The 72,089-nt window shown below is 34.0% G+C and overlaps 2 protein-coding genes, 3 long non-coding RNA genes and 2 other non-coding genes across 7 annotated transcripts; 4 read left to right on the forward strand and 3 right to left on the reverse strand.

Annotated features, from left to right (window-relative positions):
- Window positions 1-8,813: 8,813 nt before the first annotated feature.
- LOC128284218 (uncharacterized) lies at window positions 8,814-9,940 on the forward strand. The gene is made up of 2 exons (XR_008274591.1): window positions 8,814-9,213; window positions 9,501-9,940. It is a non-coding gene; the product is annotated as an uncharacterized LOC128284218 (long non-coding RNA).
- An 8,620-nt stretch (window positions 9,941-18,560) lies between these two features.
- Window positions 18,561-19,613, forward strand: LOC128284219 (uncharacterized). The gene is made up of 2 exons (XR_008274592.1): window positions 18,561-19,022; window positions 19,329-19,613. It is a non-coding gene; the product is annotated as an uncharacterized LOC128284219 (long non-coding RNA).
- Window positions 19,614-21,419: 1,806 nt separating this feature from the next.
- LOC108471181 (type I inositol polyphosphate 5-phosphatase 4-like) lies at window positions 21,420-25,668 on the reverse strand. Its single transcript, XM_017772785.2, has 11 exons — window positions 24,899-25,668; window positions 24,534-24,602; window positions 24,300-24,387; window positions 24,111-24,215; window positions 23,387-24,011; window positions 23,103-23,296; window positions 22,869-22,977; window positions 22,621-22,769; window positions 22,174-22,516; window positions 21,997-22,066; window positions 21,420-21,903 (listed from the first exon to the last, which is right to left on the reverse strand). The coding sequence occupies exons 1-9, from the start codon at window positions 24,990-24,992 to the stop codon at window positions 22,291-22,293; spliced, it is 1,659 nt and encodes a 552-aa protein (XP_017628274.1). The 5' UTR covers window positions 24,993-25,668; the 3' UTR covers window positions 21,420-21,903; window positions 21,997-22,066; window positions 22,174-22,290.
- Window positions 25,669-42,323: 16,655 nt separating this feature from the next.
- Window positions 42,324-42,429, reverse strand: LOC128284561 (small nucleolar RNA R71). Its single transcript, XR_008274985.1, has one exon. It is a non-coding gene; the product is annotated as a small nucleolar RNA R71 (small nucleolar RNA).
- A 17,832-nt stretch (window positions 42,430-60,261) lies between these two features.
- Window positions 60,262-60,368, forward strand: LOC128284797 (small nucleolar RNA R71). The gene has a single exon (XR_008275220.1). It is a non-coding gene; the product is annotated as a small nucleolar RNA R71 (small nucleolar RNA).
- Window positions 60,369-67,033: 6,665 nt separating this feature from the next.
- Window positions 67,034-67,829, forward strand: LOC128284220 (uncharacterized). The gene is made up of 2 exons (XR_008274593.1): window positions 67,034-67,342; window positions 67,579-67,829. It is a non-coding gene; the product is annotated as an uncharacterized LOC128284220 (long non-coding RNA).
- A 589-nt stretch (window positions 67,830-68,418) lies between these two features.
- LOC108473099 (serine/threonine-protein kinase STY13-like) lies at window positions 68,419-71,281 on the reverse strand. Its single transcript, XM_017774660.2, has 6 exons — window positions 70,717-71,281; window positions 69,723-69,844; window positions 69,307-69,515; window positions 69,048-69,222; window positions 68,754-68,888; window positions 68,419-68,622 (listed from the first exon to the last, which is right to left on the reverse strand). The coding sequence occupies exons 1-6, from the start codon at window positions 70,931-70,933 to the stop codon at window positions 68,419-68,421; spliced, it is 1,062 nt and encodes a 353-aa protein (XP_017630149.1). The 5' UTR covers window positions 70,934-71,281.
- Between the last annotated feature and the right edge of the window lie 808 nt (window positions 71,282-72,089).

Raw genomic sequence — 72,089 nt, forward strand, 5'->3', positions numbered from 1 at the left:
CACGATCTTACACTGATCACATTTATCACTTGTCACTAATCAGATAAGTGTAGCTAAAGCTACCACTTATCACTTATCACTTGTCACTGATCAGATAAGAGTAGCTAAGCTACCACTTATCATTTGTCACTTATCACTGATCAGATAAGTGTAGCTGAGGCTACCACTTATCACTTGTCATCGATCGAAGTACTCAAATCGACATTCCACTCAATTTGATCATTTATTCGATTTTCAGGTTGTTATTTTATTTTCTATTCATCAATAAATATATTTCATCATACATTATATAATTCATAAAATTAACATATAATCATTAAACTTCAACCATATGAACTTACCTGGGTCGATTTGTAAAATTTGTGAAAATTCAGGGACTAATCAGCTACTTTTTCTTTTCCTCGACTTGCTTCGGGTTCTCGATCTATCATTGTAAAATCATTCATTTATCAGTATTGACTTCATCTTCAACCCGCTTATAAGTAATATTATCTATAATTTAATTGTTTACTTATGTATATTCCAATGTTGTCCATCGGTGTCATAGTCACTAGATTATTTTTATCTTTAGCTACAGAACTCCAAATTAGGATCCGCTAATTTTATCTGAAACTAGACTCATATATCTTCTTATAATAAAATTTTTAGAATTTTTGGTTTAGCCAATAAGTACAGTTTATTCTTTAAAGTCACCCCTATTCTGCTGTCTGACAATTCCGACCCTTCTTCACTAAAAATTAATTATCTCTTCATACAGAATTCGGATGATGTCTATGTTTGTTTCTATTGAAAATAGACTCATTAAGGATTTTAAAAATACAAATTTAAGCCTCTAATTATTTTTCTCCAATTTTTTATGATTTTTCAAAGTCAGAACAGGGGATCCCGAAATCATTCTGACATTGTCTCACAAAATCTATTATATCTCATGATCTACAATTCCGTTGCTTACACCGTTTCTTCTATGAGAAATTAGACTCAATAAGATTTAATTTAATATTTTTTTCATCTTCTAATTCGATTTATACAATTTATGATGATTTTTCAAAGTTAGACTACTGCTACTGTCCAAAACTGTTTTAGTGCAAATGTTGATTTCGATTTTTGCCCCAAATTTCACAGTTCATACAATTCAGTCCTTGCTCAATTAATCCCTCAATGAAGCTAATTATTCCCAATTAATGCTTTACCTTAACATTATAAGTTATTTCACAATTATTTAAATTCAGAATTTCCACATAAAACCCTAACTTCAAACTTTTTCACCTTCAGATTCCAAACATTCACTTTCTATTCAATTCTTTCAATAAAATCAGCATATAAACAATTTAAAACTCTAATTCCATGCTAAATCATCATATAATTCCAGCACATATTCATATCAGCTTTCAATTTCTTTCATAGAATCAAAAACTAATGAATTAAACAAGTGGACGTAGTTGTAAAAGTCATAAAAACACAAAAATTTCAAGAAATAATCAAGAATTGAACTTACTTGCAGTAAAAATATGAAAAACCAGCTTAATAAAACCCTTCTATGGTGTTTTTTCTGATGAGAATGCAGAAAAATAATGAGAATTCTAGATAATTCCACTTTAGTCCTAGTTTATTAAGTAAATTTTTGCAATATTCCAATTTTACCCTTAATTCATCAATTTTCCTGCTGATTTGCCTTTTAAACCCTCTTTCTTTTATCATTTAAGCTATTTAATCATTTCCCATAATTTTACATTTGTTACAATTTAATCCTTTTTATTCAATGAACTATCGAAACTTTAAAATTTCTTGACGAAACTTTAATACTAACTTATTAACACTTCATAAATATTTATAAAAATATTTATGGCTCGTTTTAAAATTTTTCAAACTCTCGATATCTTGTTTCCGATTCTAATTTAATTTTTTTATTTCTAGTACACTATTCGCTATTTCAAAAATTTCCTAACTTCACACTTAACTTATATTCACTAAATTATTAATATTTTCTACTCATTTGTCGGATTTAGTGATCTCGAATCACTATTCCGACACCACTGAAAATTCAGGCTATTACATGTATAAGCTAACAAAGTAAATGTTAACGTGAAATGGATGTAAAGTTAGCCATTAGTATGGTTAACAAACCTGGTTTTAGATATGTGATGACGTTATCTTATAAATATGCATGAATTTATCTTGAAAATATGTTGAATTGATTTGGTTGATGTGGATTGGTCTCGATTTAATATTGCAGGGAAGGTTAGATATTTATAAAGGGGCTATATTGAATATAAAAAAAAATTTAATTCGTAAACTCCGGTAATGCCTCGTACCCTATTCAGGCAATGAATACGGGTAGGGGTATTACATTTATTCATATTTAAACAAATACATCCATAGCTTGCAAATTGGAACGATACTTTTACGTTCGACGATCGGGCACAACTACGACTCAACTCACCGTTTCGAGGCGAGATCGTATCAAGTGTATGGGACATGCACCTCAGTGGGCCGATGTTCGATGCTGGAAAAATGTACTGAAGAATGAAATTGATTTCTAGTGGTTGGCAATCTACATCTGATTGGGGACGTTATGAAACGTCCACAAAAAGGGATGATGTACTCCCTACGACGTTCACTGGCGAAGGGACCTCATTCGTTACAGATGACTGTGGGTCGGATGATGAGTCTGATGTGGATCCACCTCGAGAGCCTGTTCCATTCATTCCTAAAGATTTTGAACGGGGTTCAGATAAAGAAGAAGAAAGTCTGCGATTCAAGGCGTAATCGCCTCCAGCCCACATGCATAATGTCGATCTATCTCAAGATGATGCGTTAAAGTTTCCAGATCTACCACACAAAAGGCATGACCATACAAGTTCGTCATTGAATTCGGGTGAATTGGAAGTTGGTAAGGATTTTTCCAATAAGGATAGTTTTCTTAGTGCATTGAAACAACATAGCATCATGAACCTGGTTAACTACAACGTGGTTAAATCCAAATCCGATAAGTTTGAGGTCAAGTATGCAGTGTAAGATGGTAATGTTCATGAAAAATCATGGCCTCATTAAGGAAAAGGAAAAGCTTGTGGGAGATAAAAAAGTACAAATGTCAATATACATGTGTTGGCGGTACAGTATCACTAGGTGTTTAGGGTTTTTGAATAATATTGTTATTACGTAATGTTGTATTATTTAAGTGACGGAGTTTGACAAACTGAACCAATGTATTATTAGCGGGCAATATTGTGTACATTTGAGAAATAAGACCTGCGATTGTGGGAGGTTTGACGCACTTCATTATCCATGCGCTCGTGTAATTACAACTTGTCAGAATCTCCGTCTGGATCCCATGAGCTATGTCAACGAAGTATACAAAATACAATACATGTACAATGTGTGGAGACACGTATTCCCACCGGTCCCAGATGAACGTAAGTGGCCGTCTGTATCGCTTGCTCCGTTTAAGATGTTATCGGATAGAGAATTGCGTCGCAAACCAGAGGGTCGACCTTGCTCGACTAGAATACGTAACAATATGGATATCCGAGAAACAACCAACCAACAAAAGTTGTGCGGATGGTGTAGGAACCCAGTCCATACAACTCGATTATGTCCAAACCAGAATAGCTGATAGTTGTTGTAATAAAATTATGTTGTATTATTTATATTTTATTAAAATATAAAAATATTAAAAATATTGTCTTATTCAAAAGAACTTTTATTTTATTAAAAATATAAAAAGTAAATTACAATTAAAATATTAAAACAACTTTTATTTTATTAAATGAAACAATATAAAAAGTTTGTACAAATATATTAAAAATATTACCTTATTAAAAAAACTTTTATTTTATTAAAAATATAAAAGTAAATTATAATTAAAATATTAAAACAACTTTTATTTTATTAAATGAAACAAAATAAAAATTTTATACAAATATTTTAAAAATCAATGTTGGTGCTGGTCGAAATCAGTGCCACATTGGGGTCGTCGACCGTTACGCGTTGAATTCCTCCTTGGTTCAGCTTCCAACGAGGGTTATGGTTGCTCTGGCGGGTATTGTGGTTCCTCCGACAGGGGTTCTAGTTGTAAGTGTTGGGAGGATAACCCACCTTGATAGAATAATGATTGCGGAGGTGTTTGTATCACCCATGGCGGAGGTGTTTGAATCCCATAAAGCAATGAGGATTAGTAAAAAAAAGAGCTCCCTGACGGCGCCTTATGTGATCCCTCATTCAACGACGGCCTATAGATCGGCGGTTGACTCGGAGTAATCGAAAACGGAGATAAACTGGGTAATGCATTACAACCTACCATAGGATTGGGAAAAGGAAACATATAAGGGTTAAGATACATATAAGGGCTAGGATACGCACCTGACGTAATCTGAAAAGGCTGTGATATAGGCGTCGTCAGTTGAAGTGTTGGGCCTGGTGACTATGTGGGCGCTATTGATGGGCCCTGTGATTGTGTGGGCGTTGTTGATGGGCTCGTGTCGTCATCCCTTCTTCTTGGATTTAAAGGGCCCTATCGTTTTGTTTGGACGCGAATTTGTCGTCGCCTCTCCTCTTCTGACAGTAAATATGGCTTGCCATAGATCCTAAACCGTGGCATGCATTCCAGCACGCACGCTAACTTAAGAACGATGATCGGTTCCCAAGTAGGTATATAATCATACTGATTTCCCCACATTTCGATATATTCTAACTAGTATCTCAGCCAATTCGTATTTAATTGCCGTAAGTCAACTTTGTGCTCATCATCGAGCACATGAGGTGCCACGGGAATCAGTTTTTGAAATCCACATTGCCGCAATACTCTATCTGACTGGTGCATCTCCAAGATAGCATAGTTGACCAATGGGACCTTCACCCGCCAAATGTTTGGATTTTGAAAGAATTCATCCTGAATTACTACCCGAATTGCCGGATCCTCGTATGGTATCCATTGAAACTATGAACATGATAAAAAAATTAGTTATATACATTATACTAAATACTAAATACGAAATGACTATTTTATTATGTATATATATTTTATTTAATACTTATTTGTGCTTTTGACAGTTGGTCTAATAGAAGCTATATATCTTCAAGAGAGGTAGGTATTCCAACATAACTCGCCGAATGGTTCCATCTAATTAAATAAATTTTTAGCATACAATTATATTTTAAATCTACGTAATAATTGTAAAATCTAATATAAAATTTATCTCGTTATGAGTGAGAATGTATATGGGTGGTCCACTCGATGACGTAAAAATAGAAAGCGAAATCGTGCCCATGATTGCAATAGTGATAGGCAACCTCCAATTTTGGCTTTATTCGGTCGCGTCGCCTCATACATCTCCTTGTACAATGTTGCTAACACGACAGACGCCCAACTAAATTCACCAGCTGCTCTAAAATCAACGAGTTTCAGCAGCCATCTCAGATGTACGAGGATTCGTGACAAGTCCAGCATCAGATAACCTCCAATCATCTCGAGAATGTATGCCTGAGCATATTGTATTCTTTCTAGTTCAGTCGAATCATTATCCGGCTCCGGGAATGTGTCTCGTAACCAGCCCATCCCGATCCGACCTCCGTTAATATTATCCGAAATAACACCCAAAAGCTCATAGCATACGGCTCCCTAATCAGCAGATTGAGAGGACCTGGTGACTACGTACCCATCCACTGGCAATCCTAATTGCATCTGCACGTCTTCCAAAGTGATAGTATACTCTCCGCATGGAATATGAAAAGTGTGCATCTTGGGTCTCCACCTCTCTATCAACACACTAATTAGTTTTAGGTCCAACTTGCACCTCCGGCCTGTCATGGCCACGTGCCAAAAATCCCGCTTCCTGCAGGTAATTCTCTATCAACGGTGATGGAGAACCAGACATATTACGAATATAGCATTGCAACACCCTATCTACAGACTGTTATAAAAAATTATAAAATAAAATTTAATTAAAATTGCATAAATGAAAAAAAATATTAAATAATATTGAAAAATTAAAATTAACACTTACCATTTTCATTTGTTTGACGGAGATGAGTTTATTATCGAGATGAATTAATTCTCCGGCCATTGTAAACACTATCGAATATTTTTTAATTTTAAAAAATAATTCAGAAAAATTTTAAATAGAGCTTTTTTGAAAAAAATTAAAGAGAGCTTTGAGAAAAAATTGAGAGACATTTGAGAGGATTTTTGTGTGAAAAAAATCAAAAGGGGGTTTTATATATTTTTTTTGACCGTTGGAGCCTAAACGGTAAAAAAAATTAGCCGATGGGAGGTTAAAAAAAAGGGGGCAAAATGTGTCCCTAGGGGAGCATTTTATTGACACATCACCTGAGATCGCGTTGACGTGGACACATTTTCGAGAAATTCGGCCCTTTCTGGTAAATAATCACAAAGTTGGCCCATTTCTGGAAATAATTTTAGAAAAGGGCTTTTTTGGGCAAAATAGCCCAAAGAAGGAAGGTCCTCTCTTCTATATATACAGGTATAGTATGGTTTTATAACGCATCACTTAAGTTGTTGCGCTGTTTATATTTTTAAAATTTAATCTCTACATTTTATTTTTAAAATTTAATTTTTTATTTTTAAATTTAAAAATTTAGGTCTATTTGTTAACGTTATTATAATCCTTTTGTTAAATTTATTGGCATGACATTTTAAAATTAAAAAGATATTTATTCGGTATCCATGTAACAAAAAAAATTGTAATAAACTTGAATTTAATAGAGAATTTTAATTGTGTTAACAATCCTTAAAAAATCACATAAGCATTTTAATCGAGTAACGTGTTTAGACTAACTAATGAGGCGCCAAATTATTTCAAAATTAAAGTATAGAGATTAAATTTCAAATTTGAGTGAAATATAAAGATCAAAATTAAAATTTAACCATATTAATATAATTTCAAAAAGTAAAAGGATTCAAGTTGAAATTTGACCATAGTCTTTTCTTGTAAAAAAATGGGGGAAAGGACAGATGGCATGAAAGGAAGGCCTTAGATTACGATATTGGGCCCAATCCATCTATCTACTAATTTTTAAAATAAATTAAATTAAATATTAAAACAAATATTAAAATTTTAGTATAAATATTATAAGTATGAAATTTATATTAAAAATTGCCCCATACATTAGTAAAAACTTGTTAAATTTTAATAATGAATTATCTTCCATGTGCATATCATATTAAGTGGTAGATTTGCCAATAATGTGATCTTCACCACTTTCTTAGAATATTTCTAACTGTATCAATTTATTTTGAAGTTTACTAAATGAGTAATCTAAATGTTGTCAACCATAAATAAAAAGAAAATAGTAAATTAATAATTTTTATTTTTATGTATACATTAATTTAAGTATAAAGATAATAATAATTTATTAATAAAAATAATCAAATTATTTTAATTTAAAAAGACTTCAACATGGTAATAAAAATAATTAATAATTTACTTAATAAAAAAATCAGTGTTGTTATTTAAATTTTAAAGGATGTATTTGACGGCCTCAGCATTTTTTTGGAAGCTTAAAAGATTTGATCCTTTTTTGGGCTCATGCTTGGATGGTAGTAGACTTGCTCATGGTCAGGTGAATCAGTCTAACTCGAAGGTTCATTCAAAAAGTAAAACGGTTTAGACAAAAATATAGAGCCGAAAAATGGGCTTGGAAAAAAAGTAAGGCTCATTTAAAAAATAGACTAGGCCTCGAGTAACACATTTTTTGCACGGGCCTAGACCAAATTTACAAAAGGACAAAAAAATAGCTATTTATTGTTGTTTTAATTCTATTTTCTTGTTGTTTTCACCCTATTTTGCTACCATTTCACTATTATGTTACTACTATTTTGTTGTTGTTATTTGAATATTGTATAACACTTATTTTATTGTTAATTTTGTTATTATTTTAGAGGTATTTGCTTGTTAAGTTGCATCTATCTTAATGTTATTTAAGTATATATATTTTTAAATTTTATTTTCAATTTGTTGAGAAATATTTATTTTAATATATTATATATATTTAAAAATTATATAAATATTTAATACAAACAGGCCGGCCCAAGCCTAGATTTTAGCATTTTTATTTGAGCCGAGGACAAAATTTTATATCTATTTTCCAGGCTGGGCCAGGCTCGGGCCTAACAAATAGATCTAACTTTTTGATTGAATCTGGCCCGACCCAACCCATAAGCACATCTAGATAGTAATATGCTATTTTTCCAGTTTAGTTTTGATCTTGTTTAATTGTTTTCACATTAAAAAAATTGATGAATAATTTATTTTATTAATGTAAATATAAAAATCAATAGAAAATATAGATAGTATTCAGTATAATAATACATTATAGATTATTATAGTTAAAATTGTGACAGGAAAATTTGTATTCTTTTATGTGTTCAAAATTTTGATGACCCATCTGGCCATCCTAAGATGCCTACATTTTTAAGTTATTAAAATTTTTTTCTCCTTAAGATAGGAAAAATAAAATGGTTATTCATTTATCTTTTAAACAAATATATACCAATTCTGTTATGTGATTTTTCCTTGTAAACAAACTAAAACTCGATTCCACTATGTCTTTGCTTTATTTGATAAAATGTCTTAAGCAAGCTTCTTTAAGGTTTCGTTAGGCTACGCAATGATCAACTCTCTTCTATTCCACCAACAAAAGATTACGATCGTAGCTCGAAGTTGCATACGGGCCTAGGTGTTTGTTCAGTTTAACATAAATGCTAACCATCAAGCCTATTAGAATGGGCTTAAGAGCCCACTAGATATCCCTCCAACACAACATGTAATCAAACGATGATATACCACTATGGCTCTCCTCAAGATAACCAATGAATTTTTTCTTAGATCCCTGTCGGCCACTGAAGATATCCTTTCCATTTGGCTTTCATTGATAGGATGAGTAAAACCCAGAGTCAAGTTATTACGAATGTCGTGGAAATCGATAGGAAGAAGTGCGAGGTTAGTGAAGGAGATAAGCACGAGGGCATTCCATAGTAAATGAACATCGAAACCAGGTATACGCCAACCCTGTTCACTATCCACCACATCATTTACAGTTGCTTCCTCTTGCGTCTTGTTTGACTTTGTGTTTACTCGGCACTGATCACTGACGACTTGTTAAACAAGCAACACTGTTTTGTGCTTAAAAACAGCTTCACATCGCATCACTTCAATCTAATCGATGCTTAGTGTGGGAACTGCACGCATTTTCAATGTAAAACCCCTTAATCTCACTCTCCTTAATTTTTATCCATGTAGATTATCGGTCCTATTCACTCTCCCACTTTCTGAAGGGGGTCGCTTAGCTACTACTAGCTTCGAATTTCAGCTTTTGCTTTCTGCATGCAGGAGTTCCACTTCCCTGAGTAATATTAGTACTGGGAAGCAAAAAAAAAAAAAAATTCATTCTTCACGCAACTGATGCCTATTTAGAGTCATATGAAGGGTATTACTGAAAAGACAAATCTGTTCTTGATATATTTGTCGTTCCAATTTTCAAAGGTAGGATTGGAGCAATTGACGAATGAAATGAATCTCCCTTGGAAGCTAGGATGGTCTTATGTTGTTTTCAAAGGTGAGACTGTTTGTCAGATCTTAGAGAAACTATGCTCCCTTATGCAGTTCCATTTTGGGTTCAATCTTTAAGGCAATACTAACATTCCCCTCGCTGGAATCCCAAAGGGGTATAACTTTAAATTCATCAATGTATAAGTATCGCACCATGCACTGCTTTTATCTTTAAACAAATGTGCCGGTTTGAATTGGCCCTTGATTTCGGGAGCATTTTGGCACTACAGTACAATTCATTCTACCACTACAGTGTAATTTATTTTAGCATTACGATATAATTTATTTTAACACTTCATTGCATTGTATTTTGTCGTGTTAGAGGTAAGAGCGAGTGTTCAATTGAATTGAGTCAAATTAAGTAAAAAAATTTTGAGTTCACGAGTTCTATTTTATCATTCTAATTTGATTTGAATTTTTTTTCGAATCGAGTCAAATGAAATTAAAATTTGCGTCGAGTTGAATCAAATGAAATTATTCGAGTTAAATTAAAAAACTAAACATATCAAATTAAAATATTGTTACAAGATAAATAATTCCAAGTTAGAGCACCTAAATTTGAAACCACATATATTTTAAAACTTTTTCAAAGTAAAAATATATACTTTAATATAATAAATTTAAATAATTAATTAACTTATTTAGATTTTCATAATTATTATTTTAGAAAAACTTTAAAATTTTTAACTTTCTTTATATATTTTTAGAATTTTTAGAATATTAATAATTTTTAAAAATATATAAATTTTGGAATTTTTATAAATATTTTGAATTTTAAAATTATTTTAAATTTTTGTTGAGGGAGACCAATTTGCTCATTTTCAAAGTTGATAAGGACCAAAAGAGTATTTACACCAATCTGTTATTCGAATTGTAAAATTCAACTCGACTTGAACTCGAATCGAGCTTGATTCGATTAACTCGAAATTCGATTTTTTTGAATTGAATCAAATTTTATTCACCCCTAGTTAGAGGATTAGTGTCTTTATGCATGATTAACACTTTGATTCTTATTGTGGAGTGTTTAAATCCACATACTCATACTTGTATCTACATCCAATTAGTAAAGGCTAAAAGAAAATGTTTAATATGCCATTTTGATTCTGAAAATGATATTATATCTTGATTCATTGATAAAAATATCATCTTGAATTTGATAATCAAATACTAGGTTGATTCTGTTTATGAAAGGTCATTCTGAGTATAATATATGACAATAATCCTGTTGAAATGATATTTTGTGATTATTAACATTTTGAATTCAAATTATGTTAGTGCTATAGAATGTTCAATACTCAACGTACGATTTTGTTTGTTTCTGTGCACAGTCTTGTCTTAAGTTTTGGTGTGTTCGTGATCTTGTCAGCATCCAAGCTATCAGTACTCAGCTCAACCATCAATTGTAACATTTTCCTATATTCAATTAGAATTGGCATGTACCTAAGTCATTAGAAAGTGCTTTGAAGTCATTATATCATTTTGATTTGTAAATATGTTAATGATGCATGCCTTGGTGAGTGGTTGAGTGATTTTGTATTTCACTTATCTTTTGGTGTATATATTTGATGGAGCAATTTTGATTGAATGGCTAGTTGTGCATAAGTTATTAGTTAGTTTAATTAGGCTAGTTTTGTTGGAATAAATAATATGACCCTTAGGTGTAATGCATTTATATAAGTTAAGTATGTGTAAATTAGATTGATATAAGCTAAAATGGTTTTTGTGTTGGTAGATGTTGACTCCCTACTTGGTTTAAATAATTAAAGTATGTATTTAGTTAATTTAACTATCCATTTACTAATATTGAAATAAGACATATGAAATACGAGAATTTTAACATATTGATTATGTTCTTATATGTCAATTGGTTACGAGATTGAAGCTCGATTCACGATTTTATGTTCCCGATCATCTAAATAAGTATTTGCTTGAATAATGGTAGAAATATGAAGGAAAAATAAACAAAAGGATAAACTTTAATATAACTCACAAATGTAAATAAATCAGAAAAGAATCGACGATATATAACAACGCAACCTGTTTTCTATATTGTTGTTTAATACTCGAAAGTTTAGAAAATGATAGAGATCTTGACCCGCTATCTATAATGAAATAAGAACCAAAGGTATGATATTTTGATCACCACACTTTGAGAAGGTGATAAGATTGGATTTTAGAGTAAACGCCACAAGAAAGAATGAAGGGCTTTTACTCTAAAATGATGTAATAAACTAGGACATAATTAACTCACATATTAAACATGTAATGACAATAACATAATATTTTAAAACATATTTATGATGTTCGAATAAAACATAAAACAAAGTTGTGGAAATTAATAGACTAATTAAATTGAACAGTTTGGGCCTTAAAAGCCCTCAATTGTCTCTTTAGGTTTCTCATCATAGCCCACTTTTTAGGCCCAAATGGCAGCTTCGACCTTGACCCAATTAAGGGACCCGATATCACATCAAGTTTGGTATGATTTAGGATGTGTTTTGGCATCAATTATTTATTGGAAAGTTTGCATTTTTGACATGTTGGCAGGATGGTTTCAATATACATTGGTTATGTCTCGAGACAACATGAACAAAAATGATTAAATTGTACATTTCTAGGTAATTGTCTCGAGACATGTTGAATAAATCTCAAGACAATAATCGTAGACCTCGAGACATGTACCCCATGGTCTCGAGATGAGTAAATATCGAACCTAAATAAGTTTTTCTTATTTCAGGTCTCGAGACATCCAAACATCGAAGCTAGAATAGCAAAACAAGAGAGATTTATCTCGAGACTTATCTACAGACTTGAGAAGCTATGCTTCGAGACATAGATTTTAATGTCTCTAGACATGTCATCATCGAAGAAAAATTTTTAAAAATAAATTGTATCTTATCTCGAGACATCATGTTGAAATTTGATGAATAGAGTTTAGATTTCAATCTTAACTCCGTAATTTACTCTGTTTAATTCTAAAAACACTTTTTGTGAGTTCATTTTATATGAATTAAACATGTTTGTTCCTTAAGTTGACTATGTGTGATTTATAATATGATTGAACGTTAATATTATTGTTGAAATGATTTGCCATGGTTCCTCGTTACCATCACCATAGACAGCCCCGCAATTTCTTCCTCCATACACAGACAAAACGTCAGAACCCAAGCAGACAAATAGACGAACCATCGACAGAATGAAAGCAAACAGATAGAATCATGACGTCCCAAATAAGCAATTATCCGACAAAGAAACCAACAAAGAAAACGAGGAAAAGGAAAGGGTTCAAAGGCATGCCACATGAGAAGACGAGAGTGTGCCATTAGGCAGACTAAGTCTATTTTTTCTTCACTTTGTTATCTATTATATTTTTATTTTTAAAGGCATATTATATATATGTATAGATGGGCCTGTACTTTGGATTACCACAATTCAATTTCAATTTGGTGTGCTTTCTCCATTTTGTTTCTTTCTTTGCATGCGCAAGGTTGCGCAATTTCATTATTAAATTTTCTTTCCTTCATTTTTTTTTTACTTAAATCTGCGTATCATTTAATTTTAGGCAGATAGTTAATTTGGGAGAGAGTTGTGAGATCCTAAATCATATCTAAAAATATTTATTTAGTATTTTTTATTATTATTTAGGAGATGGATACTATCGTCTTATAAAATTGTATTGATAAGAGTACAATTGGAAGAACAGAAATGATTGTCTAGTGTATTCAGTCTATCGAATAATACATTGGTATGTTTAATTAAGTGATTGGTTGGATCCGTTAAAGGAAATAGTAATTGAATTTAAACCACCTGAGTAGTTGAGGCTATCGGTTCGATTGAAGAGCTAAATCATGGACGCGTGTTTTATCGTTGTTCATTTGGTAAAGATTAGTTGTTAGGCATTCCCGCAATTAATTTACAGACGAAAGGGTTGGTAGTCTAAGGTATCTTCAATCACTATAATTGACTTATTGATTGAAGGAGAAGACTTATTATTAAGGACCGGTTCGAAACTTGAAGCAAAAATTGAGCCTGGAGCTAGAATATCATCATATTGGTTTATTCAATTTAATTTCTTTTTTATCTATTTTTACTGTTATTTCGATTTCAATAATTTTATTAGATTTAAATTCTCACACTGTCATACATTGTAGGCATGACAGTTGCTTGGCACGCAACCTGATTAAATCGAATAACAAATTTAAATATCTCAACTTTTGTGAAATCGATCTTACTCCTTATACCACTATTTATATACTTTTTAAATGTAAAAATTTATTTTTGATGGATTCAATAAAGATTAAAATTAATAAAATTTTATTATTATTTTAAATGTGAGGAATCTTTGCAGTCGAATGGTTTGGGATAAAGTTGATTTTGGGAAGACGAGTCCCCGCGACCCACCCCTCCTTCCTCGCTTCTCTGCTCCTTTTCTTTTTGCTTCTTCTACATGCGATAATCATCAGGCATATACATATGTTGGGTATCCACGTACTTTAAAGGCAGATTGTTTGCTTCGTTAAACAGATGCTAAAGTGCCCATTTTTATCAGCCATGCAAGCATCCACCCTCACTCGTATTTTCTGTCTGCTATGCACGTCAACCAAAGTTACAATTTTCAATTAAACTTCTGATAAAGGAAAAAAGAAAACCCTTTCAATTAAACTTTGATTTATAGTCTGCTTTAAATTTGGACCAAAACACGGAAAAAGTGTATATAATTCTATTTTTTCTTTCATCTATATCAAATCTGTTGCACAAGCTTTAGCAATGCCCAATTTGGATCTCAATCAACAAAGTGGAGATTACTCATTCAAACATGATTCTCCAAGTGTAACTAAAAATTAAAAAACATTACAAATAAGTATAAAAAATGGAATGTCTTATATGATAAATATCAAACCCAAGGCAAATTAAATTTGGATAAATAATAAAAAGTTATAAATTTATCATTGAATCATGTGATAGTTACAAGTTGACCATTGGCCTGTTAAGTTGTTAAGGTACCTTAGATGTGGAGACAATTAAATTTACAATTTGGCCAATCAATTATTTATAAATTTACAATTTAGTCATTTAATTTAAAAAAGTTACAAGTTCGCTTATAAATTATTTGTAAATTTACAAATTTACATTTTGCTTATTCAATTTTTGCACCACTATATCCTAACCCGATAATCCAAACAGTATCAACAATAACTTAAGCCCCAAACCGTAACAAAGCCATTGTCAATCTTATGCCTCACCTTTTAACTCAATCAACTGGCAACCATTTATTCTTAACCTATTCACTATTTTCCCTTCAACTAAAATCATGATTCAAAGAAAATCCACTATCAAATGATTCAAACACCCTTTTCTTGAAGTAAAGGGATAGAATAAAATCAAATAAAAGAGAATTAATCAAAATAGTAAAAAAAAAAACCGACTAAAATGTACTAGAATCAGTTAGGAGTACTAGTCAAAGAGTTCCAAACAACGAAGGCTCAACCAAAAAGATCAAGGAGAAAATCTCATTAAGAAGAAGAAAATATCGGAGTTAGGCAACCATCTGACAACGGTGAACATAGATTGAAAAGAGCTTCTTCATTATTAGGGTTTTGGTTTTAAATCAATGAACTTTCAACAAGAGCTTCTTCGTGCATTAGTAATAGTCTCCCTTCGCTTTAAGCTCGTGAATAATCTAAGTGTTTTGCTGTTGCTCACTTTACTGTTGGTTATATTTCTTCAACAAGAAACTGAATTGTTCTTGGAGCTCTACATATTGTTGTGTCGTTGGGATATTATTTTGCATAGCTGGGTTCTTTAACCTCTTGACCTTGCGGTTGATGATTGTCTCCCGCAAGATTTGGTTGGTTATAGTATCTTGGTGGTAGTTCTATTGAGCCTACTGTTAGTAGTTTCCTTGGTCATCCGGTTGGCCATGTTGACTGCCATAGTAATATTCTACTTATTATTGTTGATAGTATTGTTCCTGAGAAGAGGTTTACCGGTAATAATCACGTTTACCATACTGTTGTAGTATTGATTTTCTGATAATATTGGTCACCTTGCTTGTTGTTGACCTTGTTGATTTGTATTTCTAGGGTATTCTGAGTCGACTAAGTCATAACTTTTCGTCCAAAATTCCCACAGACAACACCCTAGGGGAGAGGGTATTGATAGATGGAAGAAGGCTTAAAGTAAAACTCTTATTTTATGATTACCTCTTTTAGAGTTTAAATTTAGACTCGAACTAGGGTATAGGTTAATGTGGCTACCTTGGATGTGGGTAAGTTTAAAAAATTGAAATTATTGAATGAGGTTGAATTTGATGTGACGGTTATTCTTGATGATTTTTTGGTATTACTCCATGTCTAAACCACCCCTTTTTTTTTTTAAAAAAAATTTATATTTAAATTTGATAAAAGAATGGGGGAATCGAATTTTTGAAAGTAAAATATGGAGTCGCTACCGATTTTTTTGTTTGGTGTGATCGGATCACCAAAAATGAGGTTATTTTAATAAAACGTTTTTGGTTTATTAAAACAAAGATTTTGATCTACGAACTTTTGAGAAAAAACGAGTTTGGGAGTCGGTTACGCATGAGGAAGGTTTAGCACCCTCACTACACCCAAAATTGGTACCGAATCGATTAAATGTTGTCCTTATGTCTAAAATTTAAAAATGTTTTTTGAAACGTGGTTCCTTTTTTATAACATTTGAATAACCCGAGTTGGTCGCCAGAAATCTTCTTGTTTCGACGTCCGAAAATTTTTAATTTGGAAATCACAAAAGGACGCTCACTATTTAGTTCAACGGAAAACCGAAACCCAGCACAGTAGGGCACGATTCCTCGAATTTCCAAACATTGACCATTGCCTTGCCTTAGAAAATATGAGTGAAATTTCGAAGAGATACTCGATTATTTTGAACGAATGGGAGATTGCAACTCAGCACGATAGGGCACTATTCCCCGAATTGCCAAACATCGAACATTTCTTCCGTTTTCAAGAGTTTTTAGAAAACATGAGTGAAATTCCGAAGGGATCTTCAATTGTTTTGAACCAATGAAAAAGCGCAACCCAGCACGATAGGGCACGATTCTCAAATCGCCAAACATTGAACATCATCTTCGTTTTAAAGTATTTTTAATAAACATGAGTGAGAATATAAAGGAATATTCGATTGTTTTGAGCAAACGAAAGATCACAACCCAGCACGATAAGGCATGATTCTCGAATTGTCAAACATCGAATATTGCCTTCGTTTTAAATAATTTTTAAAAGACATGAATGAAATTTTGAAGGGATATTTGATTATTTTAAGCAACCGAGAAATTGCAACCCAGCACGTTAGGGCACAATTCCGCAAATTGCCAAATATCGCACATCACCTTCGTTTCAAAGAATTTTAAAAAGGCATGGGTGAAATTTTGAAGGGATATTTGATTATTTTGAGTAAACGCGAAATTGCAACCCAACACGTTAGGGCACTATTCCGCGAATTGCCAAATATCGAATCTCGTCTTCGTTTTAGAGAGTTTTTAAATGAATACTTATAAAATTAGCTTAAAACGTATTAATGCATTTTTTGAAATGAGACGGAGTTAATCATAAAGATTTGAATTTTATAAAAACCACATTTCGCAAACCGAGTGAAAAATAATGATATGGGATAACCGGCACATATGAGATGCAATCGATTAGCAAACTAATAATTAAATATAGCTAACCTAAAAATGCAACCCAATTACAATAGCGCATGAAGGATAATTGACATAATAATACAATGACGAAAATGATAATATAACAGTCATACAAACAAAACAATACATACAATAATATGCCACAATGATATACATTGCATGATATAGAATAACCAATGCAAGATATAAAAACAACATAGCAATTAGAAGCCAATGCGCTATAAAACGGTTTTAAAATAATAACGAATAAATGGACCCATACATAAGTTGACAAATTTGCATGAAAACTATGGGTAGCTATATGATTTTTGGAATAGATGTTATAGAATAAAAATCAAATTACACGTAAAATATTTTAAACACGAATTTATTCGAAGTTAACAAAATATATGATAATAATAATAAAAAATATGATCTGAAAAATACATGACAAAACAAAATGCCCAAAATAGACTTGTAAAAAAACGTACATATAAATTTATAAAAAGAATGAGATTAATAATAATATATATATATATATAATTTTGGTTGGTCTAAAACCATACATATCCTTATATCAAAACATTTAAATAATAGGCTATATAAAACACAAAAGCAATATAATATAAAGAAATATTCAAAAAAGATAACAATAATAATTTTATAATTAAAAAGCTTTTAAAATTATTTCATATATACATAAAGAAAATATTTGGTAAATTACAAAGCGAAAGGTGTTTTAAAATAAAAATCTATTAAAGTAATAAGTGTATTAATGTGTATATGTATATATAAATTTTAAAGAGAACACATGCAAATTTATAAAGAAATGATAATGTGTATAGATTTAATAATATATAAACCGAATATATGTACTAATATAAGCAAATAGAAAAATAATTTTATGCAAAATATATATGTATAAACAAAATGTATTATCGTGGCAAGATATATGCTAAAATACATAGTTAGAATAAAACATTATATGTATGAAGCATTAGGATTATTATAAAACATGTATATGCCTAATAACATGAAAGAAATAAACATTTAAGATATACAAAGTATGATAATAATATTACAAAAAACGAATCTACAACACTAAAAAAATGATTATCAAAATTGTTTAAAATATACAAGTAAATAAATGAAAAAGATTATAAAGTTATAAAATAAAAAGACCTAATTAAAATTAAACTATAACACACAAGGTAAATTTGAAAATAAACAGAAACAATGGAAGGACCAATAGCCAATGCGCGAAAACAGCTAGGGACTAAAACTGGCAATATACCAGATCCATTTGCAAATGAGTGTAAATCATCAGGGTCAAATTAAAAACAAACAAGGCAAGAACATGGGTTGATTTAGATATGGCGCGAAAGGGGAGGGACTTGCGTCGAAAATAGCCCATCCGTGACAAGACAAGCGGATCTTGAGCGTGTGCGGGTCAGGTCATCGGGCTGCAGCTTTGGACGCAGTCGTTTTGAGGCCATTAATTCGGCCTAAAACGGTGACGTTTGGAGGGCCCCTTTATGGCCACCGAAAGAAACCCTAAGAGGGTCTGCAGCCATTTTCAAATAGCAAGAAAGAAAAAACTAGGGTGCCTTCGCCCTTCGTCGTTTAATCAGCCTTTCGAAGGCCTGTTCTCTTGCCTATCCTTTCGACTCACTCAAGAGTCAATCCAGGCTTCATCGAACTGAAAGATTCGCATGTCTTGCTCACGAACCCCGAATCACCGCTTGGTTTCAATCGTAGCGAAGCAAGCGAGGATTCGAAGACATCAAACGCAGGTAAGTTTCGTTTCTCTTTTCATACATTCGATTCAAAAAAGGTAAAATGAGAGAAGAAAAGGAAAATAAGGGAGGGAGATTGTGAATGAATCACCTTTCGATTCGTCTATTGCTTTTCTATTGCGTATATTGTCTGTGTTTGTATTCGTGTTTTTTGTTGCGTAAAAAAAAGGAAGAAAATACAACCGTTATTACACGGCTTTTATAGCCGAAAACAGAGAGAAAAAGAAATGAAAAAGAAAATACAAGTTTTGTTTCTTTTCTCCTCTTTCTTTGTTGTGCTGGTGTTTTTGTATTTGTTTGCAGGTACAGAGTCCACTGGCATCGTACGGAGGTGCGGGCATGGCGTACGAGGGCCGTGTGCTGGTGCTCGGGTACTGGGTGTGGCGTGGCTGTTGGAGGCATGGAGGTTGGGATCGGCTGCAGCGCTAGAAAAAAAAGAACCCTAGGGTTCTGTCTGTTCTAAAAGCAGTGGGCCTATCGAGCCTTGTAAGTTTGGGTCCGGTTTTAAATGGATTGTTTGGGCTTGATTTTTTGTAATGGGCTGTAATGGACAGTGGATTTTTTTATTATTATTTATTATTGTTTTAATTTTTTTTTCTTTATACGGGCTGGGCAAATTTGGCCCACTACACTCCATATTTATATTCACCATGGCTTGAGAGATCTTGATGTTGATGATGGTAATAACTTTTTTATCTGGAAATGAACCATTAAAATTTGGATATCACCATCCCACCATTTTCATCGAGATTATACGGCTTAAGAATTGTCTTTCACTTTATCAAAGTTTAGAAGTTTTCATGCTGGACTTTAAGGAACAAGAAGTAGTTGTAAAATAAGAAAAGCTAGCGATGGTTAAATAATAGGCAGGGCATGGGAATTCCCGGGTCCCCATGCATGCAGTACTATTGCTCCACTAATGTCATGTCAGTCTGTCTGTGGATCTTGATTCCTCAAGCTTTATGGATTCTCTTTCAACCTGTAACGTACCTACCGTCCAAATATGTGACTATTTCAAAAAATTAGTAGTCGTTTCAGTTTCATCACACAATCAATAAGAAGCTCACACGCCCCCGCAGGGCCCCCACCATTGCATTGTTTTTGCCTGCCCTGCATGCACCCCACCCAAAATAAACTCTTTGTTTCCATTTTGTTTGACTGTTGAATTACAGTTTTGACAGTACTCACGTCACACCTAATTGTTGCCTGTTTCTATGAGTCGGCAGTTTTGGCTTTATACGTAACACCCAAGTTGAAGCTGGAATTCATCCCCCCATTTGAAAGCAACAAATGCTTGTAATCTAGTTTTCACTAACTATGTTTGTTGACAAGTCCATGTTCCAGAATCGGAATCCTCAATTTGAGGAGAAGAAAAAGAAAGGGTATAGGGGTCCCCCCTTCTTTAGCACCTAACCCAAACTGGCGCCCTTGGAGTAGATATCTTAGCTACCATATTCAAGGACTTTACGGCAATTATTATTGTTATTATAAATTCAAACCTGTTGAATGTGAAGAGATTGCTCAAGCACTCAACGATGTTGCGGATTTAGAAGTTTGAAGTTCCAACATATTTCAGGACTTAGTAAGAACCAGATCGATCTAATTTGAGAGATTAGTTAAAGGCTTAAAGTCATAATTGAATTTTGCGATACCAAATTTCATCCTCATTAATTATTTCCGAGTGGTTAAATGCTATACATTTAGAGCAGTTTGTTGAGCCACCCCGATCACATTAATCATTACGTGGATAGCATTGAAGTGAGAATCATAGAAAATAAGCTAGAAATATTAGCAAGGAATGCCGATTTTCTTCTATGAATTTTTCTCTTTATATTATCACAAGAACTTTTATTCATGCTTTTGATTTACATTTGAAATTCCATTATCGAAAATTTGAATTTTAATGTAACTATTTTGTAAAAAAAATTAATACAAATATTTTAAATGTAAAAATAAATGTTTGTATTAGAAAATTATAATACAAATAAATAAGGAAGAAATTATTACACCTTCAGTTTTATATATCTATATATATTTTTGCTTCTGACAGTTTCTAAGGGTTGGTTTAGTCTAAAAGTTACGCCCAACCTAACCTCTGCACAAAAAATAATTACCAAAGCTAAGCACCACACATTACTTCAAAATTAGCATTCACAGTTGAATGTCTTCAATGCTTGGTGATGATAATAGCTGAAGGAGGGATCTCTTGAAATTTGAAACCATAAATTTGCCTCTTGAATGAGAGTAGGTTTCGGGTTTTTATTGGGATTCATTTGTCTTAAAAAAAGACATTAGTAGATTAGATCGGTCTTTTGGAAATGGCATGGTTACTTGTGAATTAAGTAATTTGTTAATTAAAATTCGAATTTACATTCGGTAATATATACATATATATTACCCGAAGGGGCGATTTTCATTGCACAGAATAATCAAACAAACTAGCACCCATCACATTACAAGGAATTTTATCTTCTACAAAATGGAAATGACAAACTGATAATGCAATTTCTTCCTTTTCTTTTATTTATTTATTTATTTGGAACTCTTAGTTTTGCTGCAATTTACAAAAGGGACTCTCAGGTGTAGCCTAGGAGCAATGAAACTTCTAGTTCTACACTCATAAACTGATCTCACAAGTAAAAAAACTTCACGTTGAGACATGTCAATTACCAAATATGATGGTAAAGTAATCCATTATTACCTTGTATTTTATTTTCGAAATGTTTTCCCGATGGAATTTGGAAAAGGACACAGTAACAACTAGGTCATGGATGCCTTTTCGAAGCTGGACTTTTTTCATTTTAGCAGCTAGGCATTTAATTTGAGGTGAGGCAATGATATGCCGCGAACATCTGGAATGACAATATACAATTTGTACCTGTTGCAATGGGGAGAAGTCATGTACAAAGTAATCAGACAAATGAATTTAGGATAAGAAATTAGATACAAACTATAAAAAGGACAGACCAACCTTCTTCTGGACTGCAGCCACGAGTTCGTTGTTATTGCCACCGAGGTACAGATTCCACAGGGCATCCCACCTGTAAAATGAAGGAGTAATCAACGGATTAGAAAAAGCAGCAGATATTCTCAAGTTGATCAAAACACTTTTAACAGGGTAAAAAGGCATTATTTACAGCTGCAGTACCTGGCTAATTGAGGAGAGAATTATACTTTCTTCATGAAACCTTTTATGTATTACTAACATGTCCTGTCTCATTTTCCTCAAGCATGTATCATAGAATATGGATTGGTAGAAATTATGTCAAAAGAAGCTGAGTTCTGTGTATCCATGTGACAGTGGCAGCAGCTCTTCAACCTCGATCCTGGCACTGGAACAACTCGAGTTTTTCCAGATTCGGCTATGGTTAATAGACACAACCTCTGCTGAAAATACACTATAAACAGGCCTATGATCTGAGAACTTTGACTCCCCACGAACATAAGATAACTGACAGAGGCCTCTTCCATACCACAGTATACGGTCACACCTTCACAAATATCAGTTCTTTATAAAAGCAAATTTATGTGAATTTCTTCTCATAAACATAAAAGTTCCTCCAATTGCTTAAAAGAAGGTAAATAGGGAGATTACCATGCGGGAGTTCTTCTCTTCTCCCTTAGGTGCTGGTCCTCCCCAGCATATCTGTCTGAATTATTTGAATACTTGTATGTGGGAGGGAAATATATTCTTCCTTCACTCCATCCCTTGAAAACATGGCCCCGTCTTTGCTCTATACGAAGCTGGAAAACCATCAATGTGTAAGTCTCATAGGAATTAAATTGAGAGCAGTGCAAAGCTCCTTGAGAATTGGACATGAAAATGTATCAAGTATAACATGCCTGGTCATTCTCTAACAGGGCTTTCCAATTGCACATCTCAACTAGAGCCTTCGCAAAACGGTATGACAGAGCAATCCGATAATTCAAATCCCCAAGCCATATGATGCGACTATGCCAAGACATTTAAAACTTGCAATTTATACCAAAGGCTAAGACTAAATTTCTGGCAAAACAATGCAGTATCTTAATCTGACAAGCATGAATAGAGTCCAAATTTAACATATAAAGGCTTACTCGTGTTCCAGAATCATTTGGGGAGAATTGTCATCCCCCATTCCATGAACCCTGGGAAATCTCGTCTTTCTGAGGATCTCCATAACATCAGAGTTTCTTCGGAGTTCATCACCTTCCTTTTGCCCAGAGGTTAAATGACTACAGATGAAGCAAAAGCTGGTTTGATGCAAACACATGCTAATAGAAATGGAACCCTGGAACATCCGAGAATGAGTATGCCTCACTTATTCCAAGTTCAACAAATATTCTCAAATCAGAGAAAGTTTCATAAGGCAAAAATGTACCTTGTTTCCAAGATAACCCATCAATCCTCTGCCAACACATGACACTTTCATGCTGTGCACATCATCTCTAAGATCACTCTTCACCCATATAGTTAGAAATATTCCAACCATTTGTTTGCTGGCCACCAAAGAATACCTTGAATGCCCCATCTGTCTATTGCTTTCCTCTGCCGAGAAAAATCCACCACAGGACATTGGAGAATGTTGCGAATACTGAGTGTTACTTGGTGAATCCCCATGTTCATTCTCGTCATCAGAGATAGAGGAACCCCATCTGAAACTAGGATCGTAATCACTTGGTCTATGCCCAAAGATAACACGATCACAAACACTGAACCGATGATCAAGCCGGGGTTGTGACATCTCCATGTTGCTATGACTCAAGGATTGACATGATCGTCTGTGGAAGAAAGATGAAGCTCTTTGCCTTGTCGATCCTTCAAAGTCAGCATCCAATTCTACGGGTGGATCTGGTATTAGTGAAGGTGAAGGTGTATGGCATCCACCACCGGTGCTGGGAACACTATTCAGGGTCTTCCTAATGAGAGCTAGCCATTTCCTAGCTGGTCCATTGTCTTCAGTGCCCAAAACATTACCAGCATTTAAAGGAATGATTTCTTGAAACCTAAAAGGCCAAATTAAAGGATCATAGAGGCTTTAGTTACCATCATCAAACTAGTTTTTCCAAGAGGATGTAGAAGAAACCTGGACTAGTTTGACATACCCGAGAACATAAATGTCAGCAGGAGGAGAGGTATGAAGCCAATCTTCGAGATTCAAATAACTAGGAGGAGATTTCCCAGCTACATTCCATGTAGCTACAAAGACCCTGCGCACATATAGAACCAAAAATTACTTATTCAACAACACAACTCAAAACCAGAAATCAATTAAGAATGCAACATATATATACCTATAATTATGGACATCTATAGCTTGTGAGCCATCAAGGTCAATCTTACTTAGTGGAACTCGATCAGAATACCTCTTGCTCAATCTCTCTAGCATCCATGTAACTAATTAGAAAAATTTGCATAGAAGAGAAACGGAACAGATTGAAATAATATTAAGTTCTAAACATTGGGTTTTAATTAAAATTTTTGGGAAAAGGGAGATTAAAGAAAGATGGTGCAAAGCAATCAGGAACCTGTTTTACTTTTCTTAATGGTGCATGCCTCCCTCTCAGAGAAGTTGCGTCTCCAATGTTCATCAACATCTGAAAAAGAAAACACCATATAAAGTTGTTAAAGGTCATCTTTCTCTTTAACTCTATCCGCAAACAGCGTAAAAAAAATAAAGCAAAAGAGAAGAAAACAAATTCCAGATCTTGAACTGCTAAAGGAAAGCATCAAGCCACTCAAAATTAAGAACAAAAAAAGATACATTTTTGTATAAAACAAAGAGTAAAATCATAGAAGTAGTATAACCCCAATGTCCAGGGCCACAAAGAATCTAAAATCAAGACACTTTTCACTTTCAGAAAAGAAAGACTAAAACAGAATTAAAAGCCACCTTCATAATCAATATCATTAGCATGAAAGTCCTCAGCTTTACTCTTGATGTTCAACCACTTCTTGATCAATGTCTTGGGCCATGAAATCTTCATTAGGGAAATACACTTGACATAAACAGCAATCTCATACTTTACAAAAAATGACAGAAGAATCAAATGGGTTTCTGGCTTGTCTCAATATAACCTTGCTCCTTCTTAGTGTTCCCATCTCTCATTGTGCCACAGCTTTCATATAGCCTTTCCAAGCAGAAATTATTATGATTCAGTGAAGTTGCTTCTTTTGGCTCAACTATGACATGTTATTTTCGTTTTAAAAAACATAAACAAAGACAAACAGGAAACGTACAAAAGACAAAAAACAATCTTGAAAACAGGGCTTTAAAAGAAACGGGTGGGAAAGTTCAAGCTTAGCGCTGAAAATAATGGAAGATACAAATGGTTTAATTTTGAATGATAGCAAAAGAGATGCAAGAGAACTAGAGAAGGGCATTCCTCTGTTCCCTTAGGGAATGAACAGAAAACAAGAAAGGGAGCAAAGGAAGTTCCAGTCTTTTTTAATTTGCATTAATAATTTATCTTCAACAAGCTGAAAGCGAAATCCAAAAAAGTCCAGTTGGGCATTTTCCCCATCTTGTTTTCTTTGGTGTTACACTAATTAAGTTTTTCTGCTGGAGAAGTCGAAGATATAACAGACCAAAAAGAGAGGAAAAATGAATGAACAGAAGAGGGGGCCAGACAACAACTGAAGTGTGGAAGCGAAGACGGGATTTTTACTAAACTAAGGACAAAAAAAAATAAAAAAATATCAAAATAATACAAATAAAATTATGTACCAAAATGGTACATTTGGGGTGGTGCCGATGGCATAGGCGTGACCACCCATGTCTAATAAAAAATTATTGTTACTGTCTATTAAATTGCGGCATGGGATTAAATGTAATAATATAATTTATTCAGGGATCTATTATGCAATTGTTCCATTTAGAATGATTGCTATAAATAAAAGGATAAGGGTGCCGGCTGACAATCTGGCGACACTAAACTTAAAATATGGCTAATTTTCTTGTTAGCTCTCCTTATTTATTATTTTCTTTTTATTTCCCTTCAATTCATTATATTGTTTTCAAACAAGCCCTTAACCTATTTTTGTAGTTAAATAAGCCCTTAACTTTTGATTTTTACTCATAAAAACCCTTCATTTTAATATTAAAGTAAATATATTTTAAATTTCAAGCTTTTATCTTAATTTTTGTTGATGCAATAAAATTATATACACTTTAACATCAACATAAAATCTAAAAAGTAATCAAAATTTTTGAAAGAGTAGTTAAGAATATCATGTATATAAGCACTCTTAAGAAATTTTAAAATTTTATTTTTATTTAATAAACTATTCACATCAACATAAAATGTGAATTAATTTATATTTTTAAATAGTTTTACTTTGGGTAAAATATATTTACTTTAATATTAAAATGAAGGCTTTTATGAGTAAAAATCATAAGTTAAGGGCTTATTTAACTACAAAAATAGGTTAAAGGCTTGTTAAAAACAATATAGTGAATTGAAGGGAAATAAAAAGAAAATAATAAATAAGGAGGGCTAACAAAGCAATTAGTTATATTTTAAGTTTGGTGCTGCCACACTGTCAGGCGGCACCTTTACCCTTTTTTTTTATAACAGTCATTCTAAATGGAACAATTGCATAATAAATTTCTGAATAAGTTATATTATGACATTTCAGTCCTGCGTTACAATTTAACAAACAGCAACAAGTAATTTTTGATTGGACATGGGGTGGTCACGCCTCTGCCATAGGCAGCACCACCCCAAATGTACCATTTTAATACATAACTTTTTATTTGTATTATTTTGATATTTTTTTATTTTTTTTGTCCTAGTTTAGTAAAAATCCCGTGGAAGACTCATAAGTGATTCTGAGGTTTGAAGAATACGACAATAGCTTGTTGGATTGGGGTCCATTATTATTATTATTTATTTTATTTTTATTATTTATTAAAGTTTATATTTATTTTTCAAAAAATTTAAATATATGTTTTTTTCAATAGATAATTTTAAAACAGTTTAAATTTTAATCATTAAATTATAAAAGATTACAATTTAATTATTCAATTATTTGAAATTAGCTATTTAAGTGACGCTTCCATTAATTTGCTAATAGATGTTAATGTGAGCCGTCATATCACTATAAATTGCACAATTAATTATTTAATTATTAATAAATTTTTATTTTAATCATATAATTATGAAAAATTATAAAATTAACTAACAAATTGATGACACCTAAAATCCTATGATTGTACGACTATCCATTATATGGTCATTTCCTTCTCTCTTCGCTTGGTAATGAACAAAGTAAATTCATGTGCTTTTTCTGCTTATCTTTTTTTGTTTTCGAAAGTAAATTGAAAATTGTCAAAATGTTTAGAGCACAATTTCTATTTTTTGCTAGATTGATTATCCAATTTATGTATATCTTTAGTTTTTCATGATTTTATCATTACTACCATGCTAAAAACATAAAACACTCACTTAAATTGAAAAAAATGTCTTTGAAGAAGGAAGGCATGATGTTAGAAGGCCTTGAATTGTGCCAAAGAAATTATTTGGCTTATTGACTGAAACGTTTGTTAACTTCACAAATATCACAAGAAAGAAGAAAGAAGAAAAAAAAAAAAAAAGGAAAAAACCATTCATGATATACATGCCTAGTTTGACGATATTTATTTACTCTTAATGAATTTTAGAATTTATGTTTGTTTATTAATGAAGTGATTTTATATAATTCATTTATCATATATAAATTTATAAAAAATCATATGCTTTTTACTAAATTAATAATACAATTTGCATAGAAGGTTGTTGTGATGTAGTGGTTATCACATTAGTCTTACACATTAAAGGTCCCTAATTTGATCCTAGGCAATAACATATTTATCTTGAAAATTTTAGCTAATTATTATTAGTAGGATAAATTATCAAAATAGTTACTTTGAGTGTAATTTACAAAACGTTGGTTGACTTTGAGTGTAATGTGGGCGATGATTTGTATAAAGCTAAATTGATATTGGCTCCAGAAGAAGATTTCGAGCTACAAGATGAGGATGTGATGACGAAGACAGTGAATGGAACCTTACTCAACAAGGTGTTTTTTTTTTATGGAATACTGGCTAGCCGATTTCTCGACAACCAACAGTGAGGTGGACACTTAGGTAGTTTGTAACACCCCTCACCCGTATTCAACGCTTAAATAAGGTTACGGAGCATTACTGGACTTATAACAAATTTAAACATACATTTCACATACAATTTAATCAATTCAAATACAATTCAATCACAACTAATCATATTGTCCCTATTACGAGCCTACGAAGCTCTAAACATGCATTGGGAGTGGTTCAGGACTGAACCGATAACTTTGGAAACTCTTAGAACACTTAGAAATTTTTTCTCAAAAACAAGGGACACACGCCCGTGTGGCCCGGCTGTGTCTCTCACGTGGCCAAAGACACGCCCATGTCATAGGCCGTGTGGACATTCGAAATGGAAGCACATGGTCGTGTCCCAGCCCGTGTTCGACCCCGTTTAACTCTCTGACTTGGGTCACACGGCCAACACACACACCCGTGTGCCCTAAAAATGGCCATACACACTCGTGTGCCAAGCCATGTTTTAAGCCGTGCCAAACCTGTAGCGTATACTGACTTATGTCACAACTTCTTTCGACTCATTGGTTCAAATAGTTTTTCGTACATACCTGTACCGATACGTATCTATCTCTCATCGATTCACATCTTCAATATACCCATTGAACCATTCGGAATAAATTTTAGATACTCGAGAGTCTTACACCCTAAGTGCCGATATCATGGCCCGAAGCCAAATCAATGTAACTCGCACCCGAAATGCCAATATCATGGCCCAAAGCCAAATCAATGTAACTCGCACCCAAAGTGCCAATATCATGGCCCGAAGCTAAATCAATGTAACTTGCACCCGAAGTGCCGATATCATGGCCCGAAGCCAAATCAATGTATTCCCTAATGACATGTCATTTGCATCCTAATCTATTCCTAAGGTTCAACTGGGATTTTCAATGCCGAATCATCGTCGAATCATTGTTAAACATGTCTGAAATCTCATATTCACAGTTTATGCAATATCAAAGCATTTAAAATACAAATATAAAAAATGCTTATTACATATGAACTTACATCGGATGTAAAAATTGCTAAATTAGTTGATTAGTCGAGAACTTTATTTTTCCCTCGATCTAGATCCGAGTGTCGCTTTTCTTGATCTATATGTAATAAAAATTAACTTATTTAATCATCTCTATATTCAATTTAGTCCAAAATTCACTTTAAGGCATTTTTACACATTTGCCCCTAGTGTTTCACATTTTTACAATTTAGTCATTATTTCATAAAAACACAAATTCATGCAATTTAACCACAACCCATGCTAGCCGAATTACAATTAGGTCCCTAGAAGCCTATATTTTCCATTTATTTTACATTTTAACTACAAATTTTCTATATTTTACAATTTAATCCCTAATTTGCATTTTCGCTAAAAATCATTTAACAAAACTTGTATAACTATCATCAAACATTCATAATCTATCATCAACATCAAAACACATGCTTATTCATCAAGGGAAAAATTCAAAATCTTTAATAGGTTTACAAAATAGTCCCTGGGCTAGCTAGACCTAGTTGCAACAATATCAAAAACATAGAAATCATTAAAAACCAAACAAAAATAGACTTACATGCACAAGAGAGATAGGCCGAATATTCAAGAGCTCAAAAATGGTGTTTTCTCCTCAGAAAAATTAGTAAAGAAGATGAATGAATAGAAAATGTCATTTGTCTTACTAAATTTTAATTTATTACTAAATTACTTATTTAACCTTATTTAATAACCATCAAAATTACTTAATATATGCCCAAAATTATCCACTCACAATTAAAATAGTCTAATTACCACTTAATAACCTTAACTTTAAGGTTCTATAGCTATTAGACACCTTTAGCTAATAGAACACAACTTTTACACTTTACGCGATTTAGTCCTTTTTATCAAATTAAGCATTTAAACAATAAAATTTCTTAACGAAATTTTCACACAAACATATTATCATGCTATATACATTAAAATTTTAATAAAATAATAATTTTAACTTCAGATTTGTGGTCTCAAAACTACTATTCTGATTTGACTAAAAACGGGTTGTTACATAGTTTGGATCCAATTACTAGAGCTCTCTAAAGGATTTTATTCTGATTTTTTGCTTAGGGCTATCAAAAGTATGATTGGACCGATTTTTCATATCAATGCTCAGACTGATTGCGACAATTAGAGGGAGGTTCACTAGATTTAATGTTAGTGTGGACCTGAAAAAACCATTGGTTTTAAAAATTAAAATCAATGGTAGGATTCAAAGAGTTGAGTATAAAGGGTTACCTAACATTTGTTTCTCATGCGAGCTTTATGGTCATAGTTCGTAGTTATGCATTGGAAACAAATTAACTATGGCGAATGATGCGATTATTTTTAACTACTAGGGAATTGAGAAATCGGGTCTTCAAACTAGGGTGGAGAAAGAGGTGTTTGGTCCTTGGATGTTGTTTAAGCAACGATGGAGGGGGAAACTACGTAGTTCATCGAAAGTGTGGTTCATCAAAAGGAAAATGAGTCAGTGGCAACGATCGTTTGAGGGGTCAAGGTTTGTCGTGTTGGAGGTCAAAAGGAGGAGACAAGGGTCGGCAATAATGTGGTGAGTGAATCGATTGGGGCCACTATTTTAGAGGAAAATCTGACAATGATATCGACCAAGAATGAAACGATGATGAAAGGAAGGAAATGTGAGATTTGTTCTATAAGGAAAGTGGGGAAGTTAGGGTTAAGGGTAAAGGGGTTAATGAAAATTTTGGGCTTAAGTCTATTGGAAGAGTGTTGAAGCCCAATAATGGTGGAGTTGAGTTTGTCCCAAAGAAGAATGCTAGTGGGTCTAGTATGGGTGCTTTGTTGGACCGTGTGGGTAATGATGGTGTTTTGGGTTAGAAAAATTTTAAAAGTGCTTTTCTAAACCCCAAATGGATAAATTAAAGCATACAACCTTTCAAGCTATTGAGATAGTGTCACACGGTACTGGGTTTGGGAATGAAAATAATTTTTTTAAGTTTGGAGCTACAGGAAAAGAAACTTTGAGAGAAGGATCTAATGGTATTTTAGAAGATAGTTTTAACAAAAGAAAACCTCCTGATGGTAAATCGGGCTACAATAGGCAACCTATCTTGGATTTATTGTTGGTCGTAGAGGGTATTGTAGGTAATTTACACCAGACTTTGGAGTAGTTAGGTGTGGAGTTTCTTTCCTTAGCAGAGGGTGAGAGTTTGGCAGAGGTTTTTGATCATGACATTAGGGTAAATCGCCAATACTCGTGTTTTGTGACTGATGTTTGAAATCGTCTTTTTATTATTTATAGATTTGAATTTAATTTTTTAAAATTCTTAGGAAACGGTTCACCCCCGTTTCTATAAATTTATATCTAAATATAAACGTCTGTTTAATGCTGACATTTTTTTATTTATTTGAAACCCAGATAAATGACTTTCGTACTAATGGAGTTATTAGGAAATTGGGGTATTTGAACTCTTGTAGAATTGAGGCAAATGGTTTCTTTAGTGGTATTTAGATTTTCTTGAATAATAATATTAATGTTGAAATTTTGGGGTTACATTCCCAGGTTGTACACATGTGAATTAGTAATGGCCAAGTTTTGTCAGGTTTTTTTGTTCGGCTATTTGTGCTAGTCCCCGGAGGAATAATATGCGTATGTTGTGGGATTATTTGAATTCTATCATTGAATCATATGTTGAGAGTTGGTTCATTATTGGTGATTTTAATTTGATCCTAGATGTGTCTGAAATGAGAGGTGGCACGTATATCTAAGAATGGATATGCTCATTTTCAAGAATTTCTATTCAATAATGAACTTCGGGATTTAGGTTGTTATGGGTCTCGGTTTACATAGAGTAAGGAAGGTTATCTCAACGTTTAGATTGAGCTATAGGGAATTAAAGTTTTGATATGTTTGCGCCTGATTGTTTGATTCAGAATCTATATTGGTTAAAATTTGGTCACCATCCAATTTTAGTGTCCCTTAAACTCAACGGGTGGGGGGGATAAGACCTTTTTGGTGTCTTGAAAATTGGATGCTTCACTCTGTGTTTAGGATGTTAGTTAGTAATAATTGGAATTCTGAAGATTCTATGGTGAATATGCTAGAGCAATTTTGGGTTAAGGTCCAAGATTGGAACAAGCATGTCTATGGTAACATCTTTAGCCTAAAAAGACAATTAATTTATGAGCTAAAGAAAAGTACAGAGCTTGTTGGAGTTAAGGTTGAATGAGAGATTTCGTATTCGAGAGATTGATTTGAGACAAGCTTTAGAGAAAGTCTTAAAGCATAATGAGCTTTTATGGTTCTAGAAATCTTAGTCAATTTGGCTTATGAATGGAGATATAAATATCAAATACTTCCATAGAATAACTCTTGCCAGATGTAGAAGGAACAAAATTGAAGGCTTTAAGGTAGATGGGGTTGATTAGTTCTGATCCTGTTATTCTGGAACAGCATGTTGTGGATTTTTATAAGAGTCTTTTTGCCTTGGATTATTCAATTGATGTGTTACTGCCTTGCAGAGGTCATTTCCAAGACTTATCACTAGTGGAAAAGGGTAGTCTTAAGATGTAGATCACAAATTTAGAGATCCATAATGCATTCTTTGGTATGGCTTCCCTTAAAGCTTCAGGTGTTGGTGGTTTCCACTTTAAGTTTTTTCAAACTTAGTGGGATACTATTAAACCTTCAGCTTGTTTGATGATGTGACTAGTGTTTGGGGGTTGTCCAGTGGACCATAAAATTAATAAAACTCTATTTATTCTAATCCTTAAGGTTAATAGTCCAGAAAGTATCATTCAATTTCGTCCAATTAGCCTTTGTACTGTTTTATATAAGATAATCACCAAGTCATTTGATAATAGATTACAACTATTAATGTTGAGGCTTACTAAACAAAATCAAGCTAGCTTTATGATGGGTAGAAGCATTTTGGACAATATTATTATTGCTTAAAATGTGGTACATTCTCTAAGGAATTTTAAAGGCAAAAAATCAGGGATGATTTTAAAAATTGATCTCGAAAAGGCATATGATAGAGTTGGTTGGGACTTATTAAGGGATACACTTTCAGAAGCAGGACTACCACCCACGTTGATCATGATGATAATGAATTGTGTGCCTTTGGCTACGTTTTAGGTCCTTTGGAATGGTATGATCACTGATGAATTTAGACCTTTTAGGAGGTTACGACAAGGAGACCCATTATCTCCTTAGTTATTTGTTTTATGTATGGAGAGATTGAGGCATTTAATTAATGAAACAGTGAACAACTGGAGGTGGAAGCCTTTGGTTCTATCTAGGAGAGGTCCAACTTGATCACATTTATTTTTTGCTAATAATCTACTGTTATTTGGTGAAGCAGATCTGAAGTAAGCTGAAGTGATAAATGATATTTTGAATACCTTTTATCATTTCTCAGGAAAAAAAGTGAATAAGAATAAATCTCTATTTTTTTCTCGTCTAATGTTCCAGAAACTATTACTTTAGATATATACATGAAGGTGGGATATGGATGTGTAGATGATTCGGGGATGTACCTTGGTCTTTCGATTATTCATAAGACAGTCGAAGTTGGCACTTTTGAGTTTTTGGTGAATAAGATCTGTAGTAGACTTAATAGGTGGAAGACTAAAAAAACTATCACTGGCAGGTAGAATTACGTTAGATAAGTCAGTATTTCTATCTATTCCTAACTATTTTATGTCTACAGTTCGTATTCCTATAGTTGTGTGTCGTGAGATTGAAACGTTGGCCTACAACTTTGTTTGGGGATCCTCTTCTGAGGATAGGAAATCGGCCCTCATAAAATAGGATAATTGTTACCGTTCAATTGAGGTTGGGGGCTTAGGTATAAGGGTGCTCATGGGTCAGGCCGGGCCGGGTTCGAGCTAGTCTAAATTAAAAAATCAACCCCATTATTGGGGCCGGCCTAGCCCAAAAAATGGGCCTAAAATTTTGCCCAAACCCAACCCAGAGACTAAAACTCAGGTCCAACCGGTCACTTTGCATTATTTTTATATTATTTTTATATAAATTTTAAATATATATAATACATAAAAATACTAAACATCAAAATAAATATTTCCCAACAAATTGAAAATAAATTTTAAAAAATATGTAGACTTAAATAACACTAAGATAAATACAACTTAACAAGTAAATGCCTCTAAAATAATAAATAAATTAACAAATGCATTTAAAATAATAACAAAATTAATAATAAAATAAGTTTTTATACATTATCCAAGCAAAAACAATAAAATAGTAGCAACATAATAGTAAAATGATTATCAAAATAGGGAGAAAACAACAAGAAAATAACATTCAAAAACAAAACAAAAAAAAAGAGTAGATTTTTTTGTCCTTTAATGAATTTAGGCCAGGCCGGCCCGGGCTCGGGCCAAAAATGCCTTACCCGAGGTCCAACTTATTTTTTAAACAGGCCTTATTTTTTTTGTCCAAGCCCAATTTTCGGGTCTATATTTTTTCCCAAACCCTCTCACATTTCGGGCGAGCCTTCAGACAGGTCTACTTGGGTATAAGAAGTTTAGTTGTTCAGAACAAGTTATTCCTTTTAAAATTTGGTTTTCTTTTGTTAACCAATACTGATGACTTATGGGTCAAATTGTGAAGAATAAGAATAAGATTTGTGGAGTGCTACCGAATTCTATTGATAAGAGTAATTGTTCCTACACATAGAAATCTTTGATGCGGGTTTAGCAGGATGTGGTGAAAAATGTTTATTAGACTATTGGGGATGGAGCCTTGAAAAATTTTTGGAACGACAATTGGATTTATTAGGTAGGTCCTCTAATGAATTTCTATGTAGGATCTGAGGAACCAGATGACACTTTGTGAGTTTGTGATTTAGTCGATGAGTTTGGGAATTGGGATTGAAACCGTCTTAGAAGCCTCCTACCGAACCCAATTGTGATGCAAATAACTTTGATATTGCCTCCTTCATTGGATGCGAGAAAGGATCGTTTATTATGGAGGTGGACGACTAGAAATACCTCTTCTATGGCAGAAACCTATAAAGTTATGTACTTAATGATCGGTAAACTAACAAAAAATTCGACTAAGGCAAGCGCACCTATTGAACAGTAGTATAGTTATGGTGAGACCAGAAATATCGTATCCAAAAGGACTAAAAGTACTCGTAATTACTATATTTTTATTATCTAGCCTAAGAATTAAAGGGATGTTTTTAACTAAGATTAACTATCTAATTAACTAAGAACACGACAAATATTAAAGTTGGAAAATAATTTTGGAAAACTGATAGAGATTACAATACCCAAAGAAGAATTCACCTAGACTTCACTTATACTTTTGAATTAGACAATTTATTCACTTGACTTAATCCGTGGAAATCCCTAACTTATGTTAATATGTCTTTCGAGACTAAAAACAACTGACTCTAGGTTGATTAATCGAAATCTCTTTTTAATTAAAACCCCTATTGTCGCATTAACTCGGTCTATGGACTTCCTTATTAGATTTGACTCTAATCTGGTAGATTTATGTCGTCCTATCTCTAGGATTGCATGTAACTCCGCTTAATTATGGAAGATCTACTTTTAAACAGGGGCTTTTGCTCCACTGAATAAGCACATCAAAACCTGAATTAATATCCTGGAATATTAAAGCAAGGATTAAAACTCATAACTAAGAATAAGAAAAGTATTTATCAAATAATTCAAATAATAATAAGATCTGTCTTAGGTTTCATCTCCCTTAGGTATTTAGGGAGTTTAGTTCATAACGATAGGGGACAACGTCTCAAAATTAGGAAAATAACAAAACATAAGAAACCCAAAAAATTCGGTAGAAATTGAATGGAGATCTTCAATCATGAAGTAATTCCTGCTTCTGAGCTGATTCCAATGGCTGTCTTCCAGTATTTTCTGCTCTCTGCTCTCCGTATCCCCTTTGATCCTCTTCTAGGGTGTTTTTATAGACTTTGGAATGCCCAAAATAGCCCAAAATTAGCCTTTTCCGAATAGAATTAAACTTGGGCTCGACAGGGACACGGCTGTGTGCCACACCCGTGTGAAGGTGCTTAGGCCGTGTGCAATTCTGACGTGGTATAATGTCGACACAGCCATGACACACGGGCGTGTGACTAGCCTGTGTGTCACACATAGGCGTGTGGATTACCCGTGTGGGAGTGCCTAGGCTGTGTGAAACATTGATTTTAGCCTATTTTGTCCGTTTTTGGTCCGTTTCTTGCTCTTTTCACTATCCTATGCTCTCTTGAGTATAAAACATGAAATTAAAGGATTAGGAGCATTGAATTCAATAAATCCAAGGAACAAATCATCCATAAATATGCCAAGCATGGGGTAAAAATATGTATAACTTATGGTTTATCAAATATCCCCACACTTAAGCATTTACTTGTCCTCAAGGAAACATCCTCAACTCACAATTAAAATAAATTCTTCTCAACTTATAATTCTCATCAATAATATGTTTGAAATAATCCACAAGTAGTCATACATTGAGAATTCAACTAAAAGAACATTAAAGTTTCAAATAATCCAAGCTGAGCATTTTAATCATAAAATTATAGGTATCCCCCATTATCTAAATAATTACCTTTAATTCTAAATCGACACAAGTTGACATCCTCACTAAAGATTCACTCAAATCGCTCAAAGCGTTTAAGGTTCAATAATCAGGCACTCAATAGTCAAACATGAAAAGTTATTACCATAGGCTTGCGTGAAAATCAAATCTCCACCACTATAAATGAGATGATACACAAACCAAAAGGTTTTTAGCAGGGTTGTAATGGGGGTTGGGTTAAAGGTGCAGATAAAGGCTAAAAAAAGAGGGTTAAAATCGAGACTAATTTAATAAATTACCAACCTTAGAAAATAAAACCAATTACTGAATTACAAACAAGTGTCAGAATAAAACTATCCATAACTAATGACGTGAGGTTTTTCTTGATAATAAACTTTAACTCATCGCAGCTCTTTGTAACAATATGAAATTTTATGAGTAGAATATACGGGTTTTATGTTTTTATTTTTTTTAAGAATAAGAAAAAGTAGAGATTACATAATAAGAAATAATTCAGCAGTTGAGATGGACGAAAATCGTTAGGTAACTAATCAAATCAAATCTTAATAAAAAGGGAGTCAATAAAAAGGGAGAAATTCTTGATGAATCAAAAATGGTTAAGTTGTGAGTTAACTTTTAGTGGGAAAATATCAAGAAATGGTGTTTAAGGCTCAAAGGGGTTCACTAAGGGTTAATTATGAAGGTAGGCTTTTTAGGGAGTGAGTGGGTTAAAACCTAAGTGCCTTTATCATCTCAGTATATCAAATCGATGGTGTGGTCTCGACATGTAAAATCGAAGCAAGTTCTAGAATAACAAATCAATATTGACACACTCATAAGCAACAATAAAAGTGAGCAAGAAATGATTTATGCTCTAAAGGCTCAAGTTCTCACGAGAATTATAGCTTTTGATGTCAATCCTGTGAATTCAAAATTTTAAGATAATACCTCAATTAAGGGAAACAACCTAGCAATTTTAATTCTCAAAAGTTAACTTATCATGCTTGATTCTCTAATGTCTTAAGGTTATAAATCAATCAGAATTCATTCTAATAATAATATGAGGAAATTATTTGAGATTGAAATGAAAATTCAGGGATTTTCTAATAAATGTATAAATAACCTCCCCACACTTAAGATGTACATTGTCCTCAATGTACGAAGATAGATAATAATAATATAAGCATAACAAAAGAGAGGAATGAGCGAAACTGCCCTGAATTCAGATGTAATCCTTGGAATGGGGAAAGTCGATTGATAAACCGCCATTTATACATATTTCTACCCCATGCTTAACGCATTTTATGGATGATTTTTCCCTAGAATTGGTGAATTTGATGCACCTAATGCCTTAATTTCATGTTTTATACTTAGGAGAGCATAGGAGAGCGAAAGGAACGAGAAACAGGCCAAAAACGGAGAAAATAGGCCAACATACGAAATCATCACGGCCTTGACTTCCTCACACAGGCAGACCACACGGCTGTGTCAATTTGGCAGAATCGAAGCACGACTCACACGGGTAGAACACAAGCCTGTGCAATTTTAACAGGCTCGAGCACGGCCTGAAGTAATCGCACACGGGCGTGTCCCTGCCGAGCCCAAGTTGAGTCCAATTCGGAAAAAGCTAATTTTGAAGGCTTTTAGGCATTCGAAAGCCTATAAATACACCCTGAAGGAAGAGGAAAGCGGACACAGAGAAAATGAGGCAGGGAACTGCTCAAGGGAAGCCGATTGATCCATCTCAGAAGCCGGATTCACCATCAAGATTAAAGATCTCCCCTCAAATTCTCTCCAGGAGTTTTGAGTTTTCTTTATGTTTTGTATTCATTATTCTTCTCATGTTTTCCTTTTTAGTTATTGTAACAGCCTAATTTTCAGTGGTGGCGGAACAGTGATTCGAGATCACTAAATCCGACACATGAGTAGAAAATATTATTAATTTAGTGAGTATAAGTTAAATGTGAAGTTAGGAAAAATTTTAAAATAGTGAAATGTACTAAAAATATATATATTAAAATAATTAAAATTGAAAACGAGGTATCGAGACCTCGGGAATTTTAAATCGAGCCATAAATATTTTTATAAATATTTATGGAGTGTTAATAAGTTAGTATTAAAGTTTCGTCAAGAAATTTTAAAATCTTGATAGCTAATTGAACAAAAGGACAAAATTGTATCAAATGCAAAATTGTGGGAAATGATTAAATAGCTTAAATGATAAAAGAAAGAGGGTTTAAAAGGAAAATAGACCCAAGGTCTATTTGGGCTGGACGGCAAGAGCATGAAATCACCAAGAAAATAAGGGGAATTAAGGGAAAAATTGGAAAATTACAAAATTTACTTAATAAAGCTAGGACTAAAGTGAAATTATCTAGATTTCTCTTTATTTTTCTGCATTCTTATCAGCAAAAACACCATGGAAGAGTTCCCTTAAGCTGATTTTTTCATATTTTTACTGCAAGTAAGTTCAATTCTTGATTATTTCTTGAAATTTTTGTGTTTTTGTGACTTTTACAACTAGGTCCATTTGTTGAATTCATTAGTTCTTGATTTTATGAAAGAAATTGAAAGTTTCTATGAATATGTGCTGGAAGTATATGATGATTTGACATAGAATTAGAGCTTTAAATTGTTTATATGCTGATTTTATTAAAAGAATTGAATAGAAAGTGAATGTTTGTGACCTAAATTGTAAAAGAGTTTGAAGTTAGAGTTTTATGTGGAAATTCTGAATTTCAATAGTTATGAAATAACTTATAATGTCTAGGAAAAGTATTAGTTGAGAAAATTAGTTTAATTGAGGGGTTAATTAAGTAAGGACTGAATTGTATGAACTGTGAAATTTGGGGCAAAATGAAAATCAACATTTTGCACTAAAACAGTTTTGGACAGCAGCAATAGTCTAACTTTGAAAAATCTCCAAAAATTTTAGAAATCTAATTAGAGGATGAATAAAATATGAAATTAAAGCTTATTGAGTCTAGTTTCTTATAGAAGAAACGGTGTAAGCAATGGAATTGTAAATCATGAGATATAATAAGTTTTGTGAGACAATATCAGAATGATTTCGGGTTCCCCTGTTTTGACTTTGGAAAATCATCAAAAATTGGAGAAAAATAATTAAGGGATTAAATTTATATGGTTAAAATCCTTAAAGAGTCTATTTTCAATAGAAATAAGCGAGAACATCATCAGAATCTCGTACGATGAGATAATTAATTCTTAGTGAAGAAGGGTCGGAACTGTCAGACAGCAGAACAGGGGAAACTTTAAAGAATAAACTGTACTTATTGGCTAAACCAAAAATTCTGAAAATTTTATGGTAATAAGATAAGTAAGTCTAGTTTCAGGGAAAATTAGCGGATCTTAATTTCGAGTTTTGTAGCTTAAGATATAAATAATTTAGTGACTATGATGCAAATAGATAATTTTGAATATACATAAGTAAATAGTGAAATTATTGATTATGTTATTTGTTGCATGTTATATAAATTAAGGATGTGGAATGGAGAGGAGGAGGAGGAAAATATGTATGAATATTCAGCTAGCATGGCTAATTTGTATGTTTTAGGCTCATGGACTAAATTGAATAAAAGTAAAATTTTATGGGAAATTTTGTAAAAAAAATAAAAATGTTAGAAATGACAAATTTGCATGAAATGGATTATTTTATTATTTAAATTACAAAATTAAAAGAAATTATTAATTTAGCTCAAGAGCAGGGAAAAACATGCTTTAAGGATTAAATTGAAAAATGTTGAAATTATGGAAAATTCTGACATTTTATAGAATTCATAGGTTGTTATCAATTTGTGTGAGAATAACGGCTGGAAATAAGGATTAAATTGTAATAATTTTATTTTATTTTAACCTAAGGATGAAATCGTCATTAATTAAAAGTTTAGGGGTAAAATGATAATTTTGTTTAGAGCATTAGTTGAATGTATTATAACATGAAATAAATGAAAACGACGATCAATTTTTTTTTTAAAGATCCGAAAGACTTGAATACGAGACTTGAACGTGGAAAAGAAAAGATATCGGATTAATGAAATATCTGATAAATGAATTGGTAACTCCGGTAATGCTCCGTAACTCTATTCCGGTGGCGGATTCGGGTTAGGGGCGTTACAGTTATGAACTAAATCCCCTAAATACCTAAGGGGAATGAAACCTAAGACAAATCTTGTTATTATTTTCTGAATTGTATGATAAATATTTAACTTGTTCTTAATTATGTGTTCTTAATTCTTGTTTTGATATCTGAGGATACTGATTCAAGATAAGCTCTTATTCAGAGGAGGAATAGACCCTGTCTAAAAGTACATTTGTCATAATTAAGTGGAGTTGATTGCGCGCCTAGAGATAGGGTGATAAGATTTTGCCAGATTAGGGTGAAACCTAATAAGGGGATCCATAGATCGAGTTAATGCACCCCTAGGGTGTTAATTAAAGAAAAGTCTCAATTATTCAACCTAGGGATTAGACGTTATTAATCTTGAATAGGGATAATAACATAACTTAAGGATTTCTACGGAACAAGTTAAATGAATAAATCGTCCGATTCGCAGTCAGAATAACAAGTAAAGTCTAGGTGGATTCTTCCTTAGGTATTGTCGTAATTCAATCGATTTTCCACAAGTAATTCCCCAATTCTATTTTTCGTGAATTCTTAGTTTAGATAATTAGTTAGTTAAAACAAAACCCCCTTATTCTTAGGCTAGATAATAAAAAGACAGTCATTATTAGTACTTTTAGTTCCTTTGGGTTCGACAATCCGGTCTTGCTAAAACTATACTACTATTCGATAGGTACACTTGCCTACATCGTGACACTAGTTAGTTTCAAGAACGATTAATTATAAATATATAAAACTTACCTGTCACGAAAATCGAGATCAAGTTTTTGGCGCCATTGCCGGGGAACTAAAATATTAGGAACACTCAATTTTTATTACTTTAGCCATTTATTTTTCTTGCAAGTTAATTCTATTTTTTATTATTATTATTTATTAATTTAATTTTTCTTTATCTTGGCAGGTTTTTATAGTTTATGACTAGAACAAACCCGTCAGGACCACTACTTTTTGATGAAGAAATCGATTGCACGGCTTGCAGAAACCGAAGAGAAATAAGGTGAAGCATAAGATACACAGAGGAAGAGCAAGAGGACAATATCTCAACTACGACCGAGGATATGGCTAAAAACCAAGACAATCAGCTACCTCCTGCGATAACTTCTGAACTAGCAAATCAGAATCCTGCTCCTCGTACTATGTATGATTATACTAAACCTACTTTAACAGAAACTGAGTCAAGTATAGTTAGGCCTGCTATTACTGCAAATAATTTTGAACTAAAACCTAACACTATTCAAATGATACAGCAATTTGTTCAGTTTGATGGTTTGCAGGATGAGGATCCAAACACTCACTTGGCAAATTTCCTGGAATTCTGTGATACATTTAAAATTAATGGCGTTTCTGATGTTTCTATTTATCTTTGGTTATTCCCTTTTTTCCTTGAGGAGCAAAGCTAAACAGTGGTTGAACTCGTTACCACGAGGGTCAATTACCATTTGGGAACAAATGACTGAAAAATTTTTATTAAAATATTTTCTGCTGGCTAAAACAGCCAAATTACGTAATGATATCTCTTCGTTTGTACAGATGGACTTAGAAACTGTTTACAATGCATGGGAGAGATACAAGGACCTACTGCGAATGTGTCCTCGCCATGGATTACCTCTATGGTTGCAAGTTCAAACATTCTACAATGGTGTGAACCCCTCGACAAGGCAAATGATTGATGCAGCAGCCGGCGGAACCATCAACAATAAAACACCTGAAGAGGCTTATGAATTTATTGAAGAGATGTCACTGAATAACTATCAGTGGCAAGTCATGAGGACTAAGCCAAATAAAAAAGCAGGCGTTTATAACGTCGATTCGATTACTATGCTGTCAAACCAGGTAGAACTTCTAAATAAAAAGATTGATGGTTTACTTGGTTCTACTCAGGTACATCCAGTAATGAGGTGTAAGACGAATGGAGGAGGTGCATACACAGAGTATCAACCCTTCAACACTAGCATCGAGGAGGAACAAGTCCAATATATAGGTAACAATAACTCTAGATCCCAAAATAACCCATATAGTAACACTTATAATGCAGCTTGGAGGAACCATCCCAATTTCTCGTGGGGCGGTCAAGGAAATCAAAGACCACAACATCCTCCGGGTTTTCAACAACCACCCTATCAATAGGAAAAGAAACCGAACCTTGAAGAGAAACTATCTAAATTTATCTCAGTGTCAGAAACCCATTTCCAGAACACTGAGACAGCACTTAAAAATCAACAAGTGTCGATCCAAGGGCTCGAAACTTAGATAGGCTAGCTTTCTAAACTAATCTCCGAATGACTACAAGGTAGCTTGCCAAGTAATACTGAACCTAACCCAAGGGAACGCGATTAATGTTCAAGATGAAGAAGGATTTGTTGAGCCTAAGCCAGAACCGAAGCAAGAAACTCCGGTGAGCAGAGATCAAGGTGAGGTAGGTCATCAAAAAAATAAATCAGTGAATGTCGAATATAAACCTCGTGTGCCATACCCTAATGCGATAAGGAAAGACCGCTCAGATGAACAATTTGGTAAATTCCTTAAACTCTTAAAAAAATTACATATTAACTTACCGTTTATGGAAGCTCTATCATAGATGTCAAACATAATGAAATTTTTAAAGGAGCTTTTAGCAAATAAGAGAAAGTTGGACGAGGTGTCGCATGTGGAGCTAAACGCAGTTTGCTCAGCTATTCTGCAGAATAAGCTACCCAACAAATAAAAAGATCTATGGAGTTTTACGATTCCTTGCTTAATTGGTAGTTTAGATGTTAATAATGCATTAGCTAATTTAGGGGCTAGTATTAACGTCATGCCTTACAAAATGTTTAAACAACTAGGTCTTGGGAAACCCAAACAGACTAGGATGAGCATTCAATTAGCAGATAAAACTATAAGATTTCCTAGGGGTATTATTGAAGATGTGCTAGTTAAAATCGATAAATTTATATTTCCCTTTGACTTCATTGTTCTAGACATAGAGGAGGATAGCAACACTTCTTTGATTTTAGGACGACCCTTTTTAGCAACTGCTAAAACGATTATTGATGTTGGCACAGGTGAGCTCACACTTCGTGTGGGAGACGAAACAATCACCCTTTAAGCTCGCAATTCTAGCAACACATCGGAAATTGAAGGTGATCGTCTAAACCATTCTACTAAAAATGATAATACGGTGCAACCTACTATGCAGGAAATTAGTCTGAAGGAAGTACATGAGTCATTCTCAAGCAATAGTAGAGGACCTATTCATGACGAACAAAGGCTACAAATTGAGGAGCTAGATGAATGGCGGATGCATAAACCTAGAACACACGATAAATCAAAACTACGCCAGAACGAGCTCAATACCTTCCTAAATCAACTTAAGGTTGGAGATAAAGTAGTATTAGATGCCACAGATCCTTACATTGTCACTATTAAACCGAATGAAGAAATCTCTCTTACGGTACTTAGCATCTTCCCATTCGGTATAGTCGAGGTAAGTCATCTCAAGTTCGACACTTTTAAGGTAAACAACACCCCTCTAAAACTTTATTTTAATGAGAATGATAGCAGGAATGGGGAGTATAAACTCTTCAAACCACCATGACCATTCAATGGAGAGGTAAGTTGAGCTTAAACTATAAATAAGCGCTTCTCAGGAGGCAACCCAAGCACTAACTGTATTAACTTCTTTAAATTTTAGTGTTTAACACCTAACTTATTAACGGAGCTCTTGAATGCAGGTTTACCACACAGACACGGGCAAGCACACAGGCGTGCTTATGACCGTGTGGAAACAGGGCAAAAATTTCTCCAATACAGGCTACGACAAATCGCCACGACCGTGCGACATAGCCGTGAGTGAACCTACCAAAACGGTACGGGCGTACGTCATGCCCGTGCCTTGAACCCATGGTCAAACCTGTCAAATTAAAACGGGCGTGCGACACGCCCATGCCAAGCAACTGTGGGCGAACCTGTTAAATTAACACGGGCGTGGGCCTACATACACGGGCGTGGGAGAAGCAAATGAAGCTAGACACTGTCGTGCGACACGGCCGTGTGCACCCACACGCCCAAGGGACACGGGCGTGGACAAAATGTCAGACACGCCCAAATTCAAAATTCGCGAGTCACACGGGAAAAAAATTGGGGAACACGGGCGTGTTCCCTGGCCGTGTGCCCCAAAATCCATAAATAGGTTGCACTATTCATTGTCTTCTTCACCCAAAAACCTTAACCCTAGCCGCTACAAGTCCACATGTCCTCCCTGCTACGTCCGTGCGCCACTCTCAACTCCATTTTCGACACCCAATCTCTATCCTTTAGCGTTTTTTTACTCATTTCTCTTTTATTTCACTCAAATTTCATTTATAGAACAAGTTATCATCTTTTTCATTTGATTAGTTAGAAGTGAATATTCATAGTTAGGATAGTTAAAATATTCATGCCTATTGTGTTGACATTTCGGTTCATTTATATAGTATGTTGCATTCTATTCTTTGCCATTTTTACTTATATATGCTCATGCCACAAAAGTATGCCATTGAACTTATTGTTTTAGTTAAACTTAGTAGTTGTGGCTGAACATATTTATAGATTTTCCTCCTCGAATTTAGTCCCATTTTACCCTGTCTACTCATCAAGACGAATTGATGATTCCAATTGTAGGTATCATGTCATCTTCACGTGGTAAAAAAGTCGATGCCCCTACTTCAAAGAAAATGAAGGGACCGTCATCTTCCTCGAGTCCTACCGCAGAAATTCGTCACCCTTTCCCAAGGTTCCCTATCAAGCCCCAAGAAGAATTTTTCCAAATACTCTGGGCCCAACCTTTAATTGCAGGCCGCTGTATCGACTAGGCTACAGTCAAACAAGTTCATTTGGCTGATGCGATTTGGGCTCTCCTAACCACCGACCCTTGGGAGATTTTCTTCGGGATTATCGAGCCAACATATCTCGAGCTCACGATGGAACTATGTTCAACGTTTCATCTTCAGACAGTAATGAAGAACTATGATGATCTCGGCACGGTCTAAATTTGCCTAGGCGAATTAGTCCGCCAGCTAAGTGTCCCAAAATTCGGTACTGCACTTGGCTTATATACAGAGGAATTCAAGGAGGAGAATGACTTACATGCTCTCAACTGCCATATCCATTGTTCTCTTTTACGGTACTGGGATACACTAGTACCAAGTTCAGCCACGTATAATCCTAGCTGCTCTAAGGCATCGGCTCTCCCTCCATCTCTGAGGTACTGACACGCCATTTTGGCTCACACATTAACATGAAGGCGAGAGAGCACTGACGTCGTCAACACTCACGATGCCTACTTTCTATGGTGTATGTCGCACAGGCATGTCATTGACCTTGCCTATTTCATTGCCCTCGCCATTCAACACCAGACGGAGCGGCATAGGAAGGGGGTCATCTCCATTGGCCTCTGTGTTACTCGGTTGGCTCGACACTTCGGGCTCCTCAACACCGCGGCCTAGGAATCATCCTTGACCCTCATTGGCCAGATGTCTCCACAAGGCATCTCGAACATGCTAAGCATGAGGATAATCAAAAAGTGCTGAGGAACTTACCCTCTTCAATATCGTCTTACACAATCTATCGAGAAGGAGGCCCCCGAGGACATTACTAATGATGTCCCTCCATGGCACAAGGACCCACAGTCTCAGCCACCACCACCTCTTGTCCAGTTCATGCGGTGGCTTCATATGCTGACATTTCTGAGCGCCTCACTCGATTCGAGCAGTAGTGTTTTCAACTATTTGACAATGTTGATGCTACTTTACAGTAGATCTGTCAGCACCTCCACATCTCATCGCCACCCCCACCTCGCGATCCATCTAGCGATGAAGATGTTTAAAAACTTTCATTTATTATTTTATATCTTTACTTTTATTTTATTTTAAGACTACTTTTTATTTTTCTTTCATCTTATTTTTATTAGGATTTATAATTTTTATTTACCAATTTTGAATTTCGACTATTTCCTATCGAGTAATCATTCTTCCTTATATATTTTCTAAGAGAGTTTCTGATGCTATCATAGTTATAAAAAGTTTCAAAGCTCATTATTACTCAGGGACTCGAAACTCCATTGGGAAAGGTTCTCCACGATTGCCATGTCCTGCTCGACCACGACCATAACCAAATTCAGATATAATATTCTTTTGGCGCAAGACTTATGGACTAATGAACCTCTACCACCGCCAAAGTATCCTCCTCCATCCTCACGCCGATTATTCTCCAAAACTCTAGTTTAAGGAAATTCATTCATCACTCAGGAAGTTTCACTCCTCTCTTTATCTTATTTTTATATTCTTTTATCTATCTTTATACATTGAGGGCAATGTACATCTTAAGTGTGGGGGGTATTCATTTCATTATCAGAAAAATCCCTGAATGACTGTCTTGTTCTCTTGAAAAGCTCTCATATCATATTTAGGATAAATTTTGATTGATTTATGATTTTGATTGATATATCTTGAATTAAAACATAGGCATTTATGCATTGATTGTTTAAACTTTAAGACATTAGAGAATCGAGCATGATAAGTTGATTTTTAAGAATTTAAAATTTTAGGTTGTTTCCCCAAAGTTTAGGTATTACTGTGAGTTGGAATTCACAAGTTTTAAATATCAAAAAGCCATAATTTTTGTGAGATATTTGAGCCTTTTGAGCATCTATTAATTCTTTCATGTTCACTTTTATTATTGCTTTCAGTGCGCCAGTATTGAACTGTTATTCTAAAACTTGCTTGATTATGCATGTCAAGACCACACCATTTGATTTGATATGTCATAATGATTAAGGCACTTAGGATTAACCCACTAATGCCATGAAAAGCCTACCCCCACGATTAACCCCTAATGAACCCCCTTGAGCCTAACAAGCCATTCCTTGATTTACTTTCAATATTAACCCTTAACCCATTATTGTTGAAATCCCCCAAATTAATTTGATCCCTATTTTTGTCGAGATCTGAGTTGGAATAGTTGCTTAGCTATGTTTTATTCTATTTTGTATTTATTTAACCTGTTCTTAAATAAATAAATAAATAAATAAAAACATGTTTACATATTAGTAACAGTGATCTTGTGAGCTAAAGAAGTTAAATTCCATATTATGAGAAAAAGCTCTATTGTATACAATTGATGACTAGTCATTTTTTCTAGTTAGGAAATTTTTCAATTCAATCTCGATTCTAACCTTTTCTTTCAGCTTGTGACCACACCCCCTAACCAAGCCTCGTTATAACCCTCTAAAGACCTTTTGATTGATGTTTCATCTCAATTTATAGTGCTGGAGATTTGATTCTCATGCAAGCTTATGGTAATAACTTTTCATATTGACTGATGAGTGCTACTTTCATTGTCCTTAAACACTTTGAGTGATTTGAGTGAATCTTTAGTGAGGATGTTAAACTCCGTGAGATTTCGAATCGAGGTAACCACTTAGATAATGGGAGATGCCTATGTTTTGCATGATTAAATACTCAACTTGGAATGCTTGAAGCTCTAATGTTCTTTTAGTTGAATTCTCAATGTACGACTACTTATGGATTATTTTGAGATATTTTTGATAGAGATTATAAATTGAGAAGAATTTATTTTGATTATGAGTTGAGAATTTTGCTTGAGGACAAGTAAATACTTAAGTGTGAGGGTATTTGATAAACCGTCATTTATACATATTTTTACCCCATGCTTAACGCATTTTATGGATGATTTTTCCTTAGAATTGGTGAATTTTATGCTCCTAATGCCTTAATTTCATGTTTTATACTTAGGAGAGTATAGGAGAGCGAAAGGAACGAGAAACAGGCCAAAAATGGAGAAAATGAGCCAACATACAAAATCAACACGGCTTGGACTTCCTCACACGGGCAGACCACACGGCCGTGTCAATTTGGCAGAATCGAAGCACGACTCACACGGGTAGAACACACGCCCGTGCCATTCTAACAGGCTCGAGCACGGCCTGAAGTAATCGCACATGGACGTGTCCCTGCGACCCCAAGTTGAGTCCAATTTGGAAAAAGTTAATTTTGAGGGCTTTTAGGCATTCTAAAGCCTATAAATACACCCTAAAGGAAGAGGAACGGGGACGCAGAGAAAATGAGGCAGGGAACTGCTCAAGGAAAGCCGATTGGTCCATCTCAGAAGCTGGATTCACCACCAAGACTGAAGATCTCCCCTCAAATTCTCTCCAGGAGTTTTGGGTTTTCTTTATGTTTTGTATTCATTATTCTTCTGAGATGTTTTCTTTTTTAGTTATGAACTATATCCCCTAAATACCTAAGGGGAATGAAACCTAAGACGAATCTTGTTATTATTTTCTGAATTGTATGATAAATATTTAACTTGTTCTTAATTATGTATTCTTAATTTTTGTTTTGATATCTCAGGATACTGATTCAAGATAAGCTGTTATTCAGAGGAGGAATAGACCCTGTCTAAGAGTACATTTGTCATAATTAAGCGGAGTTGATTGTGCATCTAGAGATAGGGTGACAAGATTTTTTCGAATTAGGGTGAAACTTAATAAGGGGATCCATAGATCGAGTTAATGCACCCCTAGGATGTTAATTAGAGAAAAGTCTCAATTATTCAATCTAGGGATTAGACATTATTAGTATTGAATAAGGATAATAACATAACTTAGGGATCTCTACGGAACAAGTTAAATGAATAAATCATCCGATTCGCAGTCAGAATAACAAGTGAAGTCTATGTGGATTCTTCCTTAGGTATTGTCTTAATTCAATCGATTTTCCACAAGTAATTCCCCAATTCTATTTTCCGTGAATTTTTAGTTTAGATAATTAGTTAGTTAAAATAAAACCCCCTTATTCTTAGGCTAGATAATAAAAAGACAGTCATTACTAGTACTTTTAGTTCCTTTGGGTTCGACAATCTGGTCTTGCTAAAACTATACTACTGTTCGATAGGTACACTTGCCTACGTCGTGATAATAGTTAGTTTCAAGAATGATTAATTATAAATATATAAAACTTACCTGTCACGAAAATCGCGATCATCAATTTATAAACATTGGATAGGAAGTGAATGTGTAACTAGGCAGAGGTAAAGGTGGGGCATGATACTCCAGTGGTGGTAGAGGTTGGGTTCCACAATCACAGTGCCATGCGAAGAGGTTATCGTGGTGGTCGGTGTTGTGGTGGCTATGGTCGTGGTTGAGTAGGTCATGACAGTTGTGGAGGATTTTTTTATATTCCTGAGTAGCACTATTCGACTGAACCTTTTGAAACTGCGATGTCATCAGTAATGTTTTAGGGTGTTATATCGATGGGGTTGTTATGGTTAGTCATAAAGAAACAGTTAGATAAAAAATATTCAAACTATACTAATAAAAGTATTTTAAGAACATGAAAAATAAAAACAAAAATAAACATAAAAAGAAAAATAAATGAAAAAGAAAAATAACATGAAAAATAAATAGACTCAAAAGTCCTCATCGGCAGCTGGATTGTGAGGTGGTAGAGCTGGAGGCGAAATGTGAAAATGCTGGAAAATTTGTTGTAGAGTCGCCTCTATACTATCGAATCGCTAAGCAGTGGTGTGGAATTGTTGAGTGCAGTATTACTCGAAGAGAGTCAGGTGGTCAGAAAGGTCTACTAATGAAGCAGCCGCATGAACTGGTCTGTGACTCGGTGGTGGTTGAGAGGGTGGGTCCTCCTAAAAGGAAAGGATATCATCAGTAATATCCTCGGGGTCATCCTGATTAGTGGCTCATGCCAGTTGGTATTGAGGGGGACCAAACCCACAACGATGCTCGATCATCCTCATGTGAAACATACTTGAGATGCCCTGTGGGGAAACCTCACCGATGAGTGTGAGTGATGAGGACTGCGCCGATGTGTTTAGGAGCCCGAAGTGTCTAGTTAGACGAGTCACATAAAGGTCGATGCAGATAGCTCCATTTCTGTGTCATTTTGTTTGATGGCGAAAGGCGAGAGCTATGAAGTATGAAAGATAAAACACATGTCCCTGCCTTATGCTCCATAAGAAGTATGTGTCATAGGTATTAACGAAACCGGTGCTCTCTCACTGCCGTGTTAAGGTGTGAGCTAAAAGGGCTTAAAGATATCGTAATGCTAGAGAGAGGGCCGATGCCTTGGAACGGCTAGGGTCGTAGATGCCCGTAGCAGGGTTGAGGGCTGCCTAACATGAGAAAGGTGCGTAGTGAATGTGACGGTATAGATGAGGAAAATTGTCGGCCTCCATAAATTCCTCTGTATAGAGTCCTAAGGCAACTCCGAAATTTTGGGACACTCAATTGTCGCACTAGTCCGCCAAGACGGAATTGGACCGTGCCTGGGTCGTCGAATTCTGACATCACTGTCTGTAACTGAAATGTCGAACAAAGTTCTAAAGTGAACTCGAGGTATGTTGACTAAATGATGTAAAAGAAACAGTCCCTAGGAGCAGTAGCGATGAGGGCCCTAATGGAATCAGCCAAGTGGACTTGCTCTAGTGCGGCCCAATCAATGCACCAACCCACACCAAGGGGTCATGCACGTAGACTTTGAAATGACTTCTCCTGAGATCCTAGTGGGAATTGGAGAAAGGGATGACGTATCTCACTGGTTGCGCTGAAGGATGTTGCTCTTGGGCCTTTCCGCTTTTTAGAAGCGGGGATTGCGAACTTTTTCCCGTGAGTATTTGTCATATTATCCTGCGAAAGTAAACATAGAATTCAATTGGACAAATCAATATAATGGGCAAACTAGTACGAAATAAGCATCCAAGTTCAACTTTAATCAAGCAGACGAAATAAGTTGACTCTTAATACCTAGTAGGAAACTAAATAATTGATTACTGAATATATATAAATGAGCCAGCAAAATATGAATTAAATCAACGAAACAAATGACCCTAAAATATAAATGCAAAATATTGCAAACGTTTAAAACTAACTTAGGCATAAAATTATCAATAAGAACCAACAATATCAGTGAAGCAATAACAATGTATAAAATTAATAGGATAAAATAGGAATAAAGTAATAAGAGTAATAATACTAAAAATAATAATAGTAATAAAACAACTAAAATAATGTAAAGCAATTAGAGGAGCAAAAGAGGAAACTGATAGTGGTGGTCGGCGGTGGTCGGTGGTGGTCGCGACGGTGTACGGTGGTTGAATGGTCGGCATTACCGGTTGAAGGTATAGGTGGTTGTGTGAGTGGAATTGTAACGCCCCCTTTACCTGAGACCGTCACCGGAGTCGAGCACAAGACATTACTAAACTTATTTGAGCACTTAAACAAATTCAAACAATTTATATCACACTTTCCAGACAAGCTATCCAACTGCGTTACAGACGCAAAAAAAATCATATCTCGAGTTACAAAACTCAAAATTCAAATCTGTAAATTTTCCCCGAATCTAGGCTCATATATCTACTTAATAATTGTTTTCTAGAATTTTTGGTTGGTCCAATTAGTACAGTTTATTAGTTGAAGTCTCCCCTGTTTCAGGGTTCGGTTGCTCTGACCCCTGTGCACTACGAACCAAATTTCTCCATGTACAGAATTAAAATAACCAAGAAATTTGTTTCTATTAAAAATAGACTCAATAAGGAATCCATATATATATAGTATGACTCCTAATTAATTTTTACAATTTTTAATGATTTTTACAAATCGAGCAGGGAGTTCAAAATCACTCGACCTTGTCTCACAAAAATTCAAATATCTCCGATATGAAAGCCTTTTGCTTACACCGTTTCTTCTATGTGAAACTAGATTAAATAAGATTTAATTTCATATTTTATTCAACCTCTAATTAGATATTCATGATTTATGGTAAATTTTCAAACTCAAACTACTGCTACTAACCAAAAACTGTTTTAGTACAAAATGTTGTTAACTAGTTTATAACATCTTTACTTCATTTCATTTAAACTCTATACGTGCCATATAAATCTTCAAACATAAAAAAAAAGCTACTGGAATCTGGATAGTGTGCTTTGTTGTGTTGATCCGATCTACCCACTTCACTTCAAGTCAATCTACATAAAAATATTAAACACACACAAGTAAGCTTATTGAAGCTTAGTAAGTTCATAGGTTTAAAAGTAATGCTTACCAAACATAATATTTCCAAACCATACCAAAACATTTACTAAAGTTTCCTGCGATTCACAACCATTGTTATAATAATTCACATAGTTGAGCTCAACAGTAACAACTACTCAATCTCTTTCATTTGGATCACTTCTCTTTATTTCTTATAATCAAATTAGGAACCAAACTACGAAATTGAGTACGTCGTTGCTCAATGCCACGATTCACAACTCAGTATGGTTTTCCTCATTGAAATATCATACCTACATTTTTCAACTCGGTATGGGAAATGCCATACCTACATTTCTTAACTCAGTATGGATTTGATAATACCATACCTACATTTCACAGCTCAGTATGGATAATACCATACCTACATTTCACAACTCAGTATGGATGATACCATACCTACATTTCACACTTTGATATGGAACAACCATGGTCTTATCCGTCAATTCATCACACGTCACGATACGAACGTACTCAATCCTGCGTTTTTCCTAATTTGCATTTCCACATTTATTCTTTCATTAACAAAATCTACACAATCCCACAACAAATTCGTATATAATAACACATTATATACTTCAATAATTCACAAATAAACATCTAAATTGAACCATATGAACTTACCCGGCTAATTTGCAGAAGATATTGAAATTTAGGGACTATTCCGCAACTTTTTCTTTTCCTCGTTCTTCTTTGGATTCTTGATCTATAATATAAAATATTTCTACTCATTAGCATTTATTTGATTTCTATTTCACTTCACAATTTATGCTGTTTAAATTTCGAAATTGCACTTTTACCCCAAAATTTATAGTTTTCACAATTTAGTCCCTGCTCAATTCACCCATCAATTGAACTAATTTTTCTCAATTAACACTTTATTTTATCATTATAAACTATTTAAAAACCTTTTATATTCTTAATTTCAATAGCAACCTTCAATTCACAACTTTTTCACAATTAGGTCCTAAATATCATTTCCTATCAAAATCACTTAATAAAACCACCTTAATATGAAATTAGAACTTAAATTTCATAATAATTCATCATAAAATTCCCTTATCCATCCAGGTTAACTTCCAATTTCACCCATAAAATCAAAAACTAATGAATTTTATAAGTGGACCTAATTGTAAAAGTCATAAAAACATAAAAATTATCAAGAAAAAGCAAAAATTAAACTCACATGATGTAAAAATATGAAAAACCAGCTTTCTCCAGACCTTCTATGGCGTTTTGGCTGAGAAAATATGAAGAAATGTCTAGATTTTTCAATTACATCATTATTTAACTATTAACTTTTATGCTATTTCCAATTTTACCCCTTGTTCACATTGCTTTCTTGCTTATTTCATACCCAAACCGTCCAGCCATTAACCTTTGGATCTAATTTCTCTTTAAATCCATCTTTTTAAATACTTAAGCTATTTACTCACAATTTCAACAAATTTTGCGCTATTTTCAATTTAGTCCTTTTTAATTAATTAGCCATCCAAACGTTAAAATTTTCTAACGAAACTTTAATACTAACTCAATGACACTCCATAAATATTTATAAAAATATTTATAGCTCGATTTTCAATTTTGAGGTCTCGATACCTCGTTTTTAACCCGTTTGACCTAATAAATTCTTTTAATTCACTAATTTCACCATTTCACAAATTCTTCTAAATTCTTACTTGACTCATAAATATTAAATTACTATCTTGTTCAATATTATTTATCGAATTTAGTGATCTCAAATCACCATTTAAACACACCCTTGAAAATTAGGTAATTCTGAGGAATGGGGAAGGAGGGAGGAGATGAGAGGTTTTGTGGGCTGTGGAGGATGAACAAGAAGGGAGAAGGGGGAAGGGACAAGTGTGATGAGGAAAGTAGGGAAGTTTAGTCACCGGCGGCTCGTCGAAGAATGGTGGCCGGAGTGGAAAGGATGAATAGTGAAAAAGAGGGGTGGGATGAGTGAATAGTGGAGTTTTAAATAGGAATTAGGGAAAATTAGAGTGAGAGATTTGATTTAAAAGGGGGACACGATCGTAGAGGCCCTGTTTTGGACCACACGGCCGTGTCTCACGCCCGTGTGTCACATTCCCAGCCTATGTTTTTCTTAAAATTGTAAGTCAGTATCGTCCACGGCCTGTGGCCACGCCTGTGTGCCCAGGCTGTGTTGCGCACACAACCTCATCGCACGGTCGTGTGCTCTTTCACTCGTTTCTCCCACGCCTTTGTAAGTTCCAACATGCCCGTGCCTTGATTTGTGCTTGTGGGTTGATGATTGAAGTCAGTGTCACGCACGGCTTGTGGGCACGCTTGTGTGTTCAAGCCGTGTGGCGCACATGTCCGTATCGCATGGTCGTATGATCGTGTGTATTCCAACATGCCCTTGTTCTGTAGTCAAGTTTGCTCATGGCCTCAGGCACGCCTGTGTTTTTGGACCGTGTAGGTTGTACGGCTGTATCGCACGGCCGTGTTGATTTATCACATTCTGTGTCTCTACTAATTTTTTTTAAAGATTGAAGTACAGTTTCACCACGGTCTGGGACACGCCCGTGTGTCATAGCCGTGTGGTGCACACGGCCCACAGCCGTGGCTAGTTATCACAGCCCATGTGTCATCTTTTCTGGGAAAAATGTTTGTCCTATTTTAGCACAGGCATGGACACGCCTGTGTGTCAGGCCGTGTGTCAAAAATACCTACACTTAAACTATGAAAAGTGAAAGAAAGAAAGAAAAATAAACTACTTTAGTGGGGTTAGTGCTCGGGTTGCCTCTCGAGGAGCACTTATTTAGAGTCTAAGCTTGACTTTATCTTGTGGTAAATTTAGGCAGGTTCGCGGAGCTGTAGCTCCTCTTTATATTCTTTAAAATCTACACCATTATAAGGTTTAAGACAATATCCGTTTACCTTGAAAGTGCTGTGGGTTGGATGACTTACCTCTACTGTACCATATGGAAAAACGGTTTGGACTATGAATGGACCTGATCATCGTGATTTTAACTTTCCAGGAAATAATTTAAGCCTCGAGTTGTATAGCAGGACAAGATCTCCAGCTTCAAATTGCTTGTGTTGCTTTAAACGACATCATGGCGGCACTTTATTACTTCCTTGTATAATTGTGAATTCTCATATGCATTAGCTCGCCATTCATTTAGCTCGTTCAACTGCATCAATCTTTTCTCACCTACAAGTTTGAGATCAAAGTTTAGAAACTTTATAGCCTAGAATGCCTTGTATTATATTTCAAACAGTAAATGACAACTTTTCCCATAAACAAGTCTGTAAGGGGATGTTCCTATAAGGGTCTTAAAAGCAGTTCTATAAGCCCATAAGGAATCATCTACTTTTATTGCCCAATCCTTCCTATTAGACTCTACGGTCTTTTCTAAGATACGTTCAAGCTCTCGGTTTGCTACTTCGACTTGACCACTAGTTTGAGGATGGTAATAGGTAGCTATTCTGTCATGAACTCCATATTTCTTAAGGGTTTTATCAAATTGAGCATAACAAAAATGAGTACCCTTATCACTGATAATAGCTCTAGGTGTTCCAAATCAAGAGAAAAGTTTCTTAAGGAATCTCACCACCACTCTAGCATCATTAATAGGTAAAGCTTGAGCTTCCACCCATTTGGATATATAATCAACGGCTACTAAGATGTATTTGTTCACATGCAAGTATATATATTTGAGGCATTTCGTCGTGTTTGGAGATATTACCTGTTCATTGGCATTTATCACAAGAGGTAACATACCTGTTGGCGTCTTTGAATAGTGTGGGCTAATAAAAACCTGATTCGAGTGCTTTATGTGCGATCCTAGTCCCACTGTAATGTCCTCCAATCAGTCTTGAGTGGCAATGCTCCAAGATTTTACTTGCTTCTAACTTCGTAATGCATCTTCTAATTACTTGATCTGCACATATACGGAAAGGAAAAGGATCTTCCCAAAAGTAGTTTTTCACATCAGTAAAGAATCACTTCTTTTGTTGGTGTGTCAACCCTTTTGGTGTAACGTTAGCAGCTAAATAATTCGCAATGTCTGCTAAACAAGGTTCCTCATAGTTAAATAAAGCAAAGAGTTGTTCTTCAGAGAACGAGTCATTTATCTCATGTTTATCAAACTCCTTAAGATGTAGGTTTTCTAATCTGGACAGATGATCTGCTGCGAGATTTTTGGCTCCCTTTTTATCTTGAATTTCTAAATCGAATTCCTGCAGCAATAATATCCATATTATTAGTCGAGGTTTTGCATCTGATTTAGAGAGGAGATATCGAAGAGCTGAATGGTCAGTGTATACGACAACTTTAGATAATAAAAAATATGGTCTAAATTTATCGAATGCAAAAACCACAGCCAATAATTCTTTTTCATTCGTCGTATAGTTTTCTTGTGTAGCTGTCAATGTCTTGCTAGCATAATAGATTGGTTGAAAATGCTTGCCTCTTCATTGTCCAAGAACCTACCTACTGCAAAATCACTCGCATCACATATTAGTTCAAAGGGTAAATTCCAATCAGGTGCAACTACAATCGGAACATTAATTAATTTATCTTTCAGAGTGTTAAACGCTTCTAGACATTCTTGATTGAAATCGAAAGGCACATCTTTTTCTAGTAAATTCGTTAAATGCTTAGCTATTTTAGAAAAATCTTTAATAAATCTTCTAAAAAATCCCGCATGTCCTAAAAAGCTTCGAATAGCCTTGACTGAACTAGGAGGTAATTTCTCAATAGTTTCAATTTTTGCTTTATCAACCTTGATCCCTTTACTAGAAATCTTGTGGCCTAACACAATCCTTTCATGAACCATGAAATGACATTTTTCCCAATTTAGTACAAGGTTCATTTCTTCACATCTCACTAAAACTCGTTTTAAATTTTTAAGGCAAAAATGGAAAGAGTTACCGAATACCGAGAAGTCGTCCATAAATACCTCCATAATGTCTTCTACGAGTTCATAAAAAATGGCCAACATGCATCGCTAAAAAGTAGCAGGAGCATTACATAATCCAAAAGGCATTCGTCTATAAGCAAACGTACCGTATAGACATGTAGATGTTGTTTTCTCTTGGTCCTCAGGAGCTATTGGGATTTGGAAGTAACCAGAGAGTCCATCTAAGAAGCAATAATACATATGCTCAGATAATCTTTCCAACATATGATCAATGAAGGGTAAGGGAAAGTGATATTTTCTCGTAGCATCATTCAACTTCCTATAATCAATGCAAACTCTCCATCCCATGACTATGCGTGTTGGGATCAACTCATTCTTTTCATTAACCACAACAGTCATGCCTCCTTTCTTAGGGACAACCTGCACAGAACTCACCCAAGAACTATCAGAAATAGGATAAATAACTCCAGCATATAGAAGTTTAATTACCTCAGCTTTTACGACTTCCTTCATGTTAAGATTCAGTCGTCTTTGAGTTTGCACACAAGGTTTATATTCATCTTCCATTAAAATTTTATGCGTGCAAAAAGAATGACTGATCCCTCTTATGTCAGAAATTTTTCAAGCTATGGCCCTTTTATGCTCCTTCAATACTTGAAGTAATTCGTCCTTTTCGGTTGGCTGTAAATCTGAAGCAATGATCACTGGTAATGTGGAATTATTTCCAAGAAATGTATATTCTAAGTGATTTGGTAGTTGCTTCAATTCCAATTTAAGAGGTTCTTCAACAGAGGGTTTTAATTTTAATTCATTTTTTACCTCAATACCCTCATAACTCTTCTATCTCAGTGAAGGCTCATTAGAATTTAGTTCAGTTTTTGTCTTACCTATCACAGAATCATCCTCATTTACCTCCTCTCATTGGGTAAGACACAGTTTCAACGTGTCCTTATGTATGATTTCCTATAAAGAATCTTGAGTAGCATGATCAATAGAATCAATGAAATAACATGAGTCATCTTATTCTCTAGAAAATCTCATGGCATCATAAATTTTAAAAATAATCTCTTCGTCACCTACTCTAAGCATAAGTGTACCGTCACCCACATCAATAACAACCCTAGTAGTGGCTAAAAATGGGCGACCTAAAATTAAAGGCACCTCAACATCCTCTTTCATGTCAAGCACAACAAAATTAACAGGGAATATGAATTTATCTACTTTTACGAGTACATCTTCAATAATTCCCCTAGGATATTTAACAGATCTATCAGCTAGTTGAATACTCATCCTAGTAGGTTTTGGCTCCCTTAGGCCAAGTTGCTTGAACATTTTGTAAGGCATCATATTAATGTTAGCGCCTAAATCAGTTAGTGCCTTCTCAATATTTAAACCACCAATTAAGCAGGGAATAGTAAAACTTCCTGGATCTTTTAGTTTGGTTGGCAGTTTATTTTGAAATATGGCCAAGCATTCTTCATTGAGTTCTACTGTAGACAACTCTTCAAACTTCCTCTTATTTATTAGAAGCTCCTACAAAAATTTTGCGTATGTAAGCATCTGTGAGATAGCTTCAACAAAAGGTAAGTTAATATGCAACTGTTTAAAAAGTTCAAGAAATTTACCGAATTGTGCATCCATGCGGTCTTTCTTCAACTTTGCTGGAATTGGTAGTTTATATTCCCTCAGCACCGGTTTTTTATTACTTTCGGGTTTTACCTCCTCATCTTTGTTTCTGTCAGTTTCTTGTGGCAGCTTCTTTTCAGATTCAGCTAACACTTTCCCACTCCTTAGTGTAACTACTTTCATATGCTCTTTTGGATTGGGTTCGATGTTACTAGGTAGAGTCCCTGGTTGTCTCTCTGAAATCATCTTAGCCAACTGGCCTATTTGATTCTCGAGCCATTGAATTGATGCTTGCTGTTTTGAAGTGCAGTTTTCGTGTTCTGAAAACAAGTTTCCACTACTGAAATAAACTTTGTCATCATCTCCTCAAGGTTCGACTTTTTCTCTTGCTGGTAAGGTTATTGTTAGAAGTCTGGAGGGGGTAGTGGTCTCTGATTCCCTTAGCCTCCTCATGAGAAATTTGGGTGGTTCCTCCAACCTGCATTATAAGTGTCACTGTAAGGATTATTTTGAGGTCGAGGATTATTACCCATATAATTTATTTACTCGTTCGCCATGTTGGTGCCGTAGAACCAAATAAACCATCAATCTTTTTATTCAAGAGTTCTACCTGATTTGAAAGCATAGTAATCGAGTCGATGTTAAAAACGCCGGCTGCTTTGGTCGGCTTTGTCCTCATGGCTTGCCATTGATAATTGTTCAATGACATCTTCTCTATGAACTCATAAGCCTCTTCAGGTGTCTTATTATTGATGGTTCCACCCGTAGCTGCGTCGATCATTTGTCTAGTTGAGGGATTCAAACCGTTGTGGAAAGTTTGAACCTGTAGCCAAAGAGGTAACCCATGGTGAGGGCACCTTCTCAATAAATCTTTATATCTCTCTCATGCATAATAAAGTGTTTCTAAATCCATCTGCACAAAAGAAGAGATATCATTCCTTAACTTTGCCATTTTAGCCGGCAAAAAATATTTAATAAAATTTTTTCGGTCATTTGCTCCCAAGTAGTGATTGACCCTCGTGGTAATGAGGTCAACCACTATTTAGCCTTATTAATCGAAGGTGAATGGTATCGTCAGAAATGCCATTGATCCTAAAGGTGTCGCAGAGTTCCAGAAAATTTGCTAAATGAGTGTTTGGATCATCGTCCTGCAAACCATCAAACTGAACAAACTGTTGTATCATTTGAATCGTGTTAGGTTTTATAATGACCCAAAATTCACGGGCATCAGAAAAGTACATTAACGGGCCTCCGTCTTAGTAAATCGAGTTCGAAATAATTACTAGAAATATTTATAGGTTTAGCGATGTGTTTAATTAGGTTTAAATTAGGTGAATTTAGCTTAATTAAGAGTAATTAGGAAAAATGACTAAATTGAATAAAGGATGAAAGTTAAATTGTAGATTAAAAGAAAATGAAGAGGACCAAAATGGCAATTATGCCATTTGTCCTAAGTGATGACATAAGCATAAAAATCGAGATTTTTATGTGTTAAAATATATATTAAATTATTATTATTAAAAGTAAAGTAAATAAAAAGGAAATAAAGGAAAGAAACAAAAGAATAAAAAGAAAGAAGGAAAGCAGAATAGCAGGAAGCGAAAGCAGAGAAGAAACAGGAGAGAAAAAAAAAAAAGAAAAGAAAAAGGGAAAATAGGGTTTAAAGGTTCCAAGTTAATTTGGTAAGTCAATTTAGCCCATTTTCTTATGATTTTTGAGTTTTTGGAATCCTAGAGATAAATAGTACTTGTTTTAAGTAGAAATTTTGAAAGTCATTAGATTTCTAAGTTTGGTTCATGTTGAATAAAATGATGGAATTGGGGGTTTATTTGATAGAAATTTTTATTGGAATTGAATAAAGGATTGAATCGTAAACTAAGCTATAAGTTTTGAGTTTTAGGGATTAAATGGAAATAAATTCGAAATTATGAAAATATGCTAGAAATTTAATAGTTAAGTATGAGTTTGGACAAAATTTGAATAGAAATAAAGTATGAATTAAGATAGAAAAGTAAGTGAATTTAGTTAGGATTAAATTGAAATTAAAGTGAATCAACATTTTGTACTAAGACTATTTTGGACAGCAGCAGTAGTCTAAGTTTGAAAAATCACCAAAAATTGTATAAATTAAATTATAGGATGAATAAAATATGGAATTAAATCTTATTGAGCCTAGTTTCTTATAGAAGAAACGATATAAGCAATTGAATTGTAAATTAAGAGATATAATGAATTTTGTGAGACAAGGTCAGAATAAATTCGGGTTCCCCTGTTCTGACTTTGGAAAATTACAAAAAATTGAAGAAAAATAATTAGAGGCTTAAAGTTATATGTTTAGAATCCTTAATGAGATCAACGGGAATATTATCCGAGTTCTGTACTGCGATATAATTAATTTTTAGTGAAGAATGGTCGGAACTATTTGACAGCAGAACAGGGGCAACCTTAAAGAATAAACTGTACTTATTGGCTTAACCAAAAATTATAAAAATTTTATGGTAAGAAGATATGTGAGTCTAGTTTCAGGGAAAATTAGTGGATCTTAATTTGGAGTTTCCTAGCTCAAGATATAAATGATTTAGTAACAATGACTCAAGTAGACAGCTTTGAATGAACATATAAGTAAATAGTGGAATTATGTGTATAAAAATGGTTAAATTTGCATGTTTAGGCTCATGGATTAAATTGAATTGTGTTATATTGATGATTATAAATTATTATTATTTTCGTAGTTAACAAAGAACCCAAGACACCGGCGCACAAAGGAAAGGAGAAAGCTATCGAGGATTAAAATGAGAAATTCACGGTTTGTATTACTATAATTCAAATTACTTTTTATTAAATGTTTTATATCAATTCTATATTTAATAAGTGAATTATAAGTAAGTATTGATATTTGAGTTGAATGAGAATTGAATTGGATAGTGAATGTGTATGTATAATTGAATTCTAAATTGAATTGAATGTGAAAATTTTAATTGAAAAGTAATCTTGGAATGGAAATGAAAGTGAATTGAGAATTGAAATACCCTATTAACTAGTCGGGCTAAGTCGGATATAATTGGCATGCCATAGGATCTGGAAGTGTACGAGAATTTGCCGGCTTTACTGATCAAGCACTTTATGTGTCGTATTTCAGGCACCTCGTGTGTCGTTTTAGGCACTTTATGTGTCGTATACTGATCAGGTACTATGTACCGTTTTAGGCACAATGTGCCGTACTGGTGTGTTGGGTTGGAATCCGTGTATCCGTCAAAGTCTGGATTTGTTAATAGGGTGAATATCTAAGATGAGAAATTTAGAATAAATTGATTGATTATATTATTGAAATATTGAAAGAAACGAAAAAGTTGAATAGTGGATTGAAATTGAGATTGAAAATGAAAGGCATGAACTTAATGTTCATGTAGTAATTGAAATTGTTACATGTAATATGTGATGGAAACTGAAGAATAGATAAAAATTGTATCGTTATTATTAGTTAATGAAAGTTTAAGAATGAATTGATATTTGTGAAATTAGATAGTTACATGTTTGGTAATTAAAATTCTTTATTGCTATTATAATTTGAATTATGGTAATACCACTGAGTACGGAATACTCAGCGTGCGGTTGTTTCCGTGTGCAGGTTAATAGGAGTCTAGTACCCCGGTCCAGCATCTGAACGATCCCGACTCCAGCAAATTTTGGGTGATGTTTTCTTTCTTAATTGAAAGTGGCATGTACTAGGTGTTGTATAAGTTATATAGAAATACTTGTAAAGTTGGTTATATGAATGGTATACCATATTTTGTTATTCGTTTGATAAAATGCTAAATATTATATTATATAATTTGGTATAAGTTGGAATGAAAAATGAATGAAGTTATTAGTTAATTTGGATTAATATTATGAATGTTTAGTCATTAAATGACTATGTTAATGAATTGGTTATGATTTAGATATATTTAGGTTTAAATTGTTTTTATTGTGCCATTGGTTTTGGATTAGTTGGTTTTGGTTTGAATTTGCGGGGGTTTTATGTAAAAATTAAGAAGAAATCTTTGTCGAAAGTTTTGTAAAAAAAAAATCTCGAATACTCGAACAAGTCCGTTCCATTCCACTTTAATACTTGTGTTGGGCTTCGAAAGTCCATTATAGGGACATAATTCTTCAATTATACTATGAATGTTATAATAATTGTAAAATATCCATAAATTGTCTGATATATCCGTTAATGCCTCGTAGCCCTGTTCCAGCGACGGTTTGGGGTTAGGGGTGTTACAGGTTTCAATTCAAAATTATTTGCAGCAATAACAGGTCTAACTATACTCGATTCAGTTCCTATTAAATTCGGTTTAGCATAGTCGTACATAGTACGAAGAGCAGGATTCTGATTCACTAGATTTGCGGCAACCACAGGAGGCAGCGGATTATTTTGATTTTCAGCCACCTCCTCGGTATTAGTGGTGTCGTCCTCGTGCTTTTCCTCTATATACCTTAAACGTTTCCTTATTTCTCTACGATTTCTACGAGCTGTGCTTTCAATTTCACTGTCAAAAAGTAGAGATCCTGACGGGTTTCTTCTAGTCATAACTATAAAAACCTGCCAGAACTAAATAAAAGAAAAATTAGTAATTAAAATAAAAACAAAATTAAATTGCAATAAAAAAATGGCTAAAGTAATAAAAATTAAGTGTTCCTAATATCTTAGTCTCTGGCAACGGCGCCAAAAACTTGATGATTACTAAACTAACTAAAAATTTGACTAAGGCAAGCACACCTATCGAACAGTAGTATAGTTATGGTGAGACCGAAAATGTCGTATCCACAAGGACTAAAAGTACTCGTAATTACTATCTTTTTATTATCTAGCCTAAAAATTAAAGGGATGTTTTTAACTAAGATTAACTATCTAATTAACTAAGAACACGACAAAGATTAAAGTTGGAAAATACTTTTCAAAAACCGATGGAGAAGACAATACCCAAGGAAGAATTCACCTAGACTTCACTTATACTTTTGAATTAGATGATTTATTCACTTGACTTAATCCATAGAAATCCCTAACTTATGTTAATATCTCTTTCGAGACTAAAAACAACTAACTCTAGGTTGATTAATCGAAATCTCTTTCTAATTAAAACATCTATTGTCGCATTAACTCGGTCTGTAGATTCTTTTATTAGATTTGACTCTAATCCGGCAGATTTATGTAGTCCTATCTCTAGGATTGCATGCAACTCCACTTAATTATGGAAGATCTACTCTTAGACAGGGACTTTTGCTCCACTGAATAAGCACATCAAAACCTGAATTAATATCCTAGAATATTAAAGCAAAGATTAAAACTCATAACTAAGAATAAGAAAAGTATTTATCAAATAATTCAAATAATAATAAGATCTGTCTTAGGTTTCATCTCCTTTAGGTATTTAGGGAGTTTAGTTCATAACGATAGGGGACAAGATCTCAAAATTAGGAAAATAACAGAACATAAGAAACCCAAAAACTTCTGTAGAAATTGAATGAAGATCTTCAATCTTAAAGTAATTCCTGCTTCTGAGCTGATTCCATGACTGTCTTTTAGTATTTTCTACTCTCTGATCTCTATATCCCCTTTGATCCTCTTCTAGGGTGTTTTTATAGACTTTGGAATGCCCAAAATAGCCCAAAATTAGCCTTTTCTGAATAGAATTAAACTTGGGCTCGATAGGGACACGGCCGTGTGCTACGCCCGTGTGAAGATGCTCAGGCCTGTGCAATTTTGACGTGGTTTAATGTCGACACGACCATGACACACGAGCTGGCCATGGGAGTGCGGATTACACGTGTGAAAGTGCCTAGGCCATGTGAAACACTGATTTTAGCCTATTTTGTCTGTTTTTGGCCCGTGTCTTGCTCTTTTCACTATCCTATGCTCTCTTGAGTATAAAACATGAAATTAAAGGATTAGGAGCATCGAATTCAATAAAACCAAGAAAAAAATTATCCATAAATATGCCAAGCATGGGGTAAAAATATGTATAACTTATGGTTTATCAGTACCAATTTGGTTCGGATGATAACTCTGATGTCTGAAAGTTATTTTGAAAAGCCGAGGTCCCTCAGCGAGTTAGAGTGTTCATTTGGCTAATGTGGAAGAACAAACTGTTAACTAATAAGGAAATAGTTAGGAGACATATGGTTTGTGAGGGCCAATGTCCACGATGCAATTTTACCCTTGAGATTGAGTTACATGCCATCAGAGATTGTCCGTTTCCACGGGCAATCTGGACTTCAATTGTACCAACTCATAAGCAAGTATTATTCTTTTCCTTACCTCTTAATGAATGGGTTGTTTGGAACTTACAAAACATGGGGAATTGTGGTGGTCATAAAGTTGACTGGCAAATGTTATTTCCTATAGTTTGTTGGCTATTATGGAAAAATAAAAATATGTTTATGTTTTCCGATAGTCATAGCTCTGTCCAGGATGTAGTAGATACAGGTATTAGTTGGACGAGAAGTTACTCTCCACCCTCAATGGCTATGTTTCATTCGGGATCTATGGCTACTGACTCGAAATGGTTAGCTTCGAAGAGTGGATAAGTTAAGCTTAATACAGATGGTGCAATTTCGCTTAGCTCTAACTCGGCTGCAATTGGGGAAGTCATTAGAAATGCTGATGGTAACTGGTTATGTGGTTATTCGATGACATTAGGGAAAGATAAAGTGTTCAGGACCGAAGCGAGGTCAATGTTATAAAGGCTTCGACTAGCTTGGGACAAGGGTTTTCGACATGTTAAGCTTGAATCTGATAATGCTCTGTTAGTGGAATTAATTTTAATTGATAAATCTATTGATAGTCATATTATATAATTATGGACCATTCATAAGCAGATACAGAGGAATTGGAAAGTACGTAACCATCATATTTTCAGAGTTCACGATGTAATTACAAATTTTATGGCCAAGCATGTTGCTATAAGATTCATAAATATTCAAGTGTTCTTCGACCTTCTCAAGTTGTGTAATTCAAAAAGATATTATGTGTTTTGAATTTTAAGTTTACTATTATAATCATCTAGTGCTGTTTTTATTTATCAAAAAGTAATAATAATGCAATCCGCATCAAAAGAGGAAACAATGATGACTTGATTTAGATTGTGACTATGGATAATTTATGGAGCAAATTGTAATAGTTAATAGAAAATATCAAATTTTTAGTTTTTTTTTGAAATTTGTGGCAATATTTTTACTTTTTAAGAATTTTATGAATACTTTAAAATTTCAAGAATCTTTCGTATAATTATAACTTTATATAATTTTTAAAAATAAATTATGAATTTTCATTTTTAAGAAGTTTTATATATATATATTCTAGATTTACATTTAAAAACATTTTAAAGTATGATATTTTAGTTATATATATATATATATATATATATATTTTATTTTTTTTTAAATTTATGATGAGAATGGAAAGGCAGCTAAAGTTCCAATGGAGTTGGTGCACTTTAATGTGTTCAGACCAATAAAGCAGCCATGAATTAATGGATTCAGGTAATATGTGTGGGTAGACTTTATGAAAGAAAAATCAAAAGATTTATTAAAATTTAAAAAATTTAAAATTCTGGTCAATAAGAACTAAATCAAAGTTTATGATATCTTCGTAGTAATAACGAGGGAGAACGCAAGAGTTTACGGGCTTCCTACAACAGAACAATATACGAAGACAACTGACATGCCCAGCGACCTCGCAACAAAATGGGATTGCAGAGCGAAATAATTGACACTTGACAGAGACTTGCCAAAGGACGTTACATGCTAAGAAAGAATGTGCCACCACGTTTTTGGGAAGAGTTTTAAAAAAAACGACTGCTTATGTTATCAATAGACTACCGCAAGCAAAGCTCAGTTTCATGACACGGTACGAGACTTTGGAAAATCAAGTCTACGGTAAGTCATTGTCAAGTATTTGGTTGTGTATGCTATGTATTTGTGCCTGACCTCTGCGAAGTTCAGTAAAAGGGCAATCAGGTAGGTGCATATTCGTGAGCTACGATGGACACCTTTTCCAACCAAATCTGACTCCAAAACTCTCTGAAAACGAAAATGGTGAAATAAAAAATTTTGGGAACAAAGATTTGTGTTATTATTATTTATTAATCTGAGTTGTTGTTTTTAACTTACAGCATGAGCTCCTTGCTTAACCAGAATGAGGGAACCATTATTTTGATACCATCAGTCGTGGAGGGATTATGGTAACGGAATCTTTCATTTTCCAAATATTTTGGAGCTTTTGCGGGCCACCTAATGATGATTGATATGGATATCCATAATTTCAATAATCCAATAAATTTGGGTTAGGATATTAGGAGGTTTTTCATATATACCAAATATAAACTTTATTTATTAAATTATTAAATTTCAATCATTTATAATATCTTATTGTGTTCGTTAATATTTATTTATTTATTTATTTCCATTATTAATGTATCTCCAAAAGTCGATTTTCATAGGGAAAATAAAAAATAACACATACTAATTCATAAAAAAATATATACAAATTTATAGATCAAATTTTCACACAAGTTCTAAGATTATAAACTAAATTGATCGTCTCCCTCGTCAAACAAAATTAATCTGATCACTAATTTTGTGAGGCTAAGCTCAAACAGTATTCTTTTTCTGACAAACTAATTAAAATTACATCAACCAAAATCGATTAAATTTGAGTTCATTTTTATGTACCACAAAATTATCGAGATGAATCTCTCTTTCTTCCTTCATGCTATAATAAAAAAGGAATCATGTATGTACGAAATATAGACCTTTAGATATATACATGTAAGAAACATGCATGATTAGGTTGAAGCATTCATCAACAGGTTCTCCATGGTTGGTGTCATGTTCATATGCGCAAATGAAATCAATGACCTCGTTATTGAAAGAGGACCAAGTAGAGCTTAAAATTTAAGTGCACCGTGCATATGTACGGGCAAAAGAAAAAATGAATTGAGGGTAACAAAATATCAAGGGCCTCGGGCAGAGAAACAGAAACAGCCGGAAGCTTGGTCTTCAGGTATCATGCCACCTCCCTTTCTTGTTTCTATAGCCTCTAGGGATCTCACCAGCTCATCCATGTCAGGACGTCTTTCGGGATGTGGATCCCAACATTTTCTCATTATGCTTGCCAATGCACTCGGGCAACATCTCGGAATTTCTGGCCGTAAATTCTGCAACATCAGGAGTAGGCATCCATAATGCAAAATATATATATATTAAAGCCCCATTTTATACAAGATATATATCGATGTGATGTTTCAAATTCATCCATAATGTAAGATACGATGTTTTTAAGTCATACCTGTCGCACTACTGCTGACGTAAAATCAGCAAAACTAAGGTTAGCATAAGGCATGTCGCACCAGTATATTTCCCATAAGCATATACCAAAGCTGTAGACATCGCATTTCCTATTGTAAGGTTTCCCATCGAGGACCTACACAAGACAAGCATTAGGTTCGAAAAGGGAGGTGATAAGCAGAAAACAAAGGAGGAGTGTTGAGGCATTTAGGTGACCCAATTGTTGTTGCAGTTTAACAGAAAAGTTTTGCACCATTATTTGGAGAAACAAATAACACAACAATGGAGTGGATACCTCTGGAGCCATGTAACCAAGAGTGCCTGTTTCCCCAGTCATGTCTTGTGGGTTCTGAGCTTCAACTCGAGCAACACCAAAATCAGCAATTTTCAATATTCTACGAGCATCTAGCAACATATTTTCAGTCTTGACATCACGGTGCACAATCTTTTTGGAATGAAGATAGCCCAAACTACAAATGGTGAACCAAAATCATTCATTACTTTTACAAAGAGTAATACTTTGGAAATCCTATTATAGTTCAAAAACTACTCACCCTCTGGAGAGGTCCAAAGCAATTTGAATCACAACCTTAAAGGCTAGTTTCTTCCTCCTGTTTCTTATCAAATAATTCTTTAACGTCCCACCTGCAACGTACTCAACAACAACACAACATGCACTGGAAGGAAGAACGCTATTATTCTGGCTTGTTGCATCTTTGGTTCGTATCTTAAGGTTGGAAGTTCCCATTGAAGCTCCAATAAACTGCAAGAAGCTGCTTATTCATGATTTGAACATTGGAATTTATTGGCAAGCAGAATAGAAGTAATAACACTAGAAGAAGCCCCCCCCAAAAAAAAGGAAGAAAGCGAGCGAGCCAGAGAGAACCAAAAAGTGAGCCATGTTTCCGTACTTAACTGCTATCAATGAAACCAAATGCATGACATAGCTAAAAACATTAATTAATTTAACCTTTGTAACATTTGGGTGATCAAGTTTATGCCAAACGGCAACCTCTTGGCAGAATGATGACCGAATAGCAGCAGCTTCAGCAGCTGTGGCAATCCCATCCTCCCCCCAGTTAAATACCTTCACTGAAAAATTAAAAGCTTTTTGCAATTAGAATTTCAGCATGCTGGAGCAGGATTGTTTTTTAATTTTTAGTGTTGCAGTAGGCAGCAAGTCATATAGAGGCCATTGTTTAACATTACTGCACCTAGACACATGTTAGAACCAAGCATCAGAAAGTAAAAAAGATTGCATTCGTAACACTCAAGTTTCAGATTACCTGAACTTAATTCAGAAGTTTAACTAATGCCATCTAAATAACTTTTAGAAGATAAAGCAATTATAGAGCCCCATGGAAACTCTGCATAAGATGAAGCTGGATATACCAAGCAAACGTAAAGAGACAAGGCAGCTCTAGTTCTTGACTGAGGGTTCTGTTGCAGAAGAAATAGCCACTGAAATAACTCTTTGAAGATAAAGCCCTATGGCTTTATCGCTTGCACATGAGCTTGATTAGACATTCATATGCAGCATCAAGACGAATGAAATTTACCCAAGTCTGTCCAAGGTTTTTCTTTGCCGAAAGTAAAGTTACCGAAACATAACCTTTTATTACACCTTCATTTAAAGAACAAAACTCTTGAGGAATTTTTTTTAGTAAGTTATACCTCGAAGCAATAAAACTTACGGTCAGAGTTACTTGAATTGATGCCACATGGCTAAACCTGAAGTTCCTAGTATCAAGCATGGACCTTTTATTGCACAAAATATTCCATCTTATATCTTAGATCCTAGGCCTAAAATCATAACCAAAAGATATGAATTCATTACTACATTATCATATTCTACTCTTAAAACGGAAAGGTTCATTCCAAGGGCCAATTACATATAACATCTTTATATCAGTATAATTCAAGAAGATAGAAAGATGGATTCAGAAACCAGGCTACAGAGATACCTGAAACATCTTGGGTATCATAAAGGCCTCGGTAAACGGTGCCATAAGTTCCATGAGCTATGACATTCCTTATATCAAGTTTAGCCAAATCAATTTCCCACTCTTCCTTCTCTATGGTGCTTGAGATACCCCTGTCCCTGGACAAGGCCCTGCGCAGGTGCTTATCCAGTTGCAAATCCCAGCTGTTGAAATCTATCTTATCGGCTCTTAGAAACATGTCCTTTTTTTTCCTCACGTTTCCTACAGACCCCAACGCCTTTTCCTTTGGTGGGGATGTCTCCGGTTTTGTTGCCTGTTGCCATCTTCATCTTCTTTTCTATTTATGATAAACGGAAAAAATAAACCCACAAAAACAAATAAAAAGAAAATGCAATTATCAAACCAAAGAGAAAGGGTCAACAAAACATTGGTATTAATAAGGAAAAAGAGAAAAAAGAAACAAAGGGAAATATTTTATACAGTTTACGAGAAAAAACGGATGATTGTTTATGTGATAGTCTTTTCTTTAAAAAAAAAATTAAGAAAAAGTAGGGTTTTGTAGAAGATGATAGCAGAAAGAATTTTAGTTGTTGAAAAAATTAAGAAAAAGGGAGGAGGTGAGGCTTAAATTAAATCTATATATAATATAAAACCAACTAATTAAGAATAAATAGTGATAATTTAAGAGTAATTTAAATGTTTTTTATAAAAGCTAATTAATTGTTTTAATTATTATGTGCTTGTGAGTGTTTTTGATTTGTTGAAAGTTTTTTTTAATATTTATATTTTAATATCATATTTATTATTAAATTATTATTAGATTTTTATTTTATTTTTAACAATTTCATTTTTATACACATGCAATGCAACAAGTTAAATTGAAGTCTTTTAAGGTTGAGAATATGAATAATTTTAAATTTTATTGTTAAACATATTAATTTATTAATTCAGTATTGATAATTCTTTAATTATGACCCATGTAGGAGTAAATAGGGTGAATTTGATTATAAGAGAAGTAAATAGGGTCAAATTTATTTTTATTTTATTTTTTATTCAATATAGTAAATAGGGTCAAAGCTATCTTTTTACTTTGTTATTTTTATTCAATATATCCCAATTAACTATTTATGCGTTTACAATATTAAATTTATATTAAGTTTTGAAATTTAATATTATTATATTATAATAATATAATTAATAAATCTTTTACGTCAAAATTATATTTTGTTTAATTTTCTACTTTATCCATTATATCCAATTAAATATTCCTAAATATTTGTAATGTTTTACCATATTCTATTTATTCTTTCTTAATTTTTATCTTACAGCATTATCTATATCTATATCTATATCTATATAATATATAAAATATATTTTAGGAAGAATTATGAGAT

Source organism: Gossypium arboreum, chromosome 11 (genome assembly GCF_025698485.1).
Source record: "Gossypium arboreum isolate Shixiya-1 chromosome 11, ASM2569848v2, whole genome shotgun sequence".
NCBI lineage: Eukaryota > Viridiplantae > Streptophyta > Magnoliopsida > Malvales > Malvaceae > Gossypium > Gossypium arboreum.

Coding starts and splice junctions, on each gene's coding strand:
- LOC108471181 (XM_017772785.2), bottom strand. CDS start 24,992: ATGAAGATTTCATGGCCCAAGACATTGATCAAGAAGTGGTTGAACATC. Junction 23,297..23,386: donor TGGGTTATCTTGGAAACAAG/GTACATTTTTGC, acceptor CGGATGTTCCAG/GGTTCCATTTCTATTAGCAT. Junction 22,978..23,102: donor CAAATGATTCTGGAACACGA/GTAAGCCTTTAT, acceptor GTCTTGGCATAG/TCGCATCATATGGCTTGGGG.
- LOC108473099 (XM_017774660.2), bottom strand. CDS start 70,933: ATGTTTCTAAGAGCCGATAAGATAGATTTCAACAGCTGGGATTTGCAA. Junction 69,516..69,722: donor ATCACCCAAATGTTACAAAG/GTTAAATTAATT, acceptor AGCTTCTTGCAG/TTTATTGGAGCTTCAATGGG. Junction 68,889..69,047: donor TTGGTTACATGGCTCCAGAG/GTATCCACTCCA, acceptor TGTCTTGTGTAG/GTCCTCGATGGGAAACCTTA.